We start from the raw sequence: 72,089 nt of genomic DNA, 5'->3' as shown, positions 1-72,089 counted from the left end.
TTCTTCAATAAAGTTAGTGCCTAACCCTCCACTTAATTAATTTCTACTTGTTTTTATGAGTTTTGGTGGTGAAGCATCTTGATGATTCCTTGTATGTTTATGCCCAATGCTCTATGATTTTCCCTTAATTCATGTCAAATATGCATGCTAGAAGTAATAGGACATGTTTTATCTTAATTGCATAGAAAAAAAAAGCATGTTTAAAGATTAAAAAAAAAAATTGGTATGTGTATGAATGTTGCTTGTAGGTAGTTGACCAGCCCATTCAGGTGGTCAACCGTCCCCCTGCCTTTTTGAAAAAGTAGTACCAGTCAACTGACCCTTGCAAGTGATCGACCACCAAATCTTGAGAGTGCTATTTTAAAAACTTTTTCTTGTTTTTCTTTAGAATTTCAAGTGTTTTTGGGTCTCAACACTCAGTAAAGTACATTTGGTTGAATATAAATGTGATTTTATTAGAGGTTTTCATGTTTTTTTCCATAAAAAAACCAACTAATTTTTCATCAAGAAATGATACCACACAAAGTTTTCATAATTTACAAAGTTTTCAAATATATTTGGAGTCATACATTCATAATGTAGTTTCGAATTTTCTCCAAATCTTTCCTAAATAATACAAGGTAGGTTTGTGGTTCTCCCTCCAAATATTAACATTTCAAGTTAAATTTATGATTTTCCTTCTAAAGAAACAAATTTATTTTTTTATAAAAAATTTAACTTTTTAATGAACCATTCATAATTGAATGGATTAAAAAGTCTCTTTTCTAAAGCCTAATTATGGTTTTCCTTATAAAGACGCAAATCATTCCAATTTCAAAAGTTTTGATAAAATAACTCAGAAAATGTTTTCAAAAATGACATTAAAAATATTTTTAGGAACTACATATGACTTGATTCCTCTTTTTAGGATATATAGGCAATCTACTTTGTAGATCCAACCATATCAAACAAAAACCGAAAAGAGCCTTCCTTTTTTCTTTTCTTAATTTTGCAATGTTTGCATGATTGTGTGTTCATTTTGAATAGACACTAAGTATTGAGATTTTCACGAGGCTAAGTTATCTATATAGATCTTACGAAAGTCGTTTCAAAGAGGTTAATAAAGGTTGGAAGATTTTTTAAAAGAGTACACAAAAAGGAAAAAGATGTAGAGAAGCAGTCTGCTAATATCTATAGGCGGTCGACAACCTGGTCTTACAAATTATTTTTCAAATGTTATTTTTTATGTTTAACTATTTCTTTCAGAAAATTGCTTCCAAAAAAGGGAGATATAAACATACAAGATAAGTATGGTAATTATTTATAGAATGGGTGTTATAGGGTGCTAGTTCTTTTAATTCCAACAAAAGGGAATCGAAAGTGTTATCTTCCTTATGTGCACGGTACTTCCAAACCTAATCTCTTTTCAGGTTTTCCTTATTTTGCTTTTTTCAAGACTAAAAAAAGGTGGCAAGTTCATTTTCTAAAATAAATAAAAAAATTAAGGAATTCATGGATTGATTGTCTATACTTGTTTGATTTGTAAATAATCACCAAAATATTAACAACCAAAATGGGCATCCTAATTTCAATGTTGACACTAGTGGCCAATTCAGTATCCCTCAGGTTAAAGTCAACACACCATTACCAAAACACAAATTTACTAGCTTAAACTTGTTGCATTTTGTGTGGTAGGATGGCTTGCCATGTGTTGTGGCATGTTGCGAAATCTTGGTAAGAACTTCCATTATCATGAGAAAAGAGGTAAAAGGAGAACAAGTACCCTTGCCTTGTCTTTTTTGCCTTTAGAAGTAGCTATTACCATTTATACAAAAGAATGAAGTTTTGATGCATTTGTTGATCCATCCCAAGAGAAATTCAAGAACATGCTAAAAATTCAAGGTTGTAGGTTTGGACTATTTATTGTTTTTTAACCAACAATTTTTTTATACAATAATAGTAGTTCTTTGGTAATGTCTTTATGGGTATCAATGCAAATCCCTTTAGAGGTTTTCAATAACCAGCTTTGAAATTTTGTATGTTGTAATTGACTATCATTAAAAAATATTTTTTTTCTTATCGTTAGTTTCTATTAATATTGCAAAAAAACAAAAGGGAGTTGCTACTTTTATTTTCTTTTCTTAAAAGAAGATGAAAAATAAAGAAAAACTGAAAAGGGAGAGAGTTAGGCTTGGGAGTTCGTTTGTACGTAGGGAAGGTAGTTGGATAACCATCATTTGGATGGTTATCCTCCTAGCGCCCCTATTGGCACCCATTCATAGAATGATTACCATGCTTGTATGTGTGCATGTGCGTGCACGTGCCTCCCATGTATTACCCCAACCTCGAAGGATTTAGGATATTTACTTTTTACCATTGATTTATAGCGAAAGTAAATAAACTCAATTATTATTAAATTAAAGCGCCAATGAACCGTTTTACAATAATTTATTTTCAAAAAAGAAAAATTACACAATAGATAATCATCTAGCATCATACTAATATTTCTAATAAATCCTTATTTTTCTATCCTCACCCGTATGTTTGCTATGCCTGATTTTCCGATATGCCCTTCAGAGTCATCTGAAATGTAAAATATAATTGGGGTGAGACGACGCTCAGTAAGTAAATAAAATTATTATTAATGTGTGGCCAAAATGAGTTTTTAAAATTTGGTAAAGTAATATTTAATACTATAACTTCAAAACTACTTATAAAATAAATGTAAATTTAAAAATTTTTGCATAAAACTTTTACTGTCAACTATAATAGTAAAATTTAATAACCATATACTGTGACTGTTAAATTAAACTTTTAATTTTAAAACTGTAAGAATATTTAATTTTATATATATATATATATATATATTTCCTTATACGTTTCCTTTAGATCATCATTTAGGCACAATAATGTCCATTTTCATATAAACATATACTTTTCCTTCAAATCATCAATAATTCTGTACACGTAATTAAATATGTATAAACATATATTATAAAAACCACATTTAGGTCTATTAACCGTAAGTCATGTTTACTCCCATGACTGGGTTGTGCGGTCCGAAAATTGGACTTAACTGGCTAGCCGACCAAACTAAATCAACATACATAATCATTAAGTGATATTTTCTTTATTAAGTCTTGGTTCGGAACCAGATGTGCACTCAGGAGAAATCCATTAACATATAAAACCACTCTGTAAACAGTGTGAGTGTACTCTGATCCGTTTAAATTTTAAGTTACGATACCGAGCATCTGTAACTTTGAACTTCTTTAACCATAAGGGGTTTTAAAAATCATCTTATTATAATTTATGCAATTTAAAATAAACTCGTGAAAATCTCATCTTTACTCATATTTTCTGTGAAACATGCAACGTATAAATAAACTCATGCCACACAATTTTTTTGTTAAATATATATATATATTTTGAATAGAAAGAAATGCTGAAAATTACCCGAGTGGTTTAGAACATTTCTTAATCCAAAAATAAATGCAAAAATATTAAAGATTAAAATTTGTATAATTAAATATGCGTAAAAATAAACTCAAGGGAATTTTATGAAATTAAGTAAAATAATCAAAATTTACTTACAAATAAACTCGGGTATAAATTTTAAATGAAAATTTAACATAATCAAATTTACTTACCTTTTCTTTTACTTTGTGCTACGAACACAATGACTATCTCTAAGAAATGAGATCGGAAAGAGTGAGTGAGTGAGAATTTAATTATAACCAAAATCCTCCCTCCACCACTAATTCTTTTATTCACTAATCCTTCTCTTCCTTGGAATTTTTTTGTGAAAAATGAAGGTTGAGAGTTTCCTATTTATAGGAAAATTTTGGGGAAGAAATGAAATTTGTAAAAGTGTGGAGAGGGGTGAAATTCTAATTTTTTTTAAAATTAAAGAATGAGCATGAGATGGGCTAGGTATGGGTTAAGTATAAGATGAGGATGAGGATCATGTGGAGAAAATGGGAGTACTTGCCGACACTCCCATTTAATTAATTTTTAATTAACTTACTTAGTTAATAATTAATTTTTTTAAATCCTCATTATTATCATTGTTATTATTTTTAAGGTATGTTTTAGTATTTTTTTTTTTAAGAATAAAATTCGAATTTCGAAAGCTCGTGTGGGCCATGTGGTCTTATGGGTCCCACACAACTTTGAGACCCAAGTGGGTCCTATGTAACTTCAAAAGTTCTCATACGGTTTTATGAGTCATACACAGCTTCGAGACTCGTGTGGACCCCCACATGGCTTCGAGACTCATGTGGGCCCCACACGGTCTTGTGGGCCCTGCATAGGATATCTATATTATTATTTTATCATATATTTTTACAAATTATATCAGTCAAAATATTATTTTATGTACTTATTTAAGTATACAAACAGTGTCTACCCTGTTTTATCCTATGAAATTCCATTTTGACCAAGCCGACCTCCAGGGAGAGACTGAGCCGCAATGGTCTTTAAGCACTCGCTTAAACAAGGTCTTTCTTAGGCATCAAATATGGAATCAAGGATCCTAACAGAGAAACACTTTTGTTTTGATACTAACTAAATGACCATTATTATTATTCTACACTTTTTTTTTTTTGTTATTACATCCTCCCCTCCTTATAAAAATTTCGTCCTCGAAATTTACAAAAATTAAAATGAGTACCTTGTATAATGTTGTGCTTTTATCTGATCCTACTATCGTAAAAAAGATGTGGGTATTTCTGCTTCTAGTTCCCATGATGCTTCCTCAATGTCATGGTTGTGACAGAGCATTTTTACCAATGAAATCTTCTTCGTACGTTACTCCTAATCCTTCTTGTCTAAAATCTAGATTGGTACTTCTTCATATGATAGAGTGTCACTAACTTTTAATGACTCATAACTTATCACATGAGAAGGGTCTAGAACTTACTTCTTTAATATTGAGACATGGAATACATCATGAATTCTCGATAGTGCAGGAGGTAGGGCAATTATGTTAGCGACTAGACCAATCTTCTCTAATACCTCAAATGGTCTAATATACCTAGGGCTTAGTTTGCCTTTCTTCCCAAACCTCATGATTCTTTTCATTGGAGCGACTTTTAAAAATATATTATCCCCCACTTCAAACTCCAACTCACATCGACGGGTATTCGCATAGCTTCTTTGCCGACTTTGAGCAGTTTTTATTTTGTCCCTGATGAGCTTAAATTTCTCAGAGGTCCTTTGTATAATCTTGGGACCTAAAAGTCGTCATTCGCCAACCTCATCCCAATACAATGGGAATCGGCACTTTCGACCATATAACACTTCATACGGTGCCATCTCTATACTGGACTAATGACTGTTGTTATAAGCGAACTCAACTAACGGCAGATACTGAATCCAACTTCCTTTAAAATCCAGTACACAAGATCTTAACATATCCTCCAATATCTGAATGGTTCTCTCCGATTGTCCAACAGTTTGAGGATGAAATGTCGTGCTAAACGTAAGTTGTGATCCCAAAGCTCTTTGCAAACTCTTCCAGAATTGTGATGTGAATTGTGGATCTCGATCTGATATGATAGACATAGGCACGCCATGTAGTCTAACTATCTCTTGAACATACAGCTCTGCAAGCTTGGTCATAGAGTTGTTAACTTTGATTGGAATAAAGTGAGCGGTCTTCGTTAGACGATCAACAACCACCCAAATGGCGTTCTGTCCATGGAGTGCTGGAGGTAGCCCAATTACAAAATCCATAAAGATGTGCTCCCATTTTCACTCGGGAATGTGGAGTGGTTGCAGTGGTCCTACTGGTCTCTGATGTTCAGCCTTTACTTGCTGACAAGTAAGACACTATTCCACGAATTTTGCAATCTCCCTTTTCATGTTATTCCACCAGAAAGACTCTCTCAAGTCCTGATACATCTTCGTGCTTCCCGGATGCACTGTATAAAGAGATCGATGAGCTTCTTCAAAGATTGTTCTTTTGACATCTTTTTCATTGGGCACACACAATCTAGTTTGAAATCTCAAAACTCCATCGTTAGAGATGTTAAAGTCTCCCTTCAATCCACTTTGTACCTTACCCATAATCTTCACTAGCTCTGCATCTTCTATCTGTGCAGCCTTAATCTTTTCCATTAAGGTCTATTGGATTACCATATTAGCGATGAGAGCGTGATGATTTCCTTCCACTATTTTCACACCAAACCTTTCCAGGTCCATCATGACTTGATGTTGGGTCACCATTGCTGAGACTGATGTATTCAATGACTTTCGACTTAATGCATCTGCTACCACATTGACTTTTCTCGGGTGATAGTTGATGGTGCAATCATAATCTTTGATTAATTCTAACCATATTATCTATCTCATGTTTAATTCCTTTTGCGTGAAGAAGTACTTGAGACTTTTATGGTCTGTGAAAATCTTACACCTTTCACCATATAGATAGTGTCTCCAGATCTTTAATGCGAATACCACAGCTACCAGTTCCAAATCGTGTGTTGGATAATTCTTCTCGTACTCCTTGAGTTGTCGAGAAGCATATGCAATGACCTTCCCCTGTTGCATTAATACACACTTGAGCCCTTTCCGAGATGCATCACTGTAAATCATAAAACCATCTTCTCCTAATGGAATTGTCAGCACCGGGGCAGTGATGAGTCGTTGCTTTAATTCTTGAAAGCTTTGCTCACATTCATCAGTCCACTCATACTTCACATTCTTTCTTGTCAACCTCGTCAGAGGACCAGATATTTTAGAAAATCCTTCCACAAATCGATGATAATATCCTGCCAAACCTAAGAAACTCATGATCTCATAAATATTTTTTGGTCTCACCCAATCCACTACTGCCTCTATTTTACATGGGTCCACAGAAATACCATCCTTAGATATCACGTGCCCTAAGAATGCAACTCTTTCTAACCAGAACTCACGTTTCGTAAGTTTGGCATAAAGTTTCTTTTCTCTTAGTACTTTGAGTACTAGCCTCAAATGGTTCTCATGCTCCTGGGGGCTTTTTGAATAAATCAAAATATCATTAATGAAGACCACCACAAATTGATCTAGATATTCACGAAAGACCCTATTCATAAGGTCCATAAATGCAACAAGGGCATTGGTCAGTCCAAATGGAATGACTAAGAATTCATAGTGACCATATCTCGTTTGGAATGCAGTCTTTGGAACATGTTCTGATTTTCACTTGATGGTACCTTGATTGGAGATCAATTTTAGAGAAGACTTGTGTTCCTTGGAGTTAATCAAACAAGTCATCTATGCGAGGTATTGGGTGCTTGTTCTTAATTGTTACTTTATTTATTTCCCGATAATCAATACACATTCTCATCGATCTGTCTTTCTTTTTAACGAATAGTATCGGTGCTCCCCATGGTGACACGTTGGGTCTGATGAATCCTTTGTCCAGCAACTCTTATAATTGTTCCTTCAGTTCTTTCAATTCTATCGGTGTCATTTTGTATGGAGCTTTGGATATCGGTGTCGTCCTTGGTAGTAGGTTGATAACAAACTCGATTTTGCGATCAGGAGGTAGCCCAGGTAAATCCTCAAGGCATACATCCGAGAATTCCCTTACTATTCAGATATCCTCAGGCTTTAATTCCTTCCTTGGTGCCTCCACCACACATGCTAGGTACCCCTAACATCCATTCAAGAGTAATGCCGACAATATTTGTGGTGAAAGGCATACACGAGTTCCATTGAACTTGTATTCTTGCTCTCCATAAGGTCTAAACACCACTTCCTTATTATAGCAATTTATACTAGCATAGCTAAAAGCTAGTTAGTCCATCCCAAGAATTACGTCAAACCCATGCATACTAAATACTACCAAGTTAGCCGGTAGTATTCTTTCCTCAATACAAATTGGGTAACCTTTAAGTATTTTTCTGCATACTACCGAGGTTCCCGTTGGTGTAATCACAAATAACTTAGTTTCTAATGACTGAATCTCTACCCCACATATTTTAACATAAGCTGTAGATATAAAGGAGTGTGTGACTCCAAAATCAAATAATACTATTGCTTTCTTGGAGAATATGAGAATAATACCTGTCACCACATCATTGATATTTTCTACATCTCCTCGAGTGAGGGCATAGACACATGCCTGAGCGGTGTTCTGTTGATTATTATTTCATGGTGCCTAGTTGCCTCCTCTTTGTTGATTTGGGTTGTAGGAGTTATTTTTTGGGCATTCTCGTTGCATGTGACCAGGTTTATCGCACCGATAACAAGCCCCTAATTCGGCCCGACACTTACCCCCATGTATTTTGTTGCATTTTGGACAAGAAATGCTTTGTGCATTTTTTGGATTTCTCACTACTTGCCCTTGCCCCACATTATTGTTCTTGTTGTTGTTGTTGTTGCTCCTTTTCCAAGATCCTTGATTTCTACCAGAGTGAAACCCTTGTGGCATGGGCTTCTTTCTCTGGTCGGATATTTCCGCACTCCTTTGTAGACTTTTTTCCGCCTTTGTTGCTTTGTTTACCAATTTAGAGAAATCTTCGAGCTCGAATACTGTTACAATTTCATAAATCTTTAAGTTCAAGCCTTCTTCAAATTTTCGGGCTTTCTTTGATTCATCCGGAACCAAATATGATGCAAACTGGGATAATTCAATGAATTTTGCTGCATATTGTTGTACATTCATATTTCTCTGTTTTAACTCCAAAAACTCCCTGACCTTAGCATCTCTAATGGTTTGGGGAAAAATCGTTCAAAGAAGACTTCCTTAAAATGCTCCCACGTAAGGATTATTGGATTTGGTCCTTCCTCTAGGAGTAACTTTTTCGAGTTCTACCAGCGTTTGACCTCACCGGTCATTTTATAGGCAGCATATAACACCTTTTGTTCGTCCGTGCAACGAAGGACTCGTAGTATTTCTTCCATTGATTGCATCCAATCTTCTGCAGCAATTGGATCAACTTTTCCCTCAAAAGTTGAAGGGTGCATTCGATTAAACTGTTCCACCGTACAACCTTCATGAGTTGGTGGACCATTCTCGTCTCCTTCAACACTTACGTTGTTGTTCTTCGGGTCCATTCTGAAGGAAAGGAATAAAGTTATTTTAAAATTATAACTTTATCTTTAAAGTTTAATCAAAGTTATGGGTAAAAGGAAAACATCCTAATTTACTCGATCTTACCACATCATGGTTATGCCTATGCTCTGGTAAAATTATTTCTTAAAGTCTACAGAACCTATAACCTATTGCTCTGATACCAAATGTAATACCCAACCCTGAAGGATCTGGGATATTTACTTTTTATAATTGATTTACAGCAGAAGTAAATAAACTCAATTATTATTAAACTGGAGCGCTAATGAACAGTTTATAATAATTTATTTTCAAAAAAGAAAAATTACACAATAGATAATCATCTATCATCATACTAATATTTCTAATAAATCCTTATTTTTCTATCCTCACCTGCATGCTTGCTATGCCTGATTTCCGATATGCCCTTCAGAGTCATCTGAAATGTAAAATATAATTGGGGTGAGACGACGCTCAGTAAGTAAATAAAATTATTATTAGTGTGTGGCCAAAATGAGCTTTTAAAATTTCATAAAGTAATATTTAATACTATAACTTCAAAACTACTTATAAAATAAATGTAAATTTAAAAATTTTTGCATAAAACTTTTATCGTCAACTATAACAGTAAAATTTAATAACCATATACTTTGACTGTTAAATTAAACTTTTAATTTTAAAACTGTAAAAATATTTAATTATATAAATAAATATACTTTTCCTTATACGTTTCCTTTAGATCATCATTTAGGCACAAGAATGCTCATTTTCATATAAACATATACTTTTCCTTCAAATCATCAATAACTTTGTATACGTAATTAAATATGTATACACATATATTGTAAAAACCACCTTTAGGTCTGTTAGTCGTAAGTCATGTTTACCCCCATGACTGAGTTGTGCGGTCCAAAAACTGGACTTAACTAGCTAACCGACCAAACTAAATCAACATATATAATCATTGAGTGAGATTTTCCTTATTAAGTCCTGGTTCGGAACCAGGTGTGCACTGTGGAGAAATCCACTAATATATAAAACCACTCTATAAATAATGTGGGTGCACTCTGATCCGTTAAACTTTAAGTTACGGTACCGAACATCTGTAACTTTGAACTTTTTTTGTCATAAGGGGTTTTAAAAACCATCTTATTATAATTTATGCAATTTAAAATAATCTTGTGAAAATCTCATCTTTACTAATATTTTCGTGAAACATGTAACGTAGAAATAAACTCATGCCACACAATTTTTGTGTTAAATATATATATATATTTGAATAGAAAGAAATGCTGAAAATTATCCGAGTGGTTTAGAACATTTCTTAACCCAAAAATAAATGTAAGAATATTAAAGATTAAAATTGGTATAATTAAATATGCGTAAAAATAAACTTAGGGAAATTTTATAAAATTAAGTAACATAATCGAAATTTACTTACAAATAAACTCGGGTATAAATTTTAAATGAAAATCTAACATAATCAAATTTACTTATCTTATCTTTTACGTTGTGCTACGAACACAATGACTATCTTTAAGAAATGAGATCGGAAAGAGTAGGTGAATGAGAATTTAATTATAACCAAAGTTCTCCCTCCACCATCAATTCTTTCACTCACTAATTCTTCTATTCCTAAGAAAATTTTTGTGAAAAATGACGGTTGAGAGCTTCCTATTTATAGGAAAATTTTGGGGAAGAAATGGAATTTGTAAAAGTGTGGGGAGAGGGGTGAAATTCTAATTTTTTTAAAATTAAAGAATGGACATAGGATGGGCTAGGTATGGGTTAAGTATGGGATGGGATGGGAATCATGTGGGAAAAATGGGAGTGTTTGCCGACACTCCCATTTAATTAATTTTTAATTAATTTAATTAATTAATTTTTTTAATTTTTTTTAAATCCTCATTATTATCATTGTTATTATTTTTAAGTTATGCTTTAGTATTTTTTTTAAGAATTAAATTTGAATTTCGAAAGCTTATGTGGGTCCTATATGGTCTTGTGGGCTTCACACAACTTTGAGACCCAAGTGGGTCCTACGTAACTCAAATAGTTCTCGTACAGTTTTATGAGTCCTACACAGTTTCGAGACTCATGTAGACCCCCACACGACTTCGGGACTCATGCGGGACCCACACCGTCTTGTGGGCCTCACATAAGATACTTATATTATTATTATTTTATCATATATTTTTACAAATTATATCAGTCAAAACATTATTTTATGTACTTATTTACGTATACAAACAATGTCTATCCTATTTTATCCTATGAAATTCCATTTTGACCAAGCCGACCTCTAGGGAGCGACTGAGCCGCAATGGTCTCTGACCATTCGCTTAGATAAGGTCTTTCTTAGGCATCAAATATAGAATCAATGATCCTAACAGAGAAACACTTTCGTTTTGATACTAACTAAATGACCATTATTATTATTCTACATTTGTTTTTTTGGGTTATTATATCCCATTACGAAAAAAAAAAAAAAAATGGCATTTTATGGGACCTATACAAAGGACTGAACCCCATGGAGGTCTCACTACTCTCCTTTATTTGAAATCTAATTTGAGGCCATTTGAATTGTTTTTTTTTTTTTTTTGGATTGAACTTGCCCACTTCGAGGTAACCTGAGGCCTAAAATCAAGTCATGTAGTTTGGAAAGTTATGTTTAGGTATTTTCAAAATGAATTCCCTTAAGTGAAGGAGTTGGTGTTTTAGAAGAGAGAAGAAGAAGGAGATCTCAATTTTATCAAAAAGACAAACAAGGAATCCAATGTTTTTTAATTGGGGTGGCCAAACCTTAACAAAAGGGTTTTGGAAAATCGGTTAATAGTATTCAATTTTGAAAAGGAGGATGACCTTGTTTCGGTAAACAAATTTGTTTGGGAAAATCCATTTTGGGAAAATGCAAAAGGCCTACAAGACAAAAAGAAAAGCGTTTTGGGACAAACTCCAATTTTGGAAAAAGATGTTGAAATTTGTTCTCGTGATTTGAGATAGGGAAGCAAATGGAACGATGATTTTGAAAGAGGGTTTCGTGGGACCCAGGCAAGGAAGTTAATCCCATGGAGATTCCATTACTTCCTCAAAAATCTATTTTCAATGAAGACCAATATTCATTTTTTTTTTTTATTATTATTATTATTATTATTATTATTTGTAATTTGAAACCGTAAGAAAATGAGTTTTGATTGTTTATAAAGAGCCTTTCATGGAGCCCATGCAAGGGTCTCATTACTCCCTCAAGATCTGCTTTTGACAATTGCATTCTTTTTTTGTAATTCAAAAAAAGAAGAAAAAAAGAAACTATAATTTTTAAAAGGAAGCTTTTGTGGGCCCCATACAGCGAAATTAACTCTACAAGGGTCCATTACTTATTAAAAAAATAAAATTTTGAACTCAATCATATCAACTTCAAAATCAACATGCCAATGAGCCAAGGCATGCTTTCATGTACAATGTAGAGGTTTCATGGAATGATGCCTACTTGAGTTTACATGAAAGGAAGACCATAATTTGAAAAAAAAATGCAAATTCCATTAACCATATAAAAACTACATTAAATGATAATTACATGAGTCTCATGAAAGAAAGATACAAAATTTTTTTTTTTCCAAAAATGCAATCAACCTAGATATTATATGCAAAATTACATGTGAAGATGATAATAATCACATGAGTTTCATGAAGGAAAGATGCACCATTTCTAAAATGCCAATCAAATGCAAACTATATGCAAAATAGCGTGTAAAAAGTGATTTTTTTTTTTTCATAAAATGATGAAAAAAAATGCAAAATTGCAGGTGATTATGATTTTTTTTTTTACATGAAATGAAATCTAAATGAATCCCATAAAAAATGCATCATTTTTAAAATGCAAATTTCATGCAAACCATGTGTAAAATCACATCTAAAAATGAAAAAAAAAAGGTGTAAAATTGCATATGAAGATTATATTTTCTCTTACATAAAATGATGATTACATGAATTCAATGAAAAAAATGCACCATTTTTAAAATACAACTTACATGCAAACTATATACAAGATTACATGAAGAAAATGATTTTTATTATTATTATAGAAAACGATAAGTACATGAATTTCATGAAAAGATAATGCAAATTTTTTCAAAATACAAAACTATATGCAAAATGTATGCAAAATTACATGTAAAAATGATATTTTTCTCATAAAATAATCATTATGTGGAAAAAAAAAATCAATTTTCATGTAACAAGGAAATAATGTGGGGGGGGGGGGGGGGGGGAGAAGCATACTTGTAGGAGGTGTGCCGAATCGTTAGAGAGAGAGAGAGAGAGAGAGGACTTCGCCTTCCTGATTTCATAGCCTTTAACTAGGGTTTTATAGAGCAAAAGAGAGGGAAGAAAAAGTGGGAGAGAAAATGGGGAGAGAGGGAGAAGAAAGGGGGATTTTAAAATTTTTAGAGGATTTTTTTGGGCTTTAAGGGCGGTTCAGGAAGTACAAAATGAGCAAATTTGATAAAATGTAAGCTTAAAAGAAAAATCTTAAGGAATGAATGAGTTTACGACATGAATTTTTGATAAATTTTCAAAAATGAGCAAAATTGAGCACAATAGAATTTTTTTAGAGAGGAGAACTTTAAAAACTTTCAAATATTAGTATGTAATGCTTAGTTACTACTCATTTGTAGGGGTGTACAAAATTTACCAAAAAACTGAGAACCGGACCGAAACCGAACTGTTTGAAGCTTCGGTTCGGTTTTTCGGTTTCGGTAATCGGTTTCGGTTTTAAACATATAAAAAATAGATTTTCGATTTCGATTTTGGTTTCACTAAAAAACCGAACTGTAAAAACTAAAAACCGACTATAATTTTAAAATAATTATATCCTGGGAACTTTGATTACAAGTGCATGTGGAAAAAATAATTATACCTACATTATTTTTTTAATTTAAATTATTGGCTTATACTTTCTCAAGGAGTGGGGAAGGATTTTATAAAAGAGGAATGAGAACCAAAACTTCCCATTTTGGCTATGTGGGATGAGTGCAATTGGGAAGAAGGACCGAACCAATAGCAGCCTGCAACAGTGCTACTACTAGTCTACCACAGCAGGCAAGGCATCATCTTCTCCATCTCACGCTCACACAGACACACACAGCAGGCAACGCACAGCAACTACAACGCCCACATCTCCAGTAACGCCTAGTCGCCCACGCTCACATTCACACAGACACACACAGCAACGTCCACGCTCACGCTCACACAGACACACACAGCAACTGCAACGCCCACATCTCTAGTTCTCCATGCCCACGCTCACTCTGTCACACACAGGCACACAGCAACGCCCACGCTCACGCCCGTCGCCCACTCCAGTCGCTCATGGTCACGCCCACGCTCACGCTCACACAGACACACACAGCAACGCCAGTCGCTCATGGTCACGCCCACGCTCACGCCCGTCACCCACGCCAGTCGCTCACGGTCACAGACTCACGCCGACATTATCTTGGTGCTCTACTGCTTTGGCCATCCCACATTGGTTGGAAATGGGAAGAAAAAATTTTCCTCACCCTATTTATTGAAGCTGGATCTACTGAATCTCTTCCGTGTTGGGCTTTGCAGTCAAAGCCCTAAAGCCGTGGCCCAGTTGGCTGTGGTCGGCTTCATATAATTATTTTTTTTATTTTGTTAGTCTAAAATTTGGTAAAACCGAAATAATTGAACCGAACCGTAAAATAAATGGTTTGGTTTGGTTTTAAACCAACGATATACGGTTCGGTTGCGGTTCCGTAGTTTTAAAAACCGAGAGGTTCGGTTTGGTTGACGGTTTTGGCAATAAACGAACCGAACCGAACCTTGTACACCCCTACTCATTTGACTTTATAGGGCATATTTATGTGAAAATAAGTAAAAAATAACTGTTTTATGTCCATTGGGGGTTGGATTAATATAGGCTAAGTCGATTGATGACTTATAGAGGTTGGTCGACCTAACAATAGCCATTAAGAGCAAAAATCAGATTGTTGAAGCCACTAATAGCGTGTATCGATTGACTACTCTCTTGGGTCAATTGACTGCTTTATGCTATTGCTTAGGCTATTTACCCAACCTAAGAGGACTAGTAGCCCAGTTGACCTATATTGCCCAGGCTAATCGACTAGGTCTTGTGACCCAGTCGATAGACATCGGCTACAAGCCTAAAATAGTCTTTACTCATATTATTTTTCATATTTTAGTTACTTTTGTGTTATGATCATTCAATTTCTTTAGAGATTGCATATGATACAACTCAAAAGATACAATCAAATACAAAAAAAGGGTCCTAAATATTCTTCAAACTTTGCCAATTTCTAAGTCCTTAAACAAATCCTTCAAGTTTGAGTTCATTAACAATATGTGCATCACACATAAACTCAAAGTAACTAGTTCTCAAGTAACCTGACATCATCAAATTTAGACCATGAAACGTTAGGACTAACAATCTCTTCTTTTATGGTGACGAGAAACTCTTTTTTAAAAAATGGGGCCAAAAGCTCCCCCTAAACATATGCATATTTAATTTGTAGAAATTTAGATAAGGTTTCAACTTAAATTTCTTAATAAGTCATTTACATTCATCGAGCTGTTCATACATGTCTATATAAAAAACTTCATTTTAGCATTGCTCGCAACTTGTTCACAAAACACGAAATCTTGAGTTCATAACAACCATACAACAACATAATACTCAATAAGAAACCAACATTCACAAGTCATAATTCAAAATTAATATTCAAAAGTTAATGTTCATAAGTCATCTTCTAGCCTACATTTCACAAGTTAACGTTTCTAATTCATGTGTCATCGTCCAACAAACATAACTTGTTTTTCAATATCTATCCCCTTTCGTCAACAGAATAAAAAAGAGGCTAATAGTGAGGGAAGAGAAGAAGTCAACAAACATTGTTGAGTTGTATAGATACAAAACAAAGGTATAAATCGTGTTCATAGCAGAATAAAGTCAACACAAACGCTGATCACGATAAAGGGTGTGGAGGATCGAGGTGGCTGTTGATGTGTGATGAAATGCATCGGCTGTTGGAAGTGATATTGCTAAATTTGTAAGTCCCGTTTTTATTCAGGGTTTCTACAAAAACATTGAAATTCATAGGGATCATCAATCTTTTTCCATTAAGGTTTGACATTGGTGTTTTGTTGTAAATCACGTGTGAATTTGGAATAGACTTTGCATTGAAAAATCATACATTCTTTACTATAAACTTAGGAACTTGTATGCACCGAAAGATATCTTTACGTAATTATATTTAATTGAATATGCTATTTTTGAAGTTAACAAGTTTATTTTTATTTTTTGAAAAAAATTTGTCACTATTTTAAAAGGAGGAGATTATTAGTTCCAACATTTCATTAATCCTATCTTATTGATGACAAATTAATTTGGACTAATAACTTTAAGTGGTTAAGTGGAGATTTGAAGATTTCAATTCTTGTTTGTTTGTATTATTTTCATTAGGCGACGCATGGACTTACATGATTAGTAGAAAGCGCACAAAAAAAGAAAAAAAGATAAAAGAAAAAAAAAAAAGGAGAGAGGGGCATCTTTCCGCTGACACAAGGACAGGTAGATAGGCACGTGGATTGCCTTATTTAAGAGAATTTCGGCAGAAATGATAGGCATGCCAACAACCTTGAAATCCAGACAAGACATCTGCTTGACACGCCCTCGCCACCCTGGACTTGGTGTCCCATAGACCGGGCCATGAAACGTTCTTCTCGTTTATGATTTAAATTTCAATCATCATCAGCAGTCGCTCAGTGCCCAGCGACACCCATTTTCAATCTTTAGAGTTGAGCAGACGCTGCCACACTTCAAGATGCTTCTTCTGCAAGTCCTCCACTGACCATCATTTTCGCCATCTTCTTCTTCTTCTTCTTCTTCTTCTTCTTCTTCTTCTTCTGGTGTGACCTTTGCTTGATCTAAGGCAGAGAAGACGAAGAGACGAAGACATGAGTTTCAGGGAGGAAACAGAGGAACTTCGGAAGCCATTCCTGCACACCGGAAGCTGGTACCGCATGGGCTCCAGGCAGTCCAGCATCATGGGCTCCTCTCAGGCCATCCGCGACGGCTCCATCTCCGTCCTCTTTTGCGTCCTCATCGTTGCCTTGGGCCCTATCCAGTTCGGCTTCACGGTACGACCTGTTTACACATTTTCCCCTTATTTCTTCTTCTCCACCATTTTCATATCTATTCCTTCTTCTCCTGCATTCGCACACTCCCTCATGCTCCCTGGTTATCCTTTCTAACAGTGTGGTTACTCTTCTCCTACGCAAGACCAAATCATCAGCGATCTCGGGCTTTCCCTCTCGGAGGTCTGTTTCGCCCACCATAGTAGATTTAATTAATTCACCTTCGTGTATGCTTTTGATAATGTAATTCAATTTCTTGGGGGCAGTTCTCTCTTTTTGGTTCGTTGTCGAATGTGGGTGCCATGGTTGGGGCAATAACCAGTGGTCAGATCGCAGAATACATGGGGAGGAAAGGGGTACTCTACTAAATCACCCATTGAGTATTGATTATGTTGAAGTTTTATGGGGCATAAAGTTTGGACCTGATATTTGAACTTGGGTGCAAAATTAAAATCAATATTGATTATTGAGTTTGATTTTTGTCCAGGTCTACATAATTTTAAATTTAAATTTTAAAAGCCCAAAATCCTTACTCCAGAGTCCAGACACAACTTTAGACTGGAAATTTTGTGGATTTAATCAAAATACATACAAAATTGTATTGACTTTCGTGGAATTTTACATAGATTCAAAACCAGGATCAAATTCCATGCCTCAAAGTCCAAACACAACAGTAGAGTTTTCACATTTTGCGCATTTTGTATTTCTTATCGCATTCTGCCATAATGATGAAATCCTGAACGCTGCTTTGTTTGATTGAGTTACAGTCGCTAATGATTGCCTCGATCCCTAATATAATAGGATGGCTCGCCATTTCATTTGCCAAGGTAAGTGGTCACTATCAGTTTGACTCTATCAACAGCGTACCATTGTCAAGCCTATTGATTTGTATATTTTGTGGTCATTATGCGTAGGATTCCTCATTTTTATACATGGGAAGGTTGCTAGAAGGATTTGGTGTTGGCATAATCTCTTACACGGTAACTTCAAGTTTTCAGTCTTTTTTTCTTTGGTTCTGTAGTATGTTGTTTTGTTAAAAGATGTTAGAATAATTGACATTCATTATCTATAGGTGCCAGTATACATAGCAGAGATATCACCTCAGAACAGGAGAGGGAGCCTTGGGTCTGTCAACCAGGTTGCTTTTGTTTCCTGTCTAATGCTGCCCACGTATTGGTGCTATTGTTATCAATGACCAATTATAATGATTCAATTTCAGTTATTGAGAAAGGATTAAAATTCAGATTTATTTAGTGCACCATATTTTTGTTATGCAGCTCTCAGTTACAATTGGGATAATGCTGGCATATCTGTTGGGAATGTTCGCTAATTGGAGGGTGCTTGCAGTTTTAGGTAACACCAATAAGCTCAATTTACATGGCTTGTTGTCAGTCCTAGAAACATCCAATTCTTTTGTGGTTCTCTACAGAGGAGAATTTTATCTCTTTTTCTCTCCTTCACACCTTTCTTACCTGTCTATTTTCCTCACCTCCTTTATGTAATCATTTGTCTGTATCTTGTAATCTAGTTATTGGACTGAAATAATTAAAATTTATTATGGTTTACCCTAATTATCCTTCATCACAGTGCATCCTATCATATTTTTCATACTGATGATGTGCTCTTGAACCGCCATTTCTGCCTCATTGCTGTCAGGCTCATTCCTTTCAAAGCCTCGAATGCGTGTAGCTTCAATCAGAATAAAACATAATCTACCAAATAAATCATTTTAATGCATAGTTTGATAATTTGAATCAATAGAATATCTACATATTGTTTGCAGGGATTTTGCCATGCACAATATTGATACCTGGTTTATTTTTCATACCAGAATCTCCTCGGTGGCTGGTAAGAGTTATGAATGCTATATTTAGTGATTACATATGCTGTTGGTGATGCAGACATGGTTACTTTCATCTTCTCTTTTTTGCAGGCCAAAATGGGGATGATGGAAGAATTTGAAGCCTCCTTGCAAGTTCTAAGGGGATTTGATTCTGATATCTCCATTGAAGTGAATGACATTAAGGTATCAAAATTGCAGCAGGTTTATCTGTGGGTTTTCTTAAAATTTATATGTTTCTTATCATCCAGCCCTAACATTATCCATCCAAATATATTGTCATGCTTGTGCATTCCATGTAATATTGTTACATAGGATTTGTTCCACATGTGTCATTTTAACGATTTAACCCCGAAGTTACTATTTTTTTTCATTGTACTTTCTTGCAGAGAACTGTGGCATCAACAAGCAAAAGATCTACAATCCGGTTTGCTGACCTCAAGAGAAAAAGATACTGGTTTCCTTTGATGGTAGAATGCTTTGTTGGGAAAAGTATTCCTTACTTTTGTAATGTTGCTTTCCCTATATCCTTGAAAGTGGATAAAGCTCATAATTTTTTTTAAAAAAATAATAATTTTGATGGAACAATTCATGCTGCAGGTAGGCATTGGGTTACTCTTACTTCAGCAACTCAGTGGAATCAATGGTGTTTTATTCTATGCCACTGAAATATTTGAGAGTGCTGGTTAGATGACCATCTATTTGCTTTTGAACTTTCTCCCTATAATTCCCTTCTAAATTTTAGGTGTTGGTGATGGACCTGCTTATTGATGATGCATGGATGGTTAAAAAATGCTTGACTGTGAATGTTGATTATGGTATAATAATGATAATTGCACAAGATATGTATCATCACATATTTTTGTGCTACTCCTACAAAGTAGAAGAGGCAAGGATCCTTATTTCAGTAAAAGTTAACAAAAATTTCGTACATATTCCAGTCTTGTAGTTGTAGGCATTTCAAAATGACCTAAAATTGTTCTATTTAAAAAAAAAGGAAGACCTAAAATTGGGGCTTACCTGTTACTTGCATCCTGAAATTTACCCTGTTATGGTCCTGTTAAGTGCATACTGAAATTAACCTGTTATATAGCAGAAGAAAATTTATGTTGCCATAACCTATGATTGTGGCTTAGACTTTTGTGATAATTAGACATTCACTAGCAGTGGACTCCAATTCTTTTTCAAGTCCATTAAGTTTTTGAATTTTTATTTTACTTAAAAATATTGATTTTTATTTTACTTAATTATATTAAAATGATTGTGAGAATGGGAAGTGGCTTCTATTTCCTTTTTGATGTTTCATTATTTAATCAAATTTGAGCAGGGATTTCGTCAAGTAATCTTGCAACATTAGGAGTTGGGGTTATTCAGGTAATAAAAAAAGTATTGCATGCTATGCTGTTAGCATAAGAAATTGTGATCAGAGTCATCTAAGAAGATCCTATTAATTATGTAGGTTATTGCTACTGGGGTCACTACTTGGTTGGTGGACAAGGCTGGCCGCAGGCTTCTTCTTATTGTGTGTTTGATCAAATTCTTCATTTAGGGTTTCTTGTCTACAAAACTGGAAAAAAAGAATTGAAATAGCGCAATCACTTGCTGCAGGTATCCTCATGTGGAACGACTCTTAGCCTCCTCCTTGTTGCAGTTGCCTTTTATTTGGAGGTAAGTAATGCCACATACCCTTTAGCTTAAACTTATTATGCATCAGCTTCAAGAATTTATGAAACCTAGATTAAAATAATCTCCTTTGCTGTACTGATGCCAGGGTGTAACTTCAGAAGATTCTCATCTTTATAAAGTATTGGGGATATTGTCAGTTGTAGGGCTCGTGGTATGCCTTCATATATGCATTGTCTTATAATGTTTATTGTGTAGTAATTATTTTTAATGATTTTTTGTTACTTTGTTAGACTAACCATGCTTATCTGGCCAGGCTATGGTAATTACATTTTCTCTGGGACTTGGAGCGATTCCATGGCTTATGATGTCTGAGGTATGCACAATAATAAGTTACTGCTAACTGTACTAGCAATAGGAAGTTTCTGTGCTTAACGATGGAGTACTTCCACGTGATTTTAGAGTGAACTCTCATCTAGTAAACAGTCAATGCACAGGAGCAGATCTGTCCCTTGAAGGACTTGTTCAAGCATAGGTTTATCCGTCACTTCTGCTGGACTGCTTAGTGAGGGCTTTGAGTTCTCTCATAATTTAGGCATTACTTCTAGACATTGAATATTTGAATTGATTTCTCAAGGTTCCATAGTTGACTTTGGATTAGTACTCCTGTTTCTTTTTGATGAATTATATAGATGATTGAAATTCAATTGCTCAACACAGCATGTGAATTTCTGATTGCATGTTGCCTTGAAGGTGTGCATAGTTTGGTGTTGACCAATATTGAAAACTGAATGAACTTACTCTGTTTTTTAAAATGAAGAATCCATACTGAATCTGAAACCAACTATTTTTTACTGAAGAAATAATCGGGATTCGTTTGAGTGGTTTTTTAAAATGCCCAGCAAAAGGTTTTGTAGATAGTTCTTTCAGCATTTATTTTTTAATTGGAGAATAGCCCATGCATGTGGGTTGGCGCATAGTCACTAGCAGGTCCAATGGGTGGAAATTGCAAGCCTAGACAGTGGGCACTGGGTTTTTATTAAGAGATGGAGGCTGTCGCTCTCCTGCATTTCTGATGTGGGAATAGATTTCTCATTTCTCCCCATGCATCAGCTGGCTAGAGCCTGAGCACTAGTTGCTAGGATATCTGCCCCATCCCCAATAACCATTCCCACATCAGAAGATTGAGGAGTTGGGTCTCCCTTCTTCTTATATAAACCCCCTTCCCTTTCTAAGTCTCTAATCTATTGGTAGTGGCATAGGGTCTGATGTCTTTACTACTCCTCCCACCAAAAGCAATCAACTAATTTGAAATTAAAAAATAATTAATTTGCGTTTGAAAGGCTCCCAGATGGGACTGTGAAAATAGTCTTCAAGCCAGTAGAGGTTGCTTCCTCCAGCACTCCACCAGTTTTTCAATCCTTAATGATAAAACTTGTCACTTTTGAAGAAGATATTCCTTTAAGCAGCGTTGAAGCGGATGGAACACCTGTCTACATTGACAAGATTGAGGGACATTTTATTTGGGACGTAGACCCTTCTATGTGTGATCCAGATTGTGATTGCCATAAATCCTTACACAAGTATGAGACTCGAGCCTCTTGCAGACCTCCTACTTCTTATAGAAGGCATGTTAAAGAATATGTCCAAACCACTGCTCTTGATAAATGTCTCATTCCAGCTTCTTCCAAAGAACAATATGTTGATCTTGAGCTTGATCAAGATTTGATCAACCAATGGATCAGGGAAGGTTACACTCACCTTCATTTTGGAGCAGTACGACTTCTTCTCACTCTTCATGGCCGAAAGGGACTTCCTGTTACAGCCAGGATTACCCTTCTTAATATCACTTACACTCAGTATAAGCATGCTGCTATTGGAACTTCCCTTACCACACTTCAAGCCGGTAGTGTTTACCTCACCTTCTTCCCAAATTTCAATATTTTCTTGAGAGATAAAAATCTAAGGAATTGCATCAAGGTCCAGTTACAAATCACAGGCGCTCCACAAGTAGCCACTGCATACATGGCTACTCTTCATCATCAATTAATATACAAATTCCAAGATCATGCTGTTGATCTTCCTCTGTCAGGACAATCTGAAGATACAATACTTATTATTGGTGAAAGAGAAGAAGATGTGCCTACCATTCTTCATATCCCAAGACGAATAGAAGCTGACCAGTCTCATGGGAAATCACAATCTTTTGAAACTTGATCCTCAAACCGCATCAACGGTCTACAATTTCTTTATCCTTCATAGGACATATTTCTACAATCGAGCCAAGAATCTTCTATGGTCACAAAACTGTGCATACGAATGGGACACTCTCTATGATTTTCCTAGCTTATGGCCAAATCACAAGTTTCCTCTGCTCAAGTTCCTTTGTGAGATGAATGATTTCAAGTTCTGCACCGAGATCCTTCATGCTATTCCAGATATCATACCTCCACCCAAGCCACCATCCTACAAAGATCTTTTGTAGGACTCTTAGGATCTGATGGAAACTGATGACCTCTTCATCACACCTACTTATTACCACCCTGTTCATGGAGAAATAACTGATGAAGAGTATGTCAATATGAATTTGTCTCCTTCTCATCACATATAGTTTCTCATTGTAGCACGTCAACTATAGCTTGTCACTGTAACACGTCAACTGTAGCTTGTCACTATAGCACGTCAACTGTAGCTTGTCACTGTTGCACGTCAGCTGTTGTCTGTCTCTGAGGCAGACAGTTGTCCATATGCTTTTTAGCTTTGTTCATCTATAAAAGGGACGGTCTTCCCGTTTGTAAGGCAGAACATGTTTGAGAAAAATAAAATCCTCTGGGTGTGTGTTTCTCTATGGCTTTCTAAATCTCTTCTTTCCCTAAAACTATTTGTCCGAAGAGCTTTTGTGCCTCACCTCTATGAACTTGTAATTTTGTTTTGGCTTTCAAGTATGCTCTGTGCTTGCCTCTGAGGAGGATCCTGCACATCAGAAAGGGCTCTGATACCACACAGAGTCGGGAGCCCCTTGATCCATCTTAGATAAACATTGTCAAGAGCCCTTTCTCCAAAACTATCCTTCAAACGGAGACCTTGGGTCAACAACCAATGTTTCTCAAAGGGGATCAATGCGGACCATACAATCTTTCTGATGTGCAGGATCCTCCTCAGAGGCAAGCATAGAGCATACTTGAAAGTAAAAAAAAAATTACAAGTTCATAGAGGTGAGGCACAAAAGCTCTTCGGACAAATAGTTTAGAGAAGCACACACTCAGAGGATTTTATTTTTCTTAAACATGTTCTGCCTTACAAATGGGAAGACTGTCCCTTCTATAGATGAACAAAGTTAAAAAGCAGATTGACAACTGTCTGCCTCAGAGACAGACAACAGCTGACGTGCAATAGTGACAAGCTACAATTGACGTGCTACAGTGACAAACTACAGTGACGTGCTAGAGTGATAAGCTACATGTGATGAGAAGGAGACAAATTCATATTGACATAGTCTTCATCAGTTATTTCTCTGTGAACAGGGTGGTAATAAGTGGGTGTGATGAAGGGGTCATCAGTTTCCATCGAATCCTGAGAGTCCTGCAAAAGATCTTTGTAGGATGGTGGCTTGGGTGGAGGTATGATATCTGGAATAGCATGAAGGATCTCGGTGCAGAATTTGAAATCATTCATCTCACAAAGGAACTTGAGTAGAGGAAACTTGTAATTTGGCCATGAGCTAGGAAAATCATCGATAGTGCCCCATTCGTATGCACAATTTTGTGACCATAGAAGATTCTTGGTTGGATTGTAAAAATATGGTCTATGAAGGATAAAGAAACTGTAGACTATTGATGCAGTTTGAGGATCAAGTTTTCAAAGATTGTGATTTCCCATGAGACTGGTCAGCTTCTTTCTCCAGGTGGGGAGTGGGTCGAACCATTGTAAGAGAGTCCATAGAAGAGAACCTTGATTATCACGATCATGGAGATGTGCATAAAGTTCTTGTAGAGGAATAATTACTGCATGTACCTGCAAAACAGAAACATACCAGATATACCATATAGTATTAATGTCAAAAGATGAGGGATTGATAATATATGAGTTTAAGAAGGGATAAGATGGAAGGGTAAGGTGGTGGCTTATCCGGCTAGCATATGGTTTGAGGTGGTTCATAGCAAGGGCTTTTAGCTGATCTGAATTAATACTTTGGCAGGGATCTCTGGAGGAAAGGTCAATTGGGTAGTAGCACTTAGGTGAAGAATTTCTGATGAGGATGCCATGAAAATCAAGGGAATAACTTGGTGGCTAGAGATTAGGAAAGAATTTTTCCTGGGGCGAGAGAGCATATCAGATAGAACATTGTGGGTGCCTTTTATATTCTTTACCGAGAAATCATATCTGGAAAACCATTCTTTCATTTTGAGAAATTGTGGATCTGGAAGGACCTTATTTTTGAACTCAAGGATCTTGGGGAAAGATGAGTTGTCCATTTTAACAGTAAAGTGCTTCATCTTGACATAGAAGTTGAATTTCTGAATCCCATTTTTTATAGCGAGGATTTTTTTGAAGACTACTTGGTAATGTTTTTGTGATTCCTTGAATTCTCCACTAGCACGTCCGCAATAGGCCCTTTTGTTGTCCTTATCTTCAAGTAAAATTGCCCCCCAGTAATGATCATTGGCATCTGTTTGTAGGATAAGATCTCTTGAGGATGGAATAGTCAAGGGCGGTGGATTATCTGCAGCCTTTTTGAGATATTGGACAGCTCTTTTCTGGTATGGGCGCCATGGTGGTGGTTTTTTCTTCAAAAGTTTTGTCAGGGCACTAGTGTAATGACTTTTGCGAGGAATAAAATCTCTGATATAAATAATGATTCCAAGAAATTGTTGGATCTGCTTTGCCGAAAGATGATTATCAGGGAAATGTAATAATTCCTCAGTGAGATGGGGTCCTAGGCGAATGGTTCAATGAGATATCTTCATTCCCACAAAATCGATTTCATTTTGTCCAATAGTGCTTTTCTTTTCAGAGAGCATAATCCTGTACTGTGTAGCAAACTGTTGGAACAGTTGGAGAAGATGGTAGTGATCTTCTTGGGATTTAGAAAATAATAAGATATCATCAATGTAGATGAGAGTGCTGTGAAGGATCGGATTAAAGATTCTAGTCATCGCCTTTTGGAATGAGGAAGGAGCTATTTTCAGTTCAAAGGGTAACACAGTCCATTGAAACTGTTCATTTGGAATGCAGAAGACAGTTTTGTATCTGTCATCTGGATGAATCCCAAGTTGCCAAAATGTACCTTTTAGATCAAATTTTGAGAATATTGTTTCTTCAGCAAGATGAACAAACTGTGTTCTGGCTTTTGGAATGGGAAATTTGTCATCCCTTATGAAGGTGTTAAGGGGCTTGTAGTCAATGACTAATCTTTTCTTTCCTCTGATCCTTTTTGATCTTTTTTCAACATAAATTGCTTGGCAAGCCCAAGAAGAACTAGTTGGTTCAATAAGCCCTTGTTTAATAAAGACTGACATTCGTCTCTTGCAAGCTTAAGATCTGAAGGAGACATTCCAGGATGAGAAGCTTTAGTCGGGCTGCCATCTTCATTTAACTTGAAGGGAATATGGATAAAAAAGTCTGGATTTTCCAGATAGGGTGATCATGAAGAAATTGATCATGACTTTCAGCACATAATTTCAGTAGCTGTTCTTGGACGGTCTGGAAATTTGGAGAGGAGTGAGAAAGAGAATAAATTTTTGTTAAAGGAGTGAAAGGTTTAAATTCTCTTTTGCACCTGATTCCTGTAGGAAGAATTCTCAGGGATTTGGAAAGACAATAAACATCTCATCCTAGAAGAACATTTTTTTGAAGAAGGGCACTTCCAATGACATGGGTCCAAATAATGCAGTTAGGAGGAAGTTTAATCCCTATTTTTCTTTTAGAAACCAAAGTGGTAGTAAAAATTTGATCATTTGCAACTCTGAAAAACTGAGTGTGGGATGACCAACAATCTGAAGGAAGCACTCTGGGATTAATCATGGTTTTATGAGAACCGGTATCAATGTATGCAACGACATATATGGGTTTGCCATATTTTTCATGAAGAAGTTGGATTTGGACATGAGGACTTATCTTTGTTTGTTCTGAAGAGAAGAGTGGTTGAACATTGAATATTTTCTCTGAATAAGAATCCTCTGAATCAGAGTCTTCTGCGTCAGTAATGACAAGGATTGTATCCTCAGTCATTTCTTCTTGTTCTGAAAGAATGAATTCAATATCAGCTTTTGTATCTTCAGTCTGCAGTTGTTGGGCCAGTTTTGCAGATTTTCATCGATTTTCAGGACATTGCTTAGTGTCATGGTCCGACTATTTTCACACCCTTGTGAAGGGCCGTGCAACACTAGTTAAAGCACTCTTGTTTAACTAGCCAGCCTATCGTTTACTAACATTCATTCACGAAACACTTTCATTAGCATTCATTCAAATAGCAGCGGAAACAGTAATCAATTCATGAAAGTCGTGGTAAGCAAGCAGTAAACATTGAAGCAAACGTAATTCATTAACAAATCCTCCGTTGACATGGTGTACTTAGCGAGGGAGGCAAGTAGGCTAAGCACGTTGACAATTGCTAGTGAGTTTTACAATGACTGATGAACACTCACCTTCCCCTAAAGAGGTTTTTATGTAATTATCATCCTGACACTAGGAAACATCAAAGTGACCGAGGAGTCATATTGCCTTATTTGGCTTACAAAGACTTTACTAGCAGAAAATAACCCTACACTAGTATTTGTATGATGGAAACCCATTCCAAGCACACGAGATAAGCGGTCACAAGCAAGCATAATGCCCTGAACAAGCTTAGCTCGTGACATTCTCCTCTACTGATGCGGTCGACGTCCTCGTAGACTTTTGGCGGTAGGTACACTTCAAATTTGTCCACAAACGGTTGAATATCTTCCGCAGAAATCTAGCTGATTTCTTTGTTATCAAGGCATTTCCACTTCACTAGGAACTTTTGCCGCTTCTTCCTTGAGGATATGAACTTTTTGTCTGCAAGGATCTCTTCAACGTCATGTCTGTCAGGTTGCACTATCTTCAACTCTGCTCTGTTGAACTGACTTCTGCTCCGGTCATTGGTGTTGGCGTTGAACGGCTTTAGGCAGCTGACATGAGACTGCTGTCTTCTCCCCTTATCTGCCCACTTCTTCATCTGCTCAGAAGCTTTCTCCAAGTAGGCTTGGGCAAACTCTGCATTCTGTTTCCCTTTACTAGTGAAGATGTACGCCTTGGGACTCTTTCGTCTGTACGGCTCGCCCACTGTGTGAGGTAACAGCGGCAGCTGGCCTGTAACAAGCTCAAAAGGGCTCTTGTTGGTTGTTAAGCGCCTTTGGGCGTTGCCACAGAATGAAGCCACATCAAGTAGTTGCATGCCATTCTTCTGGTTGTCGTTGACACAATGACACAAGTAGTCATCTAGTAGCCCTCTGAATCTCTTCATCTGTCCGTCTATCTGTCGGTGAGAACTCGAAGAGATGTCAATATGTGACCTGAATATCCTGAAAAATTCTGTCAAGAAGTTGTCAGTGAACATTAAGTCTCGGTCACAAATAATAACTTGGGGAACACCCCAATGTTTCACAACAGTCACAAGGAACAATTGTGTCGTCTCCTTTGCCAAACAGTACTTTGGTGCGGCCATGAAAGTACCATACTTCTTCCGCTCCCCCTTGTCTTGTTGGCAAGTGAGACAAGTTTTGGTATAATCAACCACATCATCTCGCGTGTGCTGCCAATAATACCTTCCCAGTAGTCCTGTCATTGGAGTCATTCTCCGCGAATACCCCTCAACGAACTTCTTGCAGTATTTAGTAAGGCCAAGAAAGGAACGCAACTCTTTCACTATCGTGGGGATCTTCCGTTCTTGAATCATCCTTACCTTCTCCATACCCCTCCGGATATGACCTTGTTCAACCACTTGACCAAGGAATTTGTTGCTCCACTGAGTGAAAAAGAAATTCTCCTTTTCGACATGGCCCTTTAGCAGGTGGTTTCACTCCTGATAACAACTCGATCTCATCCTCCACAGTCTGTCGTGAAGGAAAATTGTAAGGCAGCTTATTCGGCAACACCTCCTTATCCTTATCCAATACCGCTTGGATGGTCGTAGGCTCCAGATTTTGGCCTACTTCTTTGTCTACCACCACTGTGGCTAGACGTGTTTGTTCACCCTGACCCAATCCATCATTGAGTTGTATGGCTGAAAGGGACTTCTCGTTGTCTCCTTTCATCGCAACGACTTGCACCATGCACGAGTGATCTCCCATCAGACATAGGGAACCAGCTGAAGGCATCAGCACTGCCCTCGTCCCCCTTAGGAACTCCATTCTTAAAATGATTAGAAAGTCATCCAATGGCACCGCAGTGAAATTCGCATGACCTTCCCACTGTTCAAGCTTTACAGTCACTTGCATGGCTACTCCCAGAGTAGGCTGGGCTACAAAGTTAACTGCTTTCATGCGTCCTGTATCCTTCTCTAAGGATAAGTTGAGTCTCCAAGCTTCCGGTTGTGAAACAAAATTATGGGTAGCCCTGGTAGCCACCATAGCGCGGGTGCTCTTCCCATTGATTTTCAAGTCCACAAACATTAGCCCTTTGACTCGTGCAACATTTGGGGCTTTAGCCTGCTTTTCCAACGTGCTCACCTGTCGCATTGCACCCATCCTCGGGGTATCATCCTCTGCCCCATCGTCTTCCACTGCCTGCTCTGCAATGGAAGCCTGTAAAGCATTAAGTGATGCTTTGTAAGGGCACTCAAAAACTCTATGAGGTCCACTACACAAGTAGCACGGAATTTTACTTTTCCCCTTTCCATTGGATGTGTTGAACCCTTGAGACGATGAAGCTTCCTTTGAGGTTGATGATTTAAAGTCGGCTCCCCCACTCTTGGGTTCGCCATTCTTGAAAGACTTTCCACTGTTTCCCTCTTCGCCAAACCGTTTGGACAAAGTGGTCTCATCACCAGCGTAGTCCGTCAAGCGTTCTGCAGCAGCTTGTGCAGTTGACAAGTCTTGAACCCTTTGCCTATGAAGTTCAGTTCTTGCCCATGGTTTCATCCCCTCTAGAAAATAGAACAACTTGTCATTCTCCGACATATCCCGAATATCCAACATTAAAGCAGAAAATTGTTTCACATATTCCTTGATTGACCACGTATGCTTGAGATCTCTCATTTTTCTCCTTGCATTATACTCAACATTTTCAGGAAAGAATTGGGCCTTGAGCTCTCTCTTCAAGTCTGTCCAACTATCAATTACACAACTTCCATTTTCAATTTCTATGTACTTGGTACGCCACCACAGTTTGACATCACCAATCAAGTACATGGTCACAGTATCCACCGTTGCCTATTCTGAGGCCATCCTCACAACGCGAAAGTACTGCTCCACATCAAACAAGAAGTTCTATAACTCCTTGGCATCTTGGGCACCCCCATACGTCCTGGGTTTTGGCACCTTGGTCTTGCTAACTCCCGGAGTGTTGGAGTTCCCCATAGCAAGAACTATCACATTCATCTTTGCATCCAGATCTGCCATCCGGGCCTGCAAAGTTTCCACAGTGTGGTGAAAGTCCTCTGACATTTCACTTGTCAAACTTGCTTGATGCTGCTGTGATCCCATCACTTCATCAACAAGTCCCCTCAGTTGGGCCATCTCGTTGGCCATATTGTTGGTTGTCTCTTCAACCTGTGCTTCCACTGCACTGATTCTTTCAGCGTTGTTTGGTGCTATGGTCACTTATGAAAGCTTCCCAAATCCAACAACGAAGGCAATCGAATTCACGTAGCAACTCAACCTTGGTCTCTCACCAAGTGTCACCGACTTGGCTCTGATACCAAATGTCACGGTCCGACTATTTTCACACCCTTGTGAAGGGCCGTGCGGCGCTAACTAAAGCACTCTTGTTTAACTAGCCAACCTATCGTTTACCAACATTCATCCATGAAGTACTTTCATTAGCATTCATTCAAATAGCAGCGGAAACAGTAATCAATTCATGAAAGCCGTGGTAAGCAAGCAGTAAACATTGAAGCAAACGTAATTCATTAACAAATCCTCCGTTGACATGGTGTACTTAGTGAGGGAGGCAAGTAGGCTAAGCACGTTGACAATTGCTAGTGAGTTTTACAATGACCGATGAACACTCACCCTCCCTTAAAGAGGTTTTTATGTAATTATCATCCTGACACTAGGAAACATCAAAGTGACCGAGGAGTCATACTGCCTTATTTGGCTTACAAAGACTCTACTAGTAGAAAATAACCCTACACTAGTATTTACATGATGGAAACTCATCCCAAGCACACAAGATAAGCGGTCACAGGCAAGCATAATGCCCTGAACAAGCTTAGCTCGTGACACTTAGCATAATGACCTTTTATTTTTTTTACAGATAAAGCACCGAGGAGATTTATGGTGTCCCTGCTTGGATCTCTTTTTGAAAAATCTGAATCTTTTTGATTTTCCAAAATTCTTTTTGGAATTCTTTGATTTATCAAAACTACGAAATTCCTTGAAATGCTTCTTCTTCTTTGGACTGCATACGCATTCTTTCTCTTTGCATTTGATCTGCAAATGTGACTTTTTGCACTGTTTAGTGAACAAATGATTTTGTTTCATCATTTTTGAGAAGAGTTGATGCGTATCACATAGCTTCTCTAAAGAAGCTAGGGCCAGCTGATGAATCTCTCCAATAGAAATTTCCTTAAGTGATCGTCTGAGAGAGGAGATTTTTTTTTGGAGTTCAGGCTGAATGTCTTCTGGTAAAGAATTGATGTAAACCTGTTTGAGATTTTCATTATTAAATCCTCTAAGAAGATAATATCATCTGGACATTCTTTGATAGTGAAAATCAAGATCTTTCCTTTTTAATGAGCAGCATCTCATTTCAAAATATTCTTGTCTCACTTCATTAGCATGAGCATCTGGATCTCCAATAAATTCTCGATAAAGAGTTCCCAAAGCATGAGAAGGAGTCTGAGATTTTATAAATTGGAGTTGTCTATAATCTCCAAGGCTTTGAAACCAATCTCTTAATGATCTGGTAAATCTGGATACGAACTCAACAAGTATTGTTTCCAGATTATTTCCTGGTTTAGAAAGTTAAAGATCAATCCATGCACCAAATTCTCCAATTCGATCTATCCATTTAGTCAAAGAGAGGCCTTCAAAAGAGAACTAGGAACCATTCATAGGGTTTTGTGGAATAGTTTGCCTAGTGGTTGAATCAGTTCTATAGGGTCTTTCATAATAAGAGTTGTGAATGTTTGTAATCTCTTGATCAGAGGTTGGCAGAGTTTCTGAGGCTGACAATGTTTCATCAGAAGCATTACTGTCATCATCATCAGAGGATATTTCAAGGATGAAAAGATCAGCAAGCAATGATGGTGGCTGGTCAGGTGGTGTAAAAGGTGATTTGAGCTTTTGATGAATGGGAATGGGTTTGGAAGAGGAAGGTTTGACCAAGGCTGGTGGTTTTGATAGTGTAGGCTTTGGTTGGATGAGAGAATGCTTTCTGAAGAATTCAGCAGTTGACTTGAAGTGTTTGGAATAGTCTGGTAAATAGGAAGATGAAGATGGTGGAGACGGTGATGTAAAAGGGGAATATGAAGGAGTATAAGGAAAAACTTTAGAGATATATGCAGGTGGAGAAGGAGATGGGTGGATGTCTTGTTCCATTTGAGATAACTGTGCTTTGAGCCTTTTGATTTCTGCCTCCTTTTCATCAAACTTTGATCCATAGTATCTTGAACTGATGTAGTGACGGAATTCGGTATCAAGACAATCAATCTTTCTTTTTAGATCTGAATACATAGCATCAAGTCTAGAATCAATGTGACCAATGCGTTGGTCAATTAGTGTACCATGAGAGATGAGCTTATCAACTTTATGGTCGATAGCAGATAGAGTTGTATTCTGAGATCGGGCATTCTGGGTCTGCCAGTTTAAGACTTGTTCTGCTTATGAAGGTAACTTTTTAGAGTCATCTGGTTGGACCTCAGTGGGTTGGATAAACGGTCTAGAGTGAAGGTTAGACTCTAGGTGTGTTCTTGGTTCCAAAGGTGGGAAATGCTTATCATAAAGGGAAGTCATGAAGCAAGGAATAGGCTGGGATTTAGAACAAGGGGTTTGACTGAACTTGGAGTTTGGGACCGAATCTTGTTCTGGAGAAAGCAAGCCTTCTTGCTTAAGAATTTCAAGAGCTCTTTCATAAATCCAGAGAGGTTTAGGTTTAGTAGATGGACTTCGGAGTCCTATTCAGGGGCTATCTGGGTCATCAAGCCTTCTATAAGAAGTAGGAGGTCTGCATGAGGCTTGGGTCTCATACTTGTGTGAGGATTTATGGCAATCACAATATGGATCACACATAGAAGGGTCTACGTCCCAGATAAAATGTCCCTCAATCTTGTCAGTGTAGACAGGTGTTCCATCCGCCTCAACGTTGCTTAAAGGAATATCTTCTTCAAAAAGTGACAGGTTTTATCATTAAAGATTGAAAAACTGGTGGAGTGCTGGAGAAGCAACCTTTGCTGGCTTGAAGACTGTTTTCATAGTCCGATTTGGGAGCCTTTCAAACTTAGAATCTGAGAAATGGACTGGCATTGTTTGTTGATGAAGCTGTTCATAACTGGTGATCCATTCTAGAGGAATAAGCTCTTTCAGTTCTTCTCTGGGAATTCGTCTCGAGATCTGAAGAATGGTAGGTACATCTTCTTCTCTTTCAGCAGTAATAAGTATTGTATCTTCAGATTGTCCTGGTAGGGGAAGATCAACAACATGATCTTGGAGTCTGTATATTAATTGATGATGAAGAGTAGCCATGTATGCAGTGGCTACTTGCGGAGCGCCTGTGATTTGTAGTTGGACCTTGATGCAATTCCTCAGATTTTTATCTCTCAGAGGAGTATTCAAATTTGGTAAGAAGGTGAGGCAAACACTACCGGCTTGAAGTGTGGTAAGGGAAGTTCCAATAGCAGCATGCTCATACTGAGTGTAAGTGGTATTAAGAATGGTAATCTTGGCTGTAACAGGAAGTCCCTTTCGGCCATGAAGAGTGAGAAGAAGTCGTACTGCTCCAAAATGAAGGTGAGTGTAACCTTCCCCGATCCATTGGTTGATCAGGTCTTGATCAAGCTCAAGATCAACATATTGTTCTTTGGACGAAGCTGGAATGAGGCATTTATCAAGAGCAGTGGTTTGGACATATTCTTTAACATGGGGTCTGTTATGTGATATAAGAAGAGTACGAACTTGACTGGCAAAGGATTTTTTTTCTTCGGAAAATATTATAGGGATTTACAAGAGGAAGTGAAGTTTCCTGAATCTGGGCTGAATCAGGAATGTAAGAGTATTCAACGAGGTTGGTGATCTTGGAAGATGTGGTCTTTTTAATAGAAGGAAGAGATGTGGGAGAAGAAAGTCTTGCTGGGGTTTTCTTAGAGCTTTGCGAAAGAGAATCCATGGTTACAAATTTCCCTATATACTATTTGTACCTCATTCTTTTGTAATCACCTCTTTGATCTAAACTTCCTGTATTACAGGCAAGAACTTGGCTTTGATACCACACAGAGACGGGAGCCCCTTGATCCATCTTAGATAAACATTGTCAAGAGCCCTTTCTCCAAAACTATCCTTCAAACGGATTCAAACGGAGACCTTGGGTCAACAACCAATGTTTCTCAAAGGGGATCAATGGGGACCCCGACTCTGTGTGGTATTAGAGCCAAGTTCTTGCCTGTAGTACAGGAAGGTTTGACCAAGGCTGGTGGTTTTGATGGTGTAGGCTTTGGTTGGATGAGAGAATGCTTTTTGAAGAATTCTGTAGTTGACTTGAAGTGTTTGGAATAGTCTGGTAAATAGGAAGATGAAGATGGTGGAGACGGTGATGTAAAAAGGGAATATGAAGGTGTATAAGGAAAATCTTTAGAGATATATGCTGGTGGAGAAGGAGATGGGTGGATGTCTTGTTCCATTTGAGATGACTGTGCTTTGAGCCTTTTGATTTCTGCCTCCTTTTCATCAAACTTTGATCCATAGTATCCTGAACTGATGTAGTGATGGAGTTCGGTATCAAGACAATCAATCTTTCTTTTTAGATCTGAATACATAGCATCAAGTCTAGAATCAATGTGATCAATGCATTGGTCAATTAGTGTACCATGAGAGATGAGCTTATCAACTTTATGGTCGATAGCAGATAAAGTTTTATTTAGAGACCTGACATTCTGGGTCTGCCAGTTTAAGACTTGTTCTGCCTGCGAAGGTAACTTTTTGGAGCCATCTGGTTGGACCTCAGTGGGTTGGATAAACGGTCTAGAGTGAAGGTTAGACTCTAGGTGTGTTCTTGGTTCCAAAGTTGGGAAATGCTTATCATAAGGGGAAATCATGAAGCAAGGAATAGGCTGGGATTTAAAACAAGGGGTTTGATTGAACTTGGAGTTTGGGACCGAATCTTGTTCTGGAGAAAGCAAGCCTTCTTGCTTAAGAATTTCAAGAGCTCTTTCATAAATCCAGAGAGGTTTAGGTGCTACTATTGGAACTTCCCTTACCACACTTCAAACCGGTAGTGTTTGCCTCACCTTCTTCCCAAATTTCAATATTCCTCTGAGAGATAAAAATCTGAGGAATTGCATCAAGGACCAGCTACAAATCACAGGCGCTCTGCAAGTAGCCACTGCATACATGGCTACTATTAATCATCAATTAATATACAGACTCCAAGATCATGCTGTTAATCTTCCCCTGCCAGGACAATCTGAAGATACAATACTTATTACTGTTGAAAGAGAAGATGTGCCTACCATTCTGGGAATGAAGATATCTCATGGAACCATTCGCCTAGGATCCCATCTCGCTGAGGAATTATTACATTTCCCTGATGATCATCTTTTGGTAATGCAGATTCAACAATTTCTTGGAATCATTAATTATGTCAGAGATTTTATTCCTCACAGAAGTCATTACATTAGTGTCTTGACAAACCTCTTGAAGAAAAAACCACCACCATGGGGCCCAGACTAGAAAAGAGCTGTCCAATATCTCAAAAAGGCTGCAGATAATCCACCGTCCTTGATTATTCAATCTTCAGGGGATCTTATCCTACAAACAGATGCCAGTGATCATTATTGGGGGGCAAATTTACTTGAAAATAAGGACAACAAAAGGGCCTATTGTGGACATGCTAGTGGAGAATTCAAGGAAGCACAATAACATTACCATACTATCTTCAAAGAAATCCTTGCTGTGAAAAATGGGATTCATAAATTCGACTTCTATGTCAGGACGAAGTACTTTATTGTTGAAATGGACAACTCATCTTTCCCCAGGATCCTTGAGTTCAAAAATAAGGTCCTTCAGATCCACAGATATATTTTTTAAGCTAATAGCGTAGTTTTAATAAATTTTTTTTTATTAATAAATATATAGTTCTATTTTTTTCTTTGGTAAAGCTTTTTATGTTTTTTATTTTTTTTTATTTTTATTTTTTAAAATAAAATATATAGAATTGAAATTTCTTTGGTAAAGCTGAAACAAAAAAAACCAATTTTACGAGTACTAAAAAGCTGCAGCCAAAAACCTCTAAATGGAAAAAATGCTGCTCACTTCAGTCTGTTTTCAGATTTCTTGATAAATTTTACAACCCTAAGTTGCCTTTCACCCCCTTCCCCCACTTTTTTTTTTTTGGTAAATGGTAATAGGTTTACACTAACACAGGGTGGTCGGCGGAACAGTACAATTAGAGTTGGGATAGGTCCAACGATTGAAGGTAAACATGCTCTAGAAGTTCTATTGAGCATGAAGGTTTCCTAAGTATGAGTCATTGGTTTCTTGATAGTGGAAAAATGTTAATACAAATTGTATCCTTCATATTGCTTATACATTCCTGGTTGGTTGTCTCAGATTTTTCCGGTGAATATTAAGGGCCTTGCTGGCAGCCTAGCAACATTGGCAAATTGGCTATCATCCTGGTTGGTTACCATGACTGCAAACCTACTTTTGAGTTGGAGCGCTGGAGGTGGGTATCTCTCTGTGTGCATGTCTGTTTTACACCCAATGGACTCATTAAGATCAAACAGAAATGATATACTTTTTTGTCAACAGGGACATTTACGATTTACGCGTCAATCACTGCTTTTACTATTGTCTTTGTGACGATTTGGGTACCTGAAACAAAGGGAAGAACTCTAGAAGAAATTCAGTGGTCGTTCAGATGAATTTGTTTGCACAAGCATGCATCTATCTTAAGCTGGATTCAGGAGATGTTTTATGCTTGGCAATTGGCATCATGCACATGCAGATCACTTCCATGCATCGTTACACATGTTTCACTTGCATAGCATCTCTTCGTGTGGGTTTTCTAAGCAAAAGAGAAGAATGTGTAACAAAAATGTTCGTCAAATACATTCTATGATCTTTCCTTTTGCACTGGTCAAGTTTTCATGTTAAATGACTCAGTTCATTATAAAGGCCCATGTCTTAACACAAAACAGCGGTTGTAGGATGAAATTGTAGCATGAGTTCATAATTTTTGGGCCGTGTCTGTGTGCAGAGAAGCAAGGAACCGCTTGAGACATCTGTTGTAGACACAGGGGCGTTCCAAGTGCACCAGGTGACCTGCTCTCTTTATTCCTTCAAACGTTGCATTGTCTCCTAGTTGCCTGTCATCACATAAAAAAAGAGAAATCTCATCATTATGTATGAACTATGACTATAACCTACATATGGGGACTCATTTTGGACCATGCATTGATATGTAAAGAGTAGACATACTCTTTCATGTCGTGGGCAAGTTCCTGCTTAAATATCTGATCGTTTTCGCCCCATAAGAGGTGTATTCTCTGCAAAAATAAATAAACAATTTAAAACCGATAAGCACTTTCAGGCGGGGAAGGAAAAATTGTGGAGAGATTGACTACAGAATGCAGGGGTAATACTTTACCTGTGGGAAGCAGGGGATGCTGGGGTCCTTGTTGCTGATGACCAAGGCCTCCAGGAGTTCGCTTCTTTCCTTTCTGTTTGTGAACATCACCTGTTTTTGTTCTTGCACATTCGTCAATGTCCACAATAAAATTGTGTTCTGGTTATAGTGTGATGGTAAGGGGGAGGAGGATGGTCTCTCACGCAGGTGGGGTTGGGAATACGGAATTTTATACTTCGTTTTTGAAAGATAATTATTTTGAGTTTGGAGGCCTGGATTTAGATTTGGATAAAATTTAATATAATTTTATATGATATTTTGAAAAAATTCATATGCATTTAAATTTAACGTGCTGTTGATATAATTTAAAACTATCTATTGTTGAAATTTACATGAATACAAAACTAGGGCTTGAAACCCTAGCTTCCAGTGCAGCTTCAGTGCAAGTGTATGGTATTCTGGGGGTGTTGGTTTTTGAATTGAGTGGTGAAGTGGAAGTGCAGATGAAGCATTGGCTGCTCGCGCGTAACCTAGGGTTGATTGGATGCCTTGTATCTCAGTTTCTATTTGAAATTTGGATTTGGAAAGCATTGGAGATATATGAAAAAAATGACAGATGATTTTTTTTCTTGCTTTGCTATCAAAATAAAATAAAATACAAAGAAATAAATGGGCAGAATTTTTTTTTTATTTAACATGTCATGAGCATTTGATTTTTATAAAATTTTAATTATATTTGAATATTTTTTATTTTTAATAGTATTCAGTATATTGAAAAATGTATTAATTTTTAAAAATGTTTTTTGACTTTTTTTTTCACCCCTTGATAAAATCAGCCTTAAGTTTGATGAGCATGGGATAATGAGAGTTTAGATTTTGAGCCTTTTAAATGAATTTGTGCAAACAAATTTAATTTTATATAAATCTATATTATAATTTGTGCAAACAAATTTAATTTTAGTTTCAATTTTCATGCTTTCAAAAATGAAGGCTTTTATATTGTCAGCTGTGGACTTTGCTCTTGTTTGGGGGCAATTTAAAAAAAAAGTATTTAGAGTGCTTTTCAGCCAAAATAAGCACTCCTATAATAGGTGGCCTTTGACTTGGATTACAACAAATATTTATTGAAAAAAGTGTTTTTTTAAAACTATTTAAATTAATTTTGAGAAGCAATTAAAAATAATTTTTTAGCCATTTACAAGTGATTTTATAAATGTAAAAAAATTAATGACTATTTTATAATTTAAAAAATACATTAAAAAATGAAAAGTAAGGTGAACTCCCAAGAGAGGGGTGAATTGGGTTTTAAAAATTTCTTTACTATATATTTAAAAAATTCTTTAGTTAGATTTTAATCTCAGTTTTATATACTTTCAGCAATTTATCAACAATTACAATACTATTTAGTTGAACTAATATTTAATTTCAAGTTCAAATCTTTGATATTGACATTCAACTGATTAAATTCCAAAAATCAGATTAGGATAGTTTAAAAATAAAACTCAGATTTTTGTTTTAACAGGAATATCCAACTAAGTCTAGTACAATCATCAATAAAAATTAAATAGTATCTATATTCAGTAAAGAAAGAACTAGTGATGGACCCCATAAGTCCTAGTGTAAACGATCAAAAGGCATGGCACAACGTTCATCATTTAGAAAAAAAGGTAAACAGTGACTTTTGCCAAGTCTACAACCATCACAAATTTCATAATCCATGTTCACCAATTTCTTACTACAAGAAATAGATCCTAATCTAGAAAGAGAAGCAATGGTGTGATAATGTGGATGACCAAGGCGAGCGTGCCATAAACGAATAGAGGCTCGCGGTGAAGAGGATGTGGTGGACATAAAAGCATGATGACGTTGATTCAACACGTAGAGACCATTTTCACATCTTTCGACTTCCAGTACTGTTCTTGTGACCCGATCTTGTATGGTACAACCAGAGGAAGAAAAGGTAACAAAATAATTATTATCTTTAGTAAGCTGACTAATCAAAATAAGATTTTTCTTAATGTTAGGAACAACTAAGACGTTTGATAGAAGAAGGGGACTAGATGGAACAAGAGATGAAGTGGAATCAGTATGAGAGATAGCTAAAGATTGACCATTTCCAACCATGACAATTTCATTCGTAGAGTAGATAGCTGGTTGATGCACACCCTTAGTGTCGTTGGTTATGTGGGATGTTGCACCAGAGTCCGGGAACCATTTAGAGCCATTCAGATCTTGAATCGAGCAGGTGGAAAAAGCTTCAGCAAGATTAGCGGATTGCTTCTTCTTGAGTTTCAAGAAGGTACAACAACGTTTAGCCAAGTGTCCCTCCTTGTCACACAACTAATAGTAAACAGAGGAGGTAGATGATGACTTCGAATTGGTAGAAGTTGTTGAAGAAGAGGAAGACCAATTTTTCCCTTTCTTGGCCCCTATCGTTTTGGAAGCCTGCTGTACAAAATAAGCAGAGTTGGAGGACGAGTGGGAAACGAATCTTTCAAAAATCTCATGACTTAAAGCTTTCGGAACAATCTTGGCAAAGAAGGGTAGCGGAAGCTGTGACATCATGGTGGTAGCAAAGATCTTGTAGTCGGGTCCAAATGCTTGTAAATACCAGTGGACTTTATTCGTGTCGTCAATGGGACGACCAATAGCAGCTAGTTGCTCACAAAGACCTTTGAAGGTGCGGGAAAACTCAGCAATGGATTGAGAGTCGCATTACATCAGTTGGAGTTCATCTTTGAGTTTCAGTTCTCGAGTCTTCGATCGGGGCGAGAATGAGACTTCAAGAGCACGCCAAGCCTCGTGATCGAGAATGACGTAAACCTAGTACCTCACTCATAGACTCCTTTGTAAGAGAAGAGTAGAGTAAATTGAGTAACATTTGATTGATATGCAGCCAAGAAGTGTACCCCGGATTTGGCTTTGTGGTTCCATCAAAGGCACGAATCGTGGTCAAGGGAGCCACGATGGTACCATCCAAATAATCAAAAAGTTCTTGGTTGGCTAACAGAGGATCAAACTGATTTTTCCACAATAGATAATTGGAGGAAGTCAGTTTAAATGGTAAGCATATGCACCATGGTGTTGAGCGGAAGAGTAGGTGAGGAAGAAACTGAATCAACCATGGTAAAATCAAAGAAAAAAAATTGACTCTGATACCATAAAGATGTTTAACAAACAACGAGTAATGACCGAAATCCTCCTTAACTATATGAAGGAGATAACATCTTGTATATGTAGAATAATTACACTTGTGTATTCCTATAAAATAGGAAAGAATCAAAATACAAATATTCAAAATATATTTACATATATTTACAGTTATATTAATTGGATATTGTGGAACCGTATATCTACAGTTATATCAATCGGATATTATGGAACTGAAATTGATTTAGCAAATACCATAGAGAATCCTCGATTCTTCTTTATTATTGTATATGTAAGTTTACGCCTACTCATCTAATAGGTTTTGATTTTGAAAGAAGCATTAAAGTTGTGACTGAAAATGTTAGATCCTGTGGACCTACTACATGCATGTACAACATGGACTCTTTCTTCTTTATTATTATTTTTTAAAAAAAAGTTAAATTAACAAAAAAATAAAATAGAAGATCAAACTAGATAGAAATAATTTTTTAAAAGAAAAAGTTAATTAAAAATTATGTGATAATTAAGAAATTATAATTAACGAGCTGAGGGATATGCAAATTAATGAATGAATTAAACCTGGAGATAGTCCCTTTGGAGACAGTCCGGGACCCAGAGCTTCTTGTGAGCAGCGACGGAGAAGAGAGCTTTGAGACCCTTCACGGAGTTGGGCAGCAACAGCTCGGGGCAGGAAGAGAAACCTAGCCTCTGGAGGATGGAGCCGCTGATGGAGTCGGTCATGGCCAGCACCGAACCCGACACCACCATGGCCCCCACCAACTCCGGGTGGCGCTCCGCGATCTTGAAGGCCACCATCCCCCCGTAGCTGAATCCCACCACCGTGCACTTCTGCACCCCCAGCTTCCTCAGCCCCTTCGCCAGGCAGTCCGCCTGGTACTCCGGCGATCGCTCCGCCCTCACACTGGTCGACCCCCCGAAGAACAGCAGGTCCGGCACGTACACCGCGTAGTTCCCCGTCAGAGCCCCCACCTAGAACAGCCACGTCACGATGCCCTCGGCAGCGAAGCCGTGCACGAGCACCACGGCAGGCTTGTTTGGGGGGCGGGTGGTGGTGTTATTAGGATGAACGATCGTTTTAGAAGGAACCCAGAAGTTCATGACGGTGCCGGGCTCGATCTCCACGGAGTGGGGTCTCACTCCGGCCATCTTCATTAGCCCACGCAACAATGGCTTCTGTGCTGCTACTAAGTTCACCATCTCTCTCTCTGGTCCAGGAAATGAATGAGAGCTTTGGGCCACCGGGGGGTGGGGGGGGGGGGGGGGGGTGGGCTTAAACTAGGTGATGTACGTAGGAGATGAGGAGAAGCTGCCAGTTTGTTGTTGGGTTGTTAGGAATCCTTTTTATTACAGGTGTATGTGTCATGACGGTGCCGGGCTCGATCTCCACGGAGTGGGGTCTCCCTCCAGCCATCTTCATTAGTCCATGCAACAATGGCTTCTGTGCTGTTGAAAAAAAAAAAAAAAAAAAAAAAAAAAATGAAAAGATCACAGCATTTTTTTTTTTTTTTTTTAACAGAAAGAAAGGAGAAATCTCACATAACATCTCCAAAAAAAAAGATCACAGCATTTGAAAAATGACGAAAATGCCTACAGAATTGGAAATTTCCTAAACATTTTTGAAAATTCTAGAATTAAAAAAAAAAGAAAAAGATATTAGTCTTATTAGATGTTCCTAATTCACAAAAAATTTTACATTTTATTTTAAAATTTTTATTAATTAATTGATCATTTAAGAGTTAATTTGAATCAATTTAAGGTAATCCATAGTTAATAAGGTGTCATTCTTCGTAGAACGGGTGCATAGGGATGCTAATACCTTTCCCTCCATAGCTGTATTCCTAAACTCGGTTATGGTAAAAGGAGATTGAGACTACTAGTTCCTTGACATTAGGAATAGCCTAAAGGCCGCATAATGAATAGTAATTAGGCGAATTAACCACACATAAGTAAATAACATATTAGTGGTAACTCTAATGAACCTGAAGTAACACAAATCTCTCACTTATCAGCATCCCAAGTCAACCACATGTCGACATAAGGAATCCCTAACCTCGAATCCCTACTTGATGAAATTATGAAATCAATAGGATAATTATTAATATTATTGACAGTGGTTAAATGGAGAAATTATAAAACAGTCGTGTCTATATTGTTTATGTATCTATATTTAAATATGAAAAAATGACAGTGATATTTATATTATAATATAGAGAGATAAATTTCTTATATAATTTCTATAATAAATGTAAAACATGTGTCAAATGGGTTGATCTTCACATACATTCGATGCTAATAAATTCATCAGTGGCGAACCTAGGTTAAGCCTAGTAGGAGCAAGTGCCCCAATTGAAATTTTAAAAAACAATATATTATATATTAAATTACAAAATATTTAGATTAAAAATATGAGTATGCTCCTACTAAAATTATAAATAACAGGATTATGTTAAAATTAGCATGATTTTAAATATTCAAATAATATTTGTCAATTAAACAGTTTTTCAAATTAAATATAACTCTAAAATTTAAGATTTTTTTTTTTTTTGTGAAAAAATTTTTCTCTTCTTCTTTCTAGCTATTATGCTAAGACAAAGACTTTGTCTAGAAAAATTATAGGCCATAAAAATGAAAGAAGGAATATGTGGGAAGAGACTGAAGAGAGGCCAAGGAGGAATATGAAGGAATAGTGGCTTTTGAGCTTCTACATTATACATTAGAGAATCCAAAGTTTTTACATATATATATATATATATATATAGGTGCATAATATGAAGGGTCAACTTCTTTGTATAATTTTGTGCAATTAATTGATAGCCATATAATGTTGATATATTTTTAAAATTAAATTTTTTAATTTATGGGTCATGCATTCATAAATGCATGAATTAAATTCTAAGTGGCAGAGAGGGTGTGGGGTGTGTTAATAATTTTGGGCAATCATAGACTTCATGCCACTTGGTGGCCCAGGGTCTTATATGCAAATATAAAACTGAAACCTAGCTCAAAATAATATAAAATTTAAAATGGGCGCAAATATGCAAATATTAACAATAAACCACACATTATTAATAACAGAATTCTTTCATTAATTATTACAGGAGATTGTGTTTAACTTGACTCTTGTTGGCTCCAATACCTATTGTAGAAACTGCAAGAATAATAGGAATACATTTTAACAAAACACTCACAAACTCCCCATCACTCTCTAGACTCTCAAAACCATAACACTGGAAGAAGAGATGGATTGATCTTTTCTTTACTGCCTTTCCTCACAAAACTCTCTTCCTTATTGTAATTATCTATTGATAATTACACGTCAATCGGCATATCAACTTAAGTTCATTTACTTACTTTTTATTAAGTTTTTGCATCTTCCTTTTGATTATCATGAAATATGTGGACTAACTTTGATGAAAATCTTGTAATTAGTCCTTTTTTTTTTCATTAGCTACCATTCATTCAAGCCTGTTGTCAAGGACCAAGCATCATGGATGGGAGTGATTGATGCTTACCATCAATCAATTAAAATCAATGTTATTTCCTTTCGGTCAATGTTATTTCCTTTCAATGATTTAAAAAATAAAATAAAATATGCAAGTATAATTTTCTTTTCCCTAAGAGTAGGTTATTTTCTATTCCATTAAGAGCCGTTCAACTATTTAATAGCTTGAGGCCATAAAATAAAATTATCACATGATTATTACTCTCAACCTGGAGTTGAATTGGAGTCATGGTTTTCTTCGAATTAAACCAACCTAAGGAGACCTAGGATCCCTTGAAGTATTCTACAAACTTACCATCATAGGTAGAAAACAGAAGAACGATCCTTGTTCTCTACCCGTTCATAAACCCACCACGAGATGACAAACTACAACACGTAACAACTTGGTATCAGGGCCAAGCATGTCTGACCACCACCTCGAGCAAGTGGAGAATGAGCATGTCTCAATGGCTGTGGGCCAAAAGGAACTACAACAAGCCATGAGGGCTAGTAAAGAGGGCCTCTTGAAGCATATGAAGAACATGTTTGCTCATTTTTCTATGGACGGTGGAGGTGTTGAACATTAAACTTGATGAGGTTGTGTTCTGCCAGCAGTGTAGTAGAATCCATTCTCTGGGAGAGTTTGGTGAGATGAAGAAGAAGTTAAAGAAGTCGGTGGACAACCCACCTCTGTTGATTTTGTACTAGAGTAGGCAGCCACCTCTATCAACTTCGCCAACTCTAGCCACCATTATTGAAATCAATCTCCACCTACCATGTGATGACCCCAAAAATATATATATGAGTAAAGTATAGTAATATAGTATATGTAGATGTTAACCGATTATTTACTTTCACGTACTACCCTAGTACAATAATAAAGTAATATAGATGGTCATTAAGCTGACGTTAATACGATAGTATTTCTATGTTAGGATTCTTGATTCTATATTTGATGCTTAAGAAAGATATTGTCTAAGCGAGTGCTTAGAGACCATTGGGGTTCAGTCGCTTCCTGGAGATCGGTTTGGTCAAATTGAAATTTCATAAGATAAATAGAGTAGACACAGAGGATGTAATAATTTTTAAAAAATAAATAAATAATTAATAAACTAACTAATAATAATAATAATAATAATAATAATTAAAAGAGGGCAGAAGTTGCCAACTACCCCCTCCTTTTTTAATCCCACTTATTCAATAATAATTAATTAATTAATTAATTAATAAAAAAGTAATTAAATGGGAGTGTCCACAAGCACTCCCATTTTTTTTACCTCCACATGTATCCCCATCCCCATCCCATGCTGATTCCATGCCTATCCAAAAAAAAAAAATTCTAATTTTACCTTCCTCCCCACACTTTTGCAAATTCACTTTCCCCTCGCCCCCCTAAAATTTCCTTGTAAATAGGGAGCTCTCAACCTTCAATTTTTCACAAAATACTTCTAAGGAGAGAATGATTAGTGAGTGAAAGAATTAGTGGTAGAGAAAAAATTTTTGTTATACTTAAAATTCTCATTCACTCATTCTTTCTAATCTCACTTGTATAGAGATAAAATTTTAGCGTGATCATTTCACAGGATTAAATTAAGGTATGTAAGTTTGATTATGTTAGTTTTTTTTATAAAATATATACCTGAGTTTATTTGTAAGTAAATTTGATTATGTTAGGTTTTTATTAAATTGTACTTGAGTTTACTTATACATATATTTGATTATATTAGTCTTATTTTAATATACTTGTGTTTATTTTTAGGGTTAAGAAATGTTCTAATTTTCTCGGGTAATTTACATTATTATTATTTTCTATTCAAGAAAATATTTTTAGCATGAAAATTGTGTGGCATGAGCTCATTAAATTACGTCGCATGTTTTACAATACGATTGAGATATGGTAAAATTTTTATGGTGTTGTTCATTTTATTGCATGAATTATATATTAAATTTTTATGATGTTGTTCAAATTATATATATTCATTTTATTACATAAATTATATACAAATTTTTATGATATTGTTCAAATTATATATACAATTTTTATGATATTGTTTCTTTTATTGCGTAAATTATATATAAAATTTTTATGATATAAATTATATACATTATATAAGAGTATGTTTTTAAAACCCATTATAACTCAAAGATCATAAAATTATAGATGTTTGGTACCGTAACTTACAGATTATAGTTTATAGAGTGCACTCACACTATTTAAGAGTGGTTTTATAGAGCAGTGGATTTCTCCTGAGTACACACCTAATTCTGGACCAGGACTTAATAAAGAAAAACATAAAGGAAAGTATATATATATACAGTATATGATTATAAAAATTTTACTTCTATAGTTGATGGTAAAAATTTTATGCAGTAATTTTTTAAAATCTTATTTATTTTAATTGCAGTTTTTAAGTTACGGTATTAAATGTTATTTTACAAAATTATAATACTGTGAAAGCTCATTTTGGCCACAGACTAATAATAATCTTTCTTACTTACTGAGTGCCGTCTCACCCCAAATATTATTTTATATTACAGATAATTTTAGAAAGCATACCAGAAATCTGGTGTAGTAAGTGCATGTGTGAAAATAGAAAGAACAGATTAGAATAAAAATTAGTATCATATCATTTGGTTTATGTTTGTGTACTTTAGAATTTTTAAGAATGTAAATTTTAAATATTTGAGATATATTTGTAATGAAGCTAGTTAGTGTTCTGGTAATAAAAAATATTTGAGGTTTATTTACTTCCGCTGAAAAATTATTTATAGGAACCCACCCAACTTTGGGTTGTTACAATTGGTATCAGAGCATAAGATATAGGTCGTGTAGATTCTAGCAAATAATTTTTACTAGAGCTTAGGCATAAATCATGATGTGGGTTGGACTGAGTAGCTTATGATGTTTTCTTTTAGCTTATTATAGTGTTATATGTTAACAATAGATTTATGATTTTTAAAATAACATTTGGTTATTGTTTAAGAATGTACGCTAAAGATAGTAACATGAATATTAGAGGAAATGAGACTAACGTGGAGGGACCCAATGATAGGTAACAATCCTCTATTTTCTAAGAAAAATAATAGTATTATTGTGGAGACACGTTAATTAGTTTTAAAATATATTATTTAGGTTTGTAGAAACACGTACACATACTAAAGATCCAAAATTAATTTTTATATTAGGTGCATCAATAATTTAAAATTTCATATTCATAATCTAATCAAATATATAAATATAATAATATGATAATATTCTAGGTTTAATTATTTTTGCTGTTATTATTTCTTATTTTCGCTGAAAAAATTTATAAGAAGTAGTACCTTAGACCCCACTGGGTTTGGGGGTTCTACACATACGAATAGATATGTATTAGCAACCTCCTAGGTATCGATCTACACCCAATTTAGGACATATCTCAAAACTAAATAACTATATATTCTTCCTTTACCTGCAAATTATTAAATTATACATGTTCTTTAATTTATTTATAGCAACTATTATAATATGAACAAGAGGTTTGTTCTGACTTCTGACTCTACCCAAAATTCATTTGCATGTGCAAGTTGGATATAAATATGTTGACTTTTTGAGTTCGATCCTTGTTTTGATGCTGACAAAGCTCAAGTCGCTTATGTGTGTATTTAGTGATTGAACATGTTTCTAATTCAAACACATACATAAGGGGAAGTGGAAGTCAGGAGGAACTTCAAGCTTATCATCATTCTGGTGTATTCCATGAAGACTGAAGAGTAAAATGACGAAGACATTCATTTTTATTTGTATTGCATTTAAGTTCTTTTATTATTTGGTCTGTAATAATGTATGCATCTGTATGATATGTTTGATTGCTCAGATGATCATGTTGACCATATGACTCCTAACATTTTATCAAAAACCTTTTTCTAAAAAGACTAAAATCATACAAATTTTTTGAAATAACTTTAGGGTCATATTAGGGCTTACAGAACTCGGTTGACCGACGTTGGATTTTTTGGGCAAAATATTAATTGTTAATGCCCTCGGTCAACCGACCATTTCGAGCTTTAATTAGCTCGGTCGACCGAACCACTGTTTGCCCCGGAGTCAAAATGTTGACCATAGCTCCGTCGACCGACCAGTTTCAGTATTAATCAACTCGGTTGACCAAACCTTGGAAATGTCAACAGCTTGACTTGCCTTGGTCGATCGACCTGTTTTTGAACTAATTTTTCTCGGTCGACCAAACTATAAAAATCTACTTTTCCAACTACTTGGTCGGTCAAACTCATAGTTCAAAAACACCATGGTTGACCAAACTTCATGAATGGTCAATCGGTCTCTTGCCATTGTCGACCGAAAAACCCATGAAGGATTGAAACACCCTAATATGGTTGACCAAACCTGTAGTGCAAATTTACCTCGGTTGATCGAACTTATAAAATGGTCGACCGACCCTTACCTTTGGTCGACTGAATGTTTCGGGTTGGGTTAATTTTCAGCGCCTAAACACACTTAAATTTTAATTAAACAAATTCAAAAATACCAAGCGTGTCCCCAATAGTCAAAATTTTCTAAAACTCTATAAATACCCCCTCATAACCTCAGATTAGTAACTTTGATTAGCTCAAATTTTCTCTCTAATCCATTGTTAATCAAAGTTCCCCTAAAACATTTTTTATTATTAAAATCATTCTTTTGGGGTAAAATCTTTTGTACAAATATCTCCAACTCTCTTTCATACTTTTATTTCAATATCATTTTTGAGGAGAGTAATTTATTTGCATATACTCTCACTTAACACTTAATCTTTGAAAAATATTTTTGAGGGTATTGTTTAGGTTTTCTCCCAGTTATTTCTATGATAAATATTTTTAGGAGAAAATTATTTACAACACGAATATTTCCTTGAGCTTAAATTCCTAGATTCTCCAAATATTTTTTATTTGTAAAAATATTTATAGGAGAATATAATACTCATTTTCCATATATTTTATTTGTGCATAGATTAGTTGATAATCACCCTTTCTCTACTGAGGACATTTCATATCATATTAGAGTGTGCGTTTTATAAGCTTAAATGTACACCCTAGTTTATTGTTTGAAGCATGTAATATGTATAAAAATATTTTTAATATATCGATTGGGTTCAACTCGAAATTGAACTAGGAAGTTTCAGTCCCATGAGTGAGACCGGTTGGGTTCAGCCCATTAATTGAACTGGGGTGTCTTTGCCCTGTAAGGGAGACCAGTTGGGTTCAGCCTAATAATTGAGTTGTGGTTTTCCTCGCTCCGTAAGGAGAGGATGTAAACGACTTCTGCTCTGCCCGTTTAAGTGAGTAGAGATAGTGTAATCGACGTAGGCTGGTTTGGCCGAACCTCTATAACATATAATGCGTGTTTCTCTCTTTATCTCATTTACTTTCTGCACTTTAATTTCCATATGTGCATACTTGTTTATTTACTGTTATAATTATTTGCATGCATACTTTTGAGTTAAATGAGATATGCCGCACGTGTATGTTTGAACGCAATAGCTTCATCATTTTTTATACTTTTTAGTTAATATATTGAATGAGATATGAACTGTGGTGAATCGGCAAATATTTAAATTAGTCAAAAAGTTTTAAAACCTAATTCACCCCTCTTTAGGATCATGCCAATTCCAACATAATATGTTTTTTTTTTACATTGCATATTTAATTCTCATCAAAATATTCAAGTTTGACTTGGGAGTATAGATTTTGATGAAATCTTTAATTTTGATTTTTGTTTAAGTTTATAAAAATTAATACAGTTTAAATTTTACTATATTATTTTTAAATTCAAATAAAATTCAAGTTCATCATTCGGTCAATTTCTAAAATCTCAAAATTAGAATAAAATTATTTATTTTATATATTTATTTTTTTAAAAAGCTTTATATAGTAAAATTATATTAATAAAACCAATATAATAACTAGCTAATCTTCTTCAAATAATTAATCAATGTCCAATCATTGATCGGTTAAACATACCCAACACATAATTGATCTAAAGAAAAAGGACGGAGCCACATCCCCATCATACCCAACACATAATTGCCACATCCCCATCACATTACCCATTCTTTTCTCTACAGTAGCCTCATCATGCATGCATGATTTCATTTAATAATATAATATTATATATATATATTTAAAAAAAAAAAGTCAAAGAAGGTGGCTGATGATTGGAGGAAAGAAAAGAGAAAGGGAAAGAAAGAGAGAATTTTTTTATATAATATATATTATAATAATATTATTATCAATAAATGAATTATTAAAAAAAAAGTCCAAAAAAGACGATTGCTTGTCTGAAGAAGAAAGAAGGAAATATTGCTTATAATAATAATAATAATAATAATAATAATAAAAATAAAATTAAATTAAAAAAAAAAGCTTCGTGTCGACCAAAAAGGGTGGAAGTCACTGTGCAGACAGTGACTTCTGCGACACGCATCACTCTTTTGACTTTAGCTGCACGCGTCACTTTCTTGAATTTCACGACACACGTCGCTATCTTGACTTCCATAGCATGTGTCACTTGCTTGAGTTCCTCAACACACGTCGCTCTCTTGACTTCCGTAGCATGCGTCACTCTTTTGATTTCCGCGGTACCATCCTCTTGGCTTTTGCAGCATGCGGTAGCCAACTACCACTATAACTCAGACAACAATAGAAGGCCCTTCCCTATAAAAAGGGTTTGCCCTCCTTGAAGTCTAAGCATCATGCCTTGGCTTATCAACCTTCTTCCATCTTGAACAACCGTATATTGGTTTGCAGAGGTTTGCTCTAGGTGGGTCCGGAGTGCTACTAAAAATACATAACATACATCTTTTTGATACCACACATATACAAAACACCCAAATAAGGGAAAAATGGGTGTTCTATACTAATTTGTATAAACATACACAATGGAAATACATATATCATCTAATACTTACCAGAGTTTCTAATTGTTTCCCATATATATATCCATGCATAACTGAAAACATAATTTGCTATATATTACAATCCCTAAAAGAGACAGACACTGTCTAATATCTCACCAGCTCTAACAAAGACTGTGTACTATCCAAACACAGCCCGACAGGACGCTAGGCTCGAACCCTCGAAGAACTTGAAACAACATTTGTATGCTAGGGTGAGACACCTCTCAGTAAGCCGGATTATATTATCATCAATATGTGGCTAGCATGAGATTTCATGTGTACATATTCTAATAACATTAATAATTTAACTGACATTTTAAAACTGTACTGGAATGTATATCTGTAAATACATACTTTCATACTAACATACTGCTGGCTCAATATAGCCCATTTCTATAGTAAATGTGCCCATATATGCCTAAAAGATACAACCTGGCTTGTAGACCTAGCATCGTCACACATGTTCACATACTCTACTTTGACATGCTTCCCCTTATGACGGGTTGTGCGGCCTAAAGGTGGGACCTAACATATAGCCGACCGACTATAGCTAAGTCAATCTCTGTAGTAGTACGATGGTTCCTACCCTTACCCGGAGATGCTACCTAGATAGAGTCACCTAGAATTACTGCATCGGATGGAGCCCCGTAATTACTACATCGGGGAGTACTTTACCTAGGTCATCAATCGCCTTTCCATATCCACACTCTAACCAAGACGTGTGGTTGCACCTCTCTCCACATATGGCTTCGGTACTGTGCACATACATATCTTTGATATACATAGGGCTCTAAAAGCATATATGGCAATTTACATCATTATAAAATTGAAACATAATTCATTTTATGAAACTATATACCACACAATCTGTATGTATCTCTGTAAAATATCTGTCAGATACTGACTCAGTAAAAATTGGTGTATCATATCTGTCATAAATTGGCTTGGAAAAAATCTGAATTTCATAAACTTGGCATGTAGCCATCATATCTCATATCTTGGCATATAGCTGTTACGTTTTAGTATTACACAAAATCTGTTCATTTAATGCCAATTAAAAACTATACTCATGCCACGCAATTTTCATCTGGTAACTTGTAAATAAATCATCTGATTGAGAAAGTAAATACTGCCACTAAAACTGGGGTATGAATATCTCCACATTGTTATTTTATTAAATATAGATATGTAACTAATTACGGGAAAAATGGAGACAATCAACCCTACTATTTTTGGTTGGTTTAAAAACTGGCCTATAGTTTGAAATAACAACATTCCAACCGGTAAAAACGTTCATAAAGTCCAATACTATACTTTAAAAATATCATACTTAAATTTAAATGGTTGGCTTCGAAAATAAAGTTGGTTAACCGAACCCTAGGCCCAGAAACCCTTGAAAAGCCGTAACTGTATATATTAAAATCATTTTAACATTCCATTCGGTTAGAACTTATAAACATAACTGACATAATATAATCCCCTTACCTATTTCCTGAAAAACGACCCGAGATGCTAGAAAATTGAACCCTAGATTTTTCCCAAGATCAAGAATACGCTCCACTAGACTTGTAGATATTCACTCCCTGATCCTCGTGGTAACTTCCGATCGTCGAAATGGGAAACGATCGGTGAAAGATCGAAGAGAGAGAGAGAGAGAGAGAGAGAGAGAGAGAGAGAGAGAGAGAGAAATATTTCCATATCTTAATGAAGAATAAATAGAAAATTATTTATAGACCCTTGGCCGGGTCAGCTTTGTCGATGAAATGAGACCTTCATCAACGAACTACAGAAGACCATTCATCGACGAAAGAAGGGCTTCGTCGATGAGAACATGGACTTCGTTCTGGATCTCTTGTCGACAATGCTCTGAATTTTGGTGACGAACCACATAAGGGCCTTCGTCGATGAGAACATGGACTTTGCCGATGAAGCCTGCTGAAATCCCCCTTTTTCCTCTTCTTATTTAATTCCTTATTTTCATGGATCGGGTCTCTATAATCTCCCCTCCTTATAAAAATTTTGTCCTTGAAATTTGCTAACTATTTTCTATCACATCATCTAAACCATCACTGCTCTGACTCTAGGAAGAGCCGACGGCCACCCACATAGTAGCCTTGTCCTAAATTTATTACTTGCCCTCACTTATGGCGGAGGAATACTGTGGTTACACATAATGTCTCGGGAGATTAAAATATCCAAACACAACTCTCCCAAAGACCAAATATACTCTAAACCATGAACAAACTTACTCTAACTATAATACATATATACCACTTACTTACCGTTCTATCTACCTGTTTAGATCTGAGCATTTCTGAATAACTGTGGGTACTTCTGATGTATCTCTGACTCTAACTCCCACAAAATCTCCTCTATTGCGTGATTATGCCAGAGTACCTTTACTAACAAAATTCTCTTCGTACGTAGCTCCTGCTTTCTATGATCTAGGATCTAAACTGGCATCTCCTTATATGCTAACGTGTCCCCAAGCTCCAATGACTCGCAACTGATTATATGCGAAGGATCTGCAACATACCTCCTAAGAATGGACACGTGGAACACATCATGAATCCTAAACAGTACTGGAGGTAATGCTATCCTGTACGCCATTGGACTGACTCTCTCCACAATTTTGAACGGTTCGACGTACCTAGGGCTCAGCTTGCCCTTCCTACCAAACCTCATCACTTCTTTCATTGGATCAATCCTAAAAAATACAGCATCACCCACCTCAAACTCTAACTCCCGTCGGCGTGTATTTGTGTAGCTCTTCTATCGACTCTAAGCTACTTTAATCCGTTCTTTGTTGAGCTTGACCTTTTCTGAGGTCTGCTGGACCAACTCTTGCCCCAAAATCTACCGCTCACCAACCTCATCCTAGTACAACAGAGATCGACACCTCCGACCATACACTACCTCATATGGTGCTATCTCGATACTGACTTGATAATTGTTGTTGTAGGCGAACTCAACCAATGGCAGATATTTGATCAAACTGCCCCCAAAATCCAATACACACGCCCTTAGCAAATCCTCTAGAATCTGGATGGTCCTCTCTAATTGACCATCGGTATGTAGGTGAAATGCAGTATTGAATGTAAGTTGAGATCCCAATGCTTCCTGAAGACTCTTTCAGAATCGGGAAGTAAACCGTGGATCTTTATCTGAGATAATCGACACCTTGTAGTAACCCGACCCGAAAAAAAAAAAAAAAAATATTTTGGAGAAGATATTTTGAAAAGAGATATTTTGAGATATTTATATATAAATATCTTGGAGGAGATATTTATTTAGATTACTTAAGGGCTAAGTTAGGATTTATTCTATAAATTCTCTTATTCTTTCTCATTCTCTCTCTCTCTCTCTCTCTCTCTCTCTCTCTCTCTCTCTCTCTCTCTCTCTCTCTTTTTAGGATCCTTCGCCGTTCGTCATCTGTTTCCAAAAACGGAGGGTACTATGTGGATCAGAAGAGGAAACTCTACACTTTTAGTGGATTGGATCGTCGTTTCGGAGAGTTTCGGGTTTTTCCAAGAATCGAGGTAGGAATCTGATCCTAATTTTGATTGGATATTTAGATAGCAGTAGAAAACATAGTAAGGTTATGTTCTGTGGTTTTAGGTTTTCGAGATCTTGGGTTGTCGTTTTGGACCGTTTTCGTACGAAGTTTCATTTCGAATATAAGGTAAGGGGAACTTGATTACAACAGCTATTTTGGAAAACTAAACCGCTAAAAAACTAGTTTATGTTATTATGTATGATTTAAATGCTTATTTGTGAAATTCTACCGAGTAGAAATGCCAGTTTGACGATTTTACGATTTTTGGTAAAAATGAGGATTTCGACTTGTGATCTCCAAATTTTACAAATATTGTTTATTTGTGTTTATACTATAGTAGGAGAGGCTTGAATCCTTTATTTATTCAGTTAAACTATGTATATTGAATTTCTATCATTTAGCGGGTTTTTGTATTAAACTTGTGTGATATATGTTGATATGGGAGTGAATGGATTTTCTATACTATTGATATAGAATATGGGAACGAAGTTCCAAATTTGTTATATTGATAATGTGAATAAACAGAGGCTGGTAATACACCGAGCTGCATCAGTAAACAAAGAAGGGTAAACTGAGTGGAAAGACACCGGTTTGAACCCAATGTTATTATGTGAATTTGTGAAAAATACTGGAAATGCGCAGGTTATCATATTTGCATAAATTGAATTTATGATACACGGAACCACAGCTTGAGAGTCCCGAGAGGGTCGAAAAATACTTTCTTTGCAGGGTGAAATGAAACCACTGTTATATGATACGACACAATATCGTAGCTAGATGTGCACGTGCAACCACACGTACTAAACGATGTGGGTACCAAGATGGTCGGCTAGCAGGGTGAAACCATTGGCTAATATTGGGCCAATGGAGGTAGTTGGATCGTATGTAGGTACTTGGCAGTGTCTGCACGAACAGGGTATTGGACGATTACCAGTGCACAACCCGAGCCACGGGGTAAAACTGGTTATAGGGATATTTTGCTATTGGTCATCTGATAAATCATTAAATGGTCGAAAGACAGATGTGGGAATTTTGTAATATGAATGATGATATACCTGATGCATTACTGTATTGAAAATATTTGATTTATATTCCAGATGTTGAATGAAAATATGCATGTATGCAGTCACACACCGTGCGTCGGTCCTAGTAGATAAAGGGACTGGAGAGGTTATTTTGGTTAGCTTACGTAAGCATCTAAATTTTGTACTAAACTTGATGAGAGTCCTTTTTGGAGGGTTGTAATATGACGATTACTCTAAGTCCGAATGTATGTAAATTATGGATGTATTAGTGAACTCTGGTATAAGGCTAGTAGTAATCCCAATGGATGTTTATGTTTTTCCGTGACATTTACATCATGATTATGTATGATTTACACTTGCATGTCCCTGTTTAGGGCCGGTTGTTTCCATATCTTGAACAGGTATAGGTATTTGATGTATGTGAGTGACACCTGAGTCCGTGTAAAGGGCCGGGTCGTTACAACACTGGCACCCCTTGCAATCTAACTATCTCCTGAATATAAAGCTCTGCTAGCTTATTCATGGAATAACTGACTTTAACTGGGATGAATTGGGCAGTCTTCGATAATCTGTCAACCATTACCCAAATCGCATTCTGTCCGTGAAGTGCTGATGGCAATCCCGTGACAAAATCCATGGAAGTGTGCTCCCACTTCCATTTAGGAATAAAAAATGGTTGCAATGGTATCGCTAGCCTCTGGTGCTCAGCCTTTACCTGCTTGCATGTCAGTCACTGCCCTACGAAATGGGCGATCTCTCTTTTTCATGTTAGACAACTAGAAAGATTCCTGCAGATCCCTATACATCTTCGTACTCCCTGGATGTATTGTGTAAAGCGAATGATGTGCCTCCTCTAGAATGACTCGCTGGATCTCGGTGTCATTTGTTACGTAGATCCTAGTATGGAATCTCGATGCCCCATCATCTGAGATAATGAAATCTAGTTTCAACCCACTCTGCACCCCCCTACAACCTCTACCAGCTCTGCATCTTCCTTTTAAGCTATTCTGATCCTTTCCCATTAGGTACATTGCACAACCAGGGTAGCAATGAAAGCCTGATGATTTCCTTCTACTAACTCCATGCCTAGCCTTTTCAAGTCCATGCTGATATGATGCTGAACACCCATTGCTGAGATTGACGCATCTACTAACTTCCGACTCAGAGTATTAGCTACCACATTAGTTTTTCTTGGATGGTAACTAATGATACAGTCGTAGTCCTTTATCAGCACCAACTATCTCTTCTGCCTTATGTTTAGCTCCTTCTGGGTGAAAAAGTACTTAAGACTTTTATGATCAGTAAAAATCTTGCACCTTTCACCGTACAGGTAGTGCCTCTAGATCTTCAATGCGTACACTACCGCCGCTAATTCCATATCGTGTGTCAGGTAGTTCTTCTCGTACTCCTTGAGTTGAGAAGAAGCATAAGCAATTACCTTTCCTTGTTGCATTAGAACACACTCGAGACCTTTCTTAGAGGCATCACTAAAGATAACAAATCCACTATCCCCTGACGGAATGGTCAGAAATGGAGCAGTAACCAGCTGCTGCTTCAATTCTTGAAAACTTTGCTCACACTCATAAGTCCATTCAAACTTTACATTCTTCCTCGTAAGTTGTGTTAATGGACCTCATAGTTTGGAAAATCCCGCTACGAATCTGTGGTAATATCTTGCAAGACCTAGAAAACTCCTGACCTCCTGAACATTCTTCGGTCTCGCCCAGTCCATTATCGCTTCTATCTTGCTCGGGTCCATTGATACCCCTTCTCTAGACACTACATGTCCCAGAAATGCCACTTGCTCTAACCAGAACTCGCATTTCTTAAACTTTGCAAACAACTTCTTCTCCCTGAGCACCCGTAGTACCAACCTCAAATGAACTGCATGCTCCTTAGGACTCCTTGAATAAACCAGAATGTCGTAAATAAAAATGACCACGAATTGATCTACATACTCAAGGAATACCCTGTTCATCAAATCCATAAATGTTGCAGGAGCTTTGGTTAATCTGAAAGGCATAACTAGAAATTCATAGTGGCCTAGTTCGGAATGTAGTCTTCGGTACGTCCTCTGATTTCACCTTCAGCTGATGATACCCAGATCGCAGATCGATCTTAGAGAAGGCCTGTGTGCCCTGTTGCTATTAAAAAAATCATCAATTCTGGGTAACGAGTATTTATTCTTCACTATCACCTTGTTAATCTCTCCGTAGTCGATGCACATCCTCATCGACCTATCTTTCTTCTTCACAAACAGCACCGATGCTCCCTAGGGTGAAACACTCGGTCAGATGTAACCCTTATCTAGTAGCTCTTATAACTACTCCTTCAACTCCCTCAGTTCTGCTGGAGCCATACGATTTGGAGCCTTCAAAATTTGGGTCATGTCTGTAGTCAACTCTATAGCGAACTCCACCTCACGATCAGCAGGCAATCCCGGCAAGTCCTTTGGAAATACATTTGGAAAATCACCTACTATGGGAATCTCCTCTAGCTTAAGTTCTTCTCTCGGCGTTTCTTTCACAAATGCTAGGTACCCCTGGCATTCCTCCATAAGTAACCTCCTAGCTTGAATAGCTGAAAGGATATGTGGTGCAGAACGCACACACGACCCTACAAACTTAAATTCCTACTCCTCGGTTGACTTGAATACTACCTCTCTCCTGTGGTAATTGATGCTGGCATAACTGGCTGTTAGCTAGTCCATCCCCAGAATGATATCAAAGCCATGCATATCAAACACAATTAAACTAACTGGTAGTACTCTCGCCTGAATCTCTACTGGAAGATCCCGAATCACCTTACGATATACGACTACTGACCCTGACAGTGTAGCCACTGCTAATTCATCATCTAATAGTTGTGCGTCTAACCCACATAGTTTAACGAATCCCTGGGAAATAAAGGAATGCGTCACTCCTAAATCAAATAGTACCACAACTTTATTTGAAGCATATAAATATTACCTGTCACCACATCTCCTGCGTTCTCTGCATCGCTAGGAGTTAGGGAATACACCCTCGCCTGGGTCGTACCCTTCTGATATCCACCACGTGGTGTCTGAGCACCTCCCTAGATATGGCTGCTGTGGGGGCACATTGCTCCCTGGTATGCTGCAATCATGTGCCATATGCCCTAGTCTGCCACACCGGTAGCAAACACCTAATGCCCACATACACTTCCCTGAGTGCCGCTTGCCACAAGTAGGCAAGCATAGGAAAATGAGGTACCCTGAGATGTACCACCTCCAGTATCTTGTCGTTGGCCTCTGCCACCACCATATTTCTTCCAAGTGCCCTACCTTGCACCTAAATAAGATTTGAAAGGTCTCGGCCTCTTCTTCGAATTCTAAACCTCTGTTTCTTTTTACAGGCTCTTCTCTACCACAGTGGCTTTATCCACTAGACTAGCAAAGTCTTGTATCTGCAATATTTCCATTTGCTTCTAGATCTCCTTCTTCAGACCCTTTCAAAATTCCAAGCTTTCCTCACCTCATCTGATACCATAAACAGAGCAAAGTGCGATAACTCCATGAATCTAGCGGCGTATTACTGCACCGTCAGCTGCCCTTGAGTCAGGATCATAAACTCCTCTATCTTCGAATTCCTGACAGTGGTTAGAAAGTACCGCTCAAAGAACACTTCTCTGAAACAGCTCCACATTGTCACTACTGGTACCGGTCTCTGTTCCTCTAGCACTTTCAGCTCATTCGTGCAACGTAGAACAACCAAGTTCTTCTCGATCTCCCGAATCTAATTCTCTGCTCGGATCGGGCCTATACTCCCTGCAAAAGTAGGAGGCTTCAGTCAGGTGAACTGATCAATAGAACCTCCTAACTCAGCCGTGGGACCATCCTGCCCACTAGAATTTCGCATGACCTCCTCCATAAACTGCTGGGCGAAGTCACGAAGTACCACCATAGTATCACTGCCAGCCTCATGGCCAGCCCCCTCACTGCTACTGCCACCAGCGTTCGCAGTATTATCCTTGGACTCCATCTTGAAGAGACAATTAAGAAAATTGTTTAGAATCTTGGTACCTTACATATCGACTACTACTACAATACTATAAGAGTCATCTTAATAAACCAACATCCCTAATGACCACGTACTCTGCCAACCTAATACCCTCATTCTAACTCAAGTTTTGCCCCTCCACTCTAAAACAAAACTGTCAATGGGTTGTCATGATTTTTTGAACCCGCCAACTGATCTAGAAAAACACAGAAGTTCGCCAATGGATTTCTGCCTCTAGGCATACGAAGAAAAATTTGAAAGTCATATCATACCCATTCCTACCTTATCCTACTCTAACACCTATACTCTGGTAAGATCTCTTAACCTCATCTAACCAAGTCTACGAAACCTAATAACCTAGTTAGCTCTGATACCAACTGTAGCGCCTCGACCCTCAAGGTGGGCCCGGAGTGCTACTAAACATACATAACATACATCTCTTTGGTACAATACATATACAACCCACCCAAACAAGGAAAAAATGGGTGTTTTATACTAATATGTATAAACATACACAGCGAAAATACATACATCATCTAATACTTACTAGAGTTTCTAACTGTTTCCCATATAAATCCATACATAACTGAAAACATAATCTCCTATATATTACAATCCCCAAAAGAGATAGACACTGTCTAATATCTCACCAACTTTGACAAGGACTATCTACTATCCAAACTTAGCCCGGTAGGACTCTAGCCTCGACCCCTCGGAGGACTTGAAACAACATTTGTATGCTAGGGTGAGACACCTCTCAATAAGACGGATTATATTATCATCAGTGTGTGGCTAGCATGAGATTTTATGTGTACATATTCTACTAACATTAATCATTTAACTGGAATTTTCAAACTATACTGGAATGTATATTTGTAAATACATACTTTCATACTAACATACTGTTGGCTCAATATAGCCCTTTCTATAGTAAATGTGCCCATATAGTCCTAGAAGATACAACTTGGTCTATAGAACTAGCATCGTCATGCACGTTCACATACTTTGCTTTGACATGCTTCCCCCTATAATGAGTTGTACGGCTCAAAGGCGGGACCTAGCATATAGCCAGCTGACTATAGCTAAGTCAATCTCTGTAGTAGTACGATGGTGCCTACCCTTACCCGGAGATGCTACTCGGATAAAGTCACCTGGAATTACAACATTGGATGGAGCCCCAGAATTACTACATCGGGGAGTACTTTACCTAGGTCACCAATCGCCTTTCCATATCCACACTCTAACTAAGACGTGTGGTTGCACCTCTCTCCACATATGGCCTCGGTACCGTGCTCACACATATCTCTGATATACATAGGACTCTAAAAGCATATATGACAATTTACATCATAATAAAACTGAAACATATTTCATTTCATAAAACTATATACCATACAATCTGTACGTATCTCTGTAAAATATTTGTTGGATACTAACTCGGTAAAAATCAGAGTATCATATCTGTCATAAACTCACTTAGCAAAAATCGGCATTTCATAAACTCGACATGTAGCCGTCATATCTCATCTCTCGGCATATAGCCATCATATCTCATATCTCGGCATATAGATGTTATATTTCAGTATTACACAAAACCTGTTCATTTAATGTCAATTTAAAACTATACTCATGCCACACAATTTTCATCTGGTAACTCATAAATAAATCATCTGATTGAGAAAGTAAATACTGCTGCTAAAACTGGGGCATGAATATGTTTAGGTTGTTATTTTACTAAATATAGATATGTAACTAATTATGGGAAAAATGGAGACAATCAACCCTATTGTCTTTGGTTGGTTTAAAAACTGGCCTATAGTTTGAAATAACAACTTTCCAACTGGTGAAAACGTTCATAAAGCCCAATACTGTACTTTAAAAATACCATACTTAAATTTAAACAGTTGGTTTAAAAAATAAAGTCAATTAATCGAATCCTAGGCCCGGAAACCCTAAAAAAGCCGTAAGTGTATATATAAAAATCATTTTAACATTCCATTCGGTTAGAACTCATAAACATAGCTGACATAATATAATTCCCTTACCTATTTCTTGAAAAACGACCTGAGACACTAGAAAATCGAACCCTACCTTTTTCCCAAGATCAAGAATCCACTCCGCTAGACTTGTAGATATTCGCTTCTTGATCCTTGTGGTAACTTTCAATCGTCGAAATGGGCAACGATCGGCGAAAGATCAAAGAGAGAGAGAGAGAAAGAGAGAGTGGGCGTTGGTTAAAGAGAGAGAGAGATATTTCCATTTCTTAATAAAGAAACAATTGAAAATCTATTTATAGACCCTTGACCCGATCAGCTTCGTCGACGAAATGGTGCCTTCGTCGACGAACTATAGAAGGTCGTTCGTTGACGAAAGAAGAGCTTTGTCGACGAACCCTAAGCTTGATATTTTCGGTCGTTCTGGATCTTTTTGTTGACGATTCTATGAATTTCAGTGACGATCCACATAAGGGCCTTTGTCGATGAAAACATGGACTTCGTCGACGAAGCCTATTGAAATCCCCATTTTTCCTTTTCTTATTTAATTTCCTTATTTTCTTGGTTCGGGACTTTACAACTCCCTTTTATGGAGCTAGTTTCCTTGCTCGCAGAACAAATCCAAAAGTATGGTCCGATCGAGCCAAAGAATGTACGCTTCTGGTTCAAAAACCATAGGCGTAGTTGGGGATCAGTTGAGGAGACTGCCACTTCAACTCCGGTCTCACCAAACATCGATCTTACCTATCCTGCCACTGCCACCCCGAGCAGTGCCTGTACTACTGATTCGACTGCTCGTACCATCACTCTCATCCCCATTAGCAAAGCTTTGGCTGTAAAGCATACCACGGTTATCACTACAATGGGTCCTAACCTTTACAATGTCAGCATCGTAGTCACCACAGTTGGGATTTTTGAAGATGTTGGTCTATTCACCTACTTCCAGCAGCTCCAGTACACGTTGAGACACACGCATTGGCACTCAATGGCCCGTTACAAGCATCCCCACCTGAGGCCACAAAGAGAAGAGAGAAGCACTTAGTCCTTTGCCATGAAAATAGGCACTCTCCCCATTTTTTTGACTCAAGCCGACGACGTTGCAAGAATCCAACACTGCCGAAAAAGATCCCAGGTAGACAGTAGTGACACCACCAACACTTCAATAAGTGCCGACGTTGACCTCAGGCTCTAACTTAAGCTCATCCATGTCCATTAAAGTTGGAGGAGAAGGGCCGATATATATATATTTTTCTGTAATAGGATATATATAAATAATGAAATTTAATTGGAGGACGGCAGAAGCTGCCAACCTCCCTTGCAATTTGCAAAATTACTTTGATTCTTGTATTTTTTTTAAAAATCTAATTTTGACAAACCCACATCATTTCAACGATGGAAGGTTGAACGAAAAGGTTGACACTAGACAAAGTATTCATTTAAGTAACTTCATAGATTTTAATTAAAGTTATAGTTAGCAATTTTCGAGGACGAAGTTTTTATACGGCGGGGAGGATATGATAACCCCAAAATATATATATGAGTAAAGTATAGTAATATAATATATGTAGATGTTAACCAGTTATTTACTTCCATGTACTACCCTAGTATAATAATAAAGTAATAAATATGGTTATTAAGTTAACGTTAATACGATAGTGTTTCTCTGTTAGGATATTTGAATCTATATTTGATGCCTAAGAAAGATCTTGTCTAAGCGAGTCCTTAGAAACCATTGTGGCTTAATCACTTGTTGGAGGTTGGCCTGGTCAAATTGAAATTTTATAGGATAAATAGAGTAGACAAATGGATGTAATGATTTCAAAATAAATAAATAAACTAATTAATTAAAAAAAAAAATAAAAGAGGTCAGAAGCTGCCAATTACCTCCCTTCTTTTTTAATCCCCCTTATTCAAATAATAATAATAATAATAAAAATAAAAATAATAATAATAATAATAATAATTAATTAATTAATTAATAAAATTAATTAATTAAATGGAAGTGTCGGCAAACTCTCCCGTTTTAAACACAAGTCAGGAGCCTGACAAACGATTGTCAAGCAATTGGCAGATGACTGCTAGTGACCAGTGAGTCATCTGTGTGTGTTTTGTCAGCCAACTGCCACCCTTCTAAGTTGTTTTAAAATCGAGTTATCCTAGTGATAGACGACTGCCAACTTGAGGACAGGTGACTGCCACCTCTCTGCTTGTGAATTTTATAGTTGATATACATGGACAGACGACTGCCAGTGACTTCACAGTCATCTGGCTCACAACAGATTTTAAAATTTCCAACGAACATATTTTTGAAATTTAAATTATTTGAAGTCCAAACTAAATTACAACTTGGACCCTACTCCAAGTAAACTTGGGAAACAAGCAAGAAGTCTTTCTACATCTATAAATACCCTCAAGGTTCATTGTTTTAGACATCAAGAAATCAATTCACTCTCTCAAAGCTTACTGAAATTCTGAAAGCTCTAAATTGCTCTCATCACTCACAAAAATCTCTGAAGTCTTGTTAAGTTCCTCACTGTGTTTGTGCATCGATTGTTGATTCCTTCATCTATTGAAAGATACCTACAGTGATAAATTTCTACAGCTTCATTCTGAAATTTATATGCTGAATTTAATGATGTACATAATTTTTCAATTTGTACTTATCAGCTCTTTAAGGAGCAAGTTCTTGTATGCCTTGTTTTATATCTTTGTAACAGATTGATTGACGGTTCGAGTGCTGAATCGTTGGACCAAGCAAGGAGATATTGTTTGGAGAAGGCGGGCTCTAGCCTTACCCAAGGAGTGTTGTAATTGGTATTGTTCTGCCTGGTAAAGGAACGGTGATGGTGAATCCTTTGGTAGTTTTGCCAAGGGCGAGGACGTAGGCTATGTTGAAGTCGAACCTCGTAAAAACCCTATGTTCTTCTTTCTCTTCCCTACTCTTTATTTTTTTCAGCAAAAGATACAATTTGTGTGGTTGCTTTAAAATTTATAAATTTTGAGTGTTCAATTGTTAAATAGACCGGAGGGTAATTTGTTTTGGATTGATCAGCATTGATTGCGAAAACCGAAAGGGACTATGTTGGTTGATCGTCCTTGACTTATTAATCTGAAAGTTTATTTAAAAGTTAAACATTAGGAAGAAGTATAATTGTGATACAGGGCTTGTAACAAGTTCAGCAAATTTTCGTTTTGATACAGGGCTATTGATACAAGGATTAAGTGATTGATTATATTATTTTGATTGTGATTACTCTAGATGAATTTTGTGATTATATTTAAGATTCGATTATTGTTATAACTCAAAAGAACTAAGACAAATTTTTAAATCCCAATTCACCCCCCTCTTGGGAAGCTATTCCAATTTCAATTGGTATCAGAGCCTAGTTATAGTAATTCCTAACAATAAACGATAAAAAGATAAAATGACAAATATAGGAGTAGCACCCTTCGGTGAAGGCCAATCCTCAACCCATCCACCAATATTTTGTTGACATAATTATACATTTTGGAAAAAGAGAATGCAAATCTATCTCCAACACATGGATTGGAAAGCATGGGAAGTAGTTATACATGGAGACCTTATCCCCACTAAGATAGTAGATGGAAAACAGATTCCAAAAGAGAAAAAGGATATGACCGATTCATATTATAAAATGCTTCAAATCAATTCAAGCGCTATATATGCTTTATACTGTGCTTTAGATGCTAATGAATTTAATAGGGTCATGGCCTGCAAGACAGCTACAAATTAGAAGTGACATATGAAGGAACAATAGATGTTAGGGACAATAGGATAGATATGTTAACAAGCGAATATGAAGCATTCAAGATGAATTCGGATGAAACAATATCAAGCATGTACACTAGATTTATCCACATAGTCAATTCCTTAAGTGTCTTAGGAAAAACTTATACTACCTATGAAATGATAAAAAAAATTCTAAGAGGCCTTCCCTCCATATGGGAACCAAAGGCTACAACTATCATAGAAGGTAGAAACCTTAAGAACACCTCTCTAGATAAACTCATTGGCTCACTACTTACTTATGAAATGGCCTTAAAGGAAAGCAATCCTGAACCCAAACATAAAAGATCCATTGCATTAAAAGCCTCAAGTAATAGCTCTAGTGAAGAAGAAAGCGAATCAAGCGACTTAGATCAGGATGAATTAGCGTTCATCACTAAGAGATTAGGCAAGTTCTATAGGAAAAATAAAAGGTTTCCTAGAAAATTTAACAAAAAGAAATCTGAAAAAGGAGAGACAAGTAGAAAAGAAAATAAAGGTAAGAATAAACCTCCTATATGCTATCACTGCAAGAAACCAAGGCATATCAAGCCGAATTGCCCGTTGCTCAAGAAAGACAAGAAGAAAAAGAAGGAAGCTATGAAGGCCACGTGGGATGATTCAAGCTCTAGTGAGATGGAAAATGAATCAAGTGGACAAGAGATGGTAAATATATGCTTCATGGCGAATGACAAAGAGATAAATCCCTACTACTCTTCAATAGAATCCTACAATGAGTCTTGTGATGAGTCTTGTGATAGTATGCCTTCCTATAAGGAATTGCAAGCTGAGTTGTTTTCCTTACATAAAAGATTCATAAAAATTTCTAAGAGAAATATAACTTTGAAAATCAAAATAAAGAATTAATGAAGCAACTTGAATCCTTCAAAACCATTGAAAAAAGAAAAAGACTCTTGTATTAAAAAAGTTAGAAGAGGAAGTAAATGAAATAACTCAAGAGTTAGGCAAAACTCATGTAGATGATTTGAATAAAAAGAATTTAGTAATAAATGAATTTAAGAAATCAGTAGAGGATAAAGAGAAAATTATATATAACTTCACCAAAGGAAAAGAAAATTTTGAAAAAATGATTGGACATCAAAGACTACATGGAAATAAAGAAGGAATAGGTTACAATGGTAAAACAAATAAAAAGAGTAAAAAATTATACATGGGATACTTTGTCAAAGAAGCCAAGCACTATGCTAGTACTTCTTCAAACAACAAATATGAACATATCACTTGTTACATGTGCAAGACTAAAGGTCATGTAATATTCAATTGTCCACTAAAAAGAAAGTATGTTAAAGTTTATGGAGAATGGAAAGTCAATAATGGAACTAAAAACAATACAAAGAAAGTGAAAAGAATTTGGGTTCCAAATACTAACACAATGAACCCCTCATTGTAGGCATGCTTTAGGACTACACCGTCAATGGATAAATGGTACTTGGACATCGGATGTTCAAGACACATGATCGGTGATAGGACCAAGTTCAATACATTGAAACAAAAGGATGGGGGATACGTTACCTTCGGCGACAATGCCAAAGGTAAAATTATTGGCATTGGAAGAATAGGTAAAGAACCTTCCCTTACTATTGATAATGTGCTATTAGAAAAAGGATTAAAACACAATCTTTTAAGCATAAGCCAATTAAATGACAAAGGGTCGAAATAAGCTTTAAGAAAGAAAAATGTGTTATCCAAAATCCTAAGAACAATGAAACCTTGTTTATAGCTTATAGGATAAATAATGTTTATTGTATAAACCTTGAGAACTTAGTAAATCAAAACGTAACTTGTTTGACAGCAATGAATGAAATAAGTTGGTTGTGGTATAGGAAACTAGGTTATGCTAGTATGGACCTTTTATCCAAATTATCTAAGAAAAATCTTGTAAAAGGACTACCAAATACTAAATTCATAAAAGATAAGATATGTGATGCATGTCAAAAGGAAAAGCAAGTTAAAACAAGCTTCAAAAAGAAAAAATACATATCTACTAAAAGACCCCTAGAACTCTTGTACCTAGACTTATTCGGTCTAACTAGAACCTTAAGCCTAGGAGGTAAACAATATGCTTTTGTAATAGTAGATGATTATTCAAGATATACTTGGGTATTATTCTTAGCTAACAAAGATGAAGCCTGTGACATGCTAATCACATTATGCAAAAAATTACAAAATGAAAAGGGCTGTAATGTAACAAATTTTAGAAGTAATCAAGGTAGGGAGTTTAAAAACAAAAATGTTGAAAAATTTTGTAATGAACATGGAATAAACCATAATTTTTCAGCACCTTGGACTCTACAACAAAATGAAGTTGTAGAAAAAAAAAATAGAACCCTACAAGAAATGGCAAGAACCATGACGAAAATAATCCACTTAAATACTTTTGGACAGAAGCTGTGAATAGAACTTGTTACATTATAAATAGAGTATCCATAAGATCAAATATAGACAAAACACCGTATGAATTATGGAGAGGTAGAAAACCCAACATTTCCTACTTTCATATATTTGGGTGCAAATGCTTTATTCTTAATACTAAAGATGGTCTAGGAAAGTTCGATGCAAAATCTGATGAAGGAATTTTCTTAGGTTACTCAACAAATAGTAAAACTTAAAGGGTTTATAATAAAATGAATCTTACTATTATTGAATCAATACACATAACGTTTGATGAATCAAATAATCATGACAACAAAATTAAGATTGATGAAAAAGAAGATATTTCGCAAAAAGAAGAAGATCTTGAAATAAAAGAAGAAAATAATAATGAAGCTTCAAATGAAAACATCATAGAAAATCTAGAACTACCTAAAGAATGGAGATATGCAAAAAGTCGCCCAAAAGAACAAATTCTTGGTGAACCATTAAAAGGAATAACCACAAGAGCCTCATTAAAAAATATTTGTAACCATTATGCATTTTTGTCTCAAGATGAACTCAAGAATATAGAAGAAGCCTTAAAAGATGATTCTTGGATCATAGCTATGCAGGAGGAACTGAATCAATTTGAAAGGAGTCAAGTATGGGAACTTATACCTAAACCCAAAGATAAGTCAGTCATAGGAACTAAATGGGTGTTTAGAAATAAAAAGGATGAAACCGGGGTAGTTGTAAGAAATAAAGTTAGGCTAGTAGCACAAGGCTATAATCAAGAAGAAGGTATCAATTACGAAGAGACCTTTGCTCCCGTAGCAAAACTGGAAGCTATAAGGATGCTTCTTGCTTATGCAGCCAATAAAGACTTTAAATTATATCAAATGGATGTAAAAAGTGCATTTTTAAATGGTTATATAAATGAAGAAGTTTACGTTAAACAACCTCCAGGTTTTTGAAGACTCTAAAAATCCAAATCATGTATTCAAGCTAACTAAAACCTTATATGGATTGAAATAAGCTCCTAGAGCTTGGTACGATAAACTAAGCAAGTTCCTACTCCAAAACAAATTTTCAAGAGGAAAGATAGATAGCACTTTATTTATAAAAACCAAAAATAATGATATGCTTATAGTACAAATTTATGTTGATGATATTATTTTTGGAGCAACTCATGAAGATTTGTGTAACGAATTTGCTACAACTTTGCAAAGAGAATTTGAAATGAGTATGATGGGAGAATTAAATTACTTCCTAGGGTTACAAATTAAACAAGTTAAAAATAGAACATTCATAAATCAAACCAAATATATCAAAGATATGTTAAAAAAGTTTGATATAGAGGAAATCAAACCCATAGGAACTCCCATGAGCACCTCAACAAGTCTTGACAAGGATGAAAAAAGAAAGCAAGTAGATACCAAGCATTATCGAGGAATGATAGGAAGCGTACTTTATCTAACAGCAAGTAGACCGGATATCATGACTAGTGTTTGTATGTGTTCTAGGTTTCAATCGGCTCCTAAGGAATCACATCAAATCACAGTCAAACGAATTCTTAGATATTTACTAGGCACACTTGATTTAGGTTTATGGTATCTAGAAGGAACTGACTTCGAAATGATTAGCTATTCAGATGCATATTATGCGGGATGCAAAATAGATAGAAAAAGCACTAGTGGGACTTGTCACTTCTTAGGACACTCACTAGTTTCTTGGTTTTTAAAGAAACAAAATTTCGTAGCATTATCTACAGCTGAAGTAGAATACATAGCAGCCGGGAGCTGTTGTGCACAAACCTTGTATATGAAACAACAATTAAGGGACTTCAAAATAAAATTCCAAACAATCCCTATATAGTATGACAATACAAGTGCCATAAATATTTCAAAGAATCTGGTATCACATTCAAGAACCAAACATATTGATATACGTTATCATATTTTAAGAGATAATGTAGATAAGAAAGAAAAAGTACTTGAATTTGTTAACACTCACGATCATTTAGCTGATATATTTACAAAATCATTAGCTGAAGATCAATTTGTATTTATTTTACGGGAATCAGGAATGTTACATGTAAGAGAAGTTAACTAAGAGAGAAGAGAACAATTGTTCAGGGCAGACGATTGCCAGATTGTTGGCAGGTGACTGGCAAGCTACTGTTTATGTAAAAAACAGTGGACAGATGACTGTCAACTTGGTGACAGAGGACTGTCTCGCGGAGGGTCGTATTCATTTAACATAAAAAACATTCTTTTTAAACCCTCAGACGCCTGTCCATTCGTATCCCCTTCTCTAAACTAGCTCTTATTCATTTCTCCTCTAAGTTTCCCCTCTCCAAACTTCCTTCCAACGACAATCCATCACAACCCTAATTTCTGCAAACCTAGGGTTTCTTGAATTTCAACGTTCATCAAAATGGCTCGTACCAAAATAGTGGGGAAAAAGGACAAAGCATCCACTTCTTCTTCAAAGGCTACAAGCAACAACGACATAGAGAAATGGCTGGTTTCATCTCATGCAAAAGCATTGTATCAAAGTCACACCTCTGCAATCGATCCGATGTTTTGTAAGGTATTAGATATTTCTTTCTTTGAAGAAAACTTCCTTGAAATTCTTGAATTGTTGAAAAATATTGGATGGGATAAGTTCGTTCTTCACCAAGTTAAAGGATACTATCCTGACCAGATTAAAATTTTTAACTCAAACTTGGTAAAGAAAGACGTTGGATTTGATACTGAAGTTTTTAGCTAAAAGATAACACTTACTCCACACTCATTACGGAAAATACTTCGTATCAAGCATGGGGATTTTGAGTGTAATCTAGTAGAAAAACAGTGGACTATGGAGCAGGGTTTTTCACCACAAGAATTTTTGCCTCTTGTGATGAACAATCAACTAGTCTATTTTGGACGTCCACCACCGTACAAACAGCTTAATCTCTAAGCACAAATCCTTCACAAGATCATTGCTTATAATATAATTCCGAGGTTCGGATCCTTTGATCATGTGTCTTTCTTCAATTGTTTCGTAATGTGGTGCGTATTAAAAGGGAAGAAATTAGTTTAGCTAGCATCATACTAAAATGGATGGTTATGAAGCTCGAATCTCCCAGAATTGGACTTCCATATGGAGGCATTCTTTCCTTGGTCTTCGCTCATTTTCAAGTCCTCACTCCATCTTCAAAAATAGTGAAGCGAACCCATTACCATGTCTTCTCCTCTACTACACTCAAAAGAATGGGTTACAAAAAGTATACTGAGGGATGGATGTTTAGGGGAACTAGACCGGCAAGACCAGCACCAGAAGAACCTAACCCAAGACCAGAAGAAGCTGATATGCCTACATGGTTTGTTCCTTTTTATCAGAATTATACCAGCTTCAGTTCTGAAATGAGGGAAAATTTTGCTTCTCTTTAGGATAAGATCTCAAACATTGATGAAAAATATTCTTCACTGGACCAACGCATTGCCAAAATAGAGAGTAAGGAAAATGATGATGATGAAGAAGAAGAAGAAGAAGAAGAAGAAGAAGAATAAGAAGAAGAAGAAGCTATGTCTTATGTACTTGATATATGCATCAATGATAAATATTATGAGTTTTATGTTTGTAAGACAAAGAATATGCTTCAATTATGTCTTAATGCTTATTGACAGGGGGAGTGTTAATTTTATATTTTATATCTTTGCTCTTTCTTTGTCATCATAAAAAAAGGAGACATTGTTGGCCTAGTTAGGCTTACAAACTTTTGATTTTGATGATAATAAAGTAAAGTTATCTAATGGGTTTCCAAGTGATATTATTTCAGGCAAAGATGATTTGCTCAAATTTCACATACCCTGACATGAAAACTTACAAGGATCAAGGAACTAAGAAAGTCACACATGAATACTAAAGATCCATAATGAAAGCTCATAGAAGTCTGGAGGATTAAAGAGCAACATCAAAAGGACTCAAAGCAAAGAAGTTTAAAATTTGTTTTTAGAACAAATCTTTGTAAGTACTCTAACTTTATTCAAATATGAATTTTCATATTGAAGCTCATTAGATAATCACACACTTAGAAATCTGAAGTCTTAAAGTCTTGGAACATGGTTTTCAAAAGTTA

At 36.4% G+C, this 72,089-nt stretch overlaps 1 protein-coding gene and 1 pseudogene across 2 annotated transcripts; one reads left to right on the top strand and one right to left on the bottom strand.

Annotated features, from left to right (window-relative positions):
* The first annotated feature begins 16,689 nt into the window (after positions 1 to 16,689).
* Positions 16,690 to 37,232, top strand: LOC131157424 (sugar transporter ERD6-like 6). Of its 2 annotated transcripts, XM_058111568.1 has the most exons (18): positions 16,690 to 17,203; positions 17,321 to 17,383; positions 17,467 to 17,556; positions 17,968 to 18,027; positions 18,115 to 18,180; positions 18,273 to 18,338; positions 18,478 to 18,553; positions 18,984 to 19,048; positions 19,134 to 19,226; positions 19,430 to 19,510; positions 19,641 to 19,725; positions 20,368 to 20,414; positions 20,500 to 20,562; positions 20,649 to 20,708; positions 20,812 to 20,877; positions 20,980 to 21,039; positions 36,608 to 36,722; positions 36,809 to 37,232. In XM_058111568.1, exons 1-18 carry the CDS (start codon positions 17,021 to 17,023, stop codon positions 36,919 to 36,921), a joined length of 1,452 nt encoding a protein of 483 aa, XP_057967551.1. In that variant the 5' UTR covers positions 16,690 to 17,020; the 3' UTR covers positions 36,922 to 37,232. The 2 variants fall into 2 exon arrangements, with proteins under 2 accessions (XP_057967551.1, XP_057967561.1); XM_058111578.1 differs by lacking the exon at positions 17,467 to 17,556.
* LOC131157428 (uncharacterized) lies at positions 36,808 to 41,993 on the bottom strand (annotated as a pseudogene).
* Positions 41,994 to 72,089: the final 30,096 nt, after the last annotated feature.

The sequence above is a fragment of the Malania oleifera genome, chromosome 1, assembly GCF_029873635.1.
Source record: "Malania oleifera isolate guangnan ecotype guangnan chromosome 1, ASM2987363v1, whole genome shotgun sequence".
NCBI classification, from domain to species: Eukaryota; Viridiplantae; Streptophyta; class Magnoliopsida; order Santalales; family Ximeniaceae; genus Malania; species Malania oleifera.
This window is presented reverse-complemented; position numbering and strand designations above follow the sequence as displayed.

Coding starts and splice junctions, on each gene's coding strand:
- LOC131157424 (XM_058111568.1), top strand. CDS start 17,021: ATGAGTTTCAGGGAGGAAACAGAGGAACTTCGGAAGCCATTCCTGCAC. Junction 17,557..17,967: donor AATACATGGGGAGGAAAGGG/GTACTCTACTAA, acceptor ATTGAGTTACAG/TCGCTAATGATTGCCTCGAT. Junction 19,726..20,367: donor TGAAATATTTGAGAGTGCTG/GTTAGATGACCA, acceptor AAATTTGAGCAG/GGATTTCGTCAAGTAATCTT.